Source organism: Spinacia oleracea, chromosome 4, assembly GCF_020520425.1.
Source record: "Spinacia oleracea cultivar Varoflay chromosome 4, BTI_SOV_V1, whole genome shotgun sequence".
In the NCBI taxonomy this organism is placed as follows: Eukaryota; Viridiplantae; Streptophyta; class Magnoliopsida; order Caryophyllales; family Amaranthaceae; genus Spinacia; species Spinacia oleracea.
In genome coordinates, this window is record NC_079490.1 from 93435770 (window position 1) to 93507858 (window position 72089).

At 37.7% G+C, this 72089-nt stretch overlaps 4 protein-coding genes, 1 long non-coding RNA gene and 1 pseudogene across 8 annotated transcripts in view; 4 read left to right on the forward strand and 2 right to left on the reverse strand.

Annotated features, from left to right (window-relative positions):
- The first annotated feature begins 297 nt into the window (after window positions 1-297).
- LOC130460338 (uncharacterized) lies at window positions 298-398 on the forward strand (annotated as a pseudogene).
- A 30536-nt stretch (window positions 399-30934) lies between these two features.
- On the reverse strand, window positions 30935-50057 carry LOC130459327 (uncharacterized). Of its 4 annotated transcripts, none has more exons than XM_056826640.1 (12): window positions 49429-50057; window positions 49086-49155; window positions 45891-46061; window positions 40434-40491; window positions 38049-39058; window positions 37721-37965; window positions 37190-37402; window positions 37015-37107; window positions 34058-34159; window positions 33502-33930; window positions 33333-33407; window positions 30935-30981 (listed from the first exon to the last, which is right to left on the reverse strand). In XM_056826640.1, the coding sequence occupies exons 5-11, from the start codon at window positions 39046-39048 to the stop codon at window positions 33360-33362; spliced, it is 2130 nt and encodes a 709-aa protein (XP_056682618.1). In that variant the 5' UTR covers window positions 39049-39058; window positions 40434-40491; window positions 45891-46061; window positions 49086-49155; window positions 49429-50057; the 3' UTR covers window positions 30935-30981; window positions 33333-33359. The 4 variants fall into 4 exon arrangements, with proteins under 4 accessions (XP_056682618.1, XP_056682616.1, XP_056682617.1 ...); XM_056826638.1 differs by having other exon boundaries at window positions 49082-49155; XM_056826639.1 differs by having other exon boundaries at window positions 49082-49168.
- Window positions 31231-36074, forward strand: LOC130459328 (uncharacterized). The gene is made up of 2 exons (XR_008918670.1): window positions 31231-34960; window positions 35803-36074. It is a non-coding gene; the product is annotated as an uncharacterized lncRNA (long non-coding RNA).
- Window positions 41501-44164, reverse strand: LOC130471713 (uncharacterized). Its single transcript, XM_056841983.1, has 3 exons — window positions 42273-44164; window positions 42088-42193; window positions 41501-42010 (listed from the first exon to the last, which is right to left on the reverse strand). Exons 1-3 carry the CDS (start codon window positions 44162-44164, stop codon window positions 41501-41503), a joined length of 2508 nt encoding a protein of 835 aa, XP_056697961.1.
- A 576-nt stretch (window positions 50058-50633) lies between the features above and the next one.
- Window positions 50634-54571, forward strand: LOC110806008 (protein DESIGUAL 2). Its single transcript, XM_022011645.2, has 3 exons — window positions 50634-50931; window positions 51066-51268; window positions 54141-54571. The coding sequence occupies exons 1-3, from the start codon at window positions 50833-50835 to the stop codon at window positions 54316-54318; spliced, it is 480 nt and encodes a 159-aa protein (XP_021867337.1). The 5' UTR covers window positions 50634-50832; the 3' UTR covers window positions 54319-54571.
- Window positions 54572-70781: 16210 nt separating this feature from the next.
- Window positions 70782-72089, forward strand: part of LOC130459995 (uncharacterized) — a 3009-nt gene continuing 1701 nt past the window's right edge. The window contains exon 1 of the mRNA XM_056827643.1: window positions 70782-71019. Coding sequence (XP_056683621.1) covers window positions 70977-71019 — 43 coding nt within the window. The 5' untranslated portion in view covers window positions 70782-70976. The remainder of the gene's footprint in view (window positions 71020-72089) is intronic.

The following is a 72089-nucleotide window of genomic DNA, read 5'->3' on the forward strand; positions in this document are numbered from 1 at the left end:
GGTGATGGCGGTTGGCTTGGTGTGTTTTAAAGCTTCTCCAAGCGTGAGGTAAGCTTCTCTATCATCCGTGCTTGCTCTATGGCGTACACCGAACCCTTACCATCTTCACTCCTACCTTTCCCATCATAATTCCTTGTGCCTACATGCCAAGATTGGTAGTTTTGAACTACATCCTCAATGATTTCCTCTATTTGATCCTCAGTTTTATTCATAATGGGGCCTCCCGCGCCCGCATCAAGACTTGTCTTCGAACTTGGACTCAACCCCAAGTAGAATGTTTGAAGCAACCATTTAGGGATCCCATGGTGAGGGAATTCCCTTTGGTACTCCTTGAAACGATCCCAAGCTTCGAAGAGTGACTCATCTCGCTTTTGCTCAAAGGATTGAATCTTGTGGCGACACTCCGCCGTCTTCCCATGCGAATAGAACTTGTTTAAGAATGCACTTGTCACCTCCGTCCAAGTGCGAAGTGAGTTGGGTTTGACCTCCTTGTCAAGCCAATCACTTGCTCTCCCAAGTAGAGAGAACCGAAACAATGTCAACCTCACATAATCCGATGTGACACCATTGTGCTTGATTGTGTCACAATAGTGCTCGAATTGTTTGAGATGCTCGTGAGTTGATTCATTACTCTTCCCACAAAAGGGGTGGCTTTGGACCAAATTGATCAAGGCGACTTGATCTCAAAGTTGTTGGCACCCGTTGTTGGGGCTTGAATACCACATGTAGCTTCGAATGCCCCCGGTATTCCCAAGTTCTTAACCGGGAGCGCCATGTTCTCAAAAACTTGCTCACTCTCTTGTTGTTCCTCACCCACACTCAACGATGCGAATCTGTTATTGCTTGATGAGCTAGACCGTACACGCCTTTGTCTCGTAAGTGTCCTCTCCAATTCAAGGTCAAGAGGATGGAGGGTCCTTTGACGAGCAAGTCCCCTAACAAGCATACAAACTCAAGAAAAACCGTGAGCAATGCCAAGGAAAAAGAAAGCTAAGCGAAATTGCAATGTTTTTGTATTTTCTAATAATGAACTAGTCTCAACTTAAACTCAAAAACCGCAACCGTTCCCCGGCAACGGCACCATTTTGATAGGACGTTTTTCCGTCGTTGAAAGATCAACGCCACAATCAAACAAAATTTATAAACCACTAGACCAACCAACTATATGAATTATAGTGGCAAGTAAAGGGATCGTCCCAAAGAAACTATGGTTCTTGAGTTTAAATGTCAAGCTAATTCGAACAAGAGGTTTGATTTCAATTATCACTAAGATGCTAAACTAGGAATTAAACTAGATTGAATCAAGGAAGCTAAACGTTAGGGAGTTGGGGATAGTCTAGGGAAATCGGGGGAAATGAACTACCATATAGTAATCATGAATGATGCAATGAAATAGCACATAAGGGAATGAAAACTAATGACGTACTCGCCACCTCTCGGATAGAGCACGCGAAGCAACCTAGCCTATGGAAAGCTTTCGCATAGTCCTACGCTAGATTAGCAAGCATATAATAGGTGGTATCATTCACTTGCATGAACTAGGCTCACAATGTCTTGCCAAACCTAAATCATACATTCCAATCTAACTCAATCAACTAGCATTTGCAACTACTACTCAATTGATCATGGAAAATCCTAGCACTAAATCAATTTAATCACATCAATCATTAATAAATTAAATCATCAAATTCCCCTAATTAGGCCCCTAGATTCTCCCCTTTCCCTAACCTAAATCTACTCACTAGCCATTCTAGGAATCAAGAAATCCATTAATTCTACACTAGCAAGCATGAAATTGAAGGATTAAGAAGAGAGAATCAAAGACTAGAACAATCAATTGAACAATCAACAAGAGAATTAAGAATCAAAGTAACTAAGTAAAATCAAGAAGAATTCAAGAATTGAAGGAATTATAGAACAATCAACAATAGAAACAAAAGCAAGAATTAAGAAATTGAATTGAATTGCACAAAATTAGAAGAAGAGTTTAGAGAATTACAAATTGATGCTTCAATGGAGGAGAGTTTCTCTCTCTAGAAATGATGAAAAACTAACTTTGAGAATCTAACATTATCAACTAAAATTCTACTCTTAACAAAATAATCAAAAAATCTATTTATAAGTTTCCCCAAATATAAGCCAAAATTCGAATAAGAGCAGCCCGCGCAACCATTCGGTCGCACAGACCTTTTGTGCGACCGAATGTAAATGAGTCATTCGAGCAAATACTGGGTCTTGTGCGAGCGAAGGCAGCGAAGAACATTTCCTTCGTCATGTGCGACCGAACGAAGAACCCTGTTCGGTTGAATGGGGTTTCTTTGGCTCATTATTCCTCTGCAGCACGATTCGCTCGAACGAAAAGCCTTGTGTGGTCGCACAACTCTTGTGCGGTCGAGTAGAGAGTCTTGTGCGGTCGCATCCCAAATTAGGGACATTCTGATTCCAAAATCAAATTTGTGCGACCAAACAACAGAGCACGTACACCTTTGCTGTCGAATTAGAGGGCTCTGCGATCGCATCCCAAATTAGAGACCTTCTGATTCCAAAAATCAATCCTGTGCGACCGAACAACAGAGCACGTTCGATCGCACAGAACTGGATATTCCTTGTACTCATTTGCACTCCTCTGTTCGGGCGCACAAACCATCACTCGATCGCACAAGCCCTGTTTTGGCTTGATTCTACTTGTTTTCCATCACTTTTCATCATAATCACCTATAAAGCACTAGATGGAACGAAACTTATAAAATTCACACAAAAAGCTATTAAAAACTATAAAAAAGTATAAAAACTAACATAAAATCCTAAGCTAAGAGCAACATAATGAAAGAAATAATGCCCTTGGTCCAAGTATGCATTCTATGTTAAGTCTAATAAATGCGGTTCAGTATTAATCAACAAGTTAATAATTCAGTGAGATCAAGTGAACTGAATGCCTAGCTAGAGGCCGCTTCAGTTCAAGTGGAATTAATGATATTAATCCACAGCTTACTCTTGACTGAACCCGTAGGGTCACACAAATAGTACGTAAACGGATCAAGTATTTAATGGCATTAGATACTCCATCAATGGATATTCGGAATCGACGGATCTTGGTTTCAGTGGGAGCTGAGATCGTCACAGGCAAGAAATGAATACTCCGGAAACGATTATATTGCCGGAAACGGAAATATGGATCGTATCGGAAATATAAATATTATCCAAGTCGTAGATGTTGCCGGAAACGGAAACATGGTACGTATCGGAAAATATTATCGGAAATGGAAATATTACCAGAATCGGAAATATTGCCGGAAACGGAAATATTGTCAGAATCGGAAATATTATCGGAATCGGAAAATAATTCCGGAAACGGAAATATTAAATATTTGTTCGAAACGGAAATTGATTCCGGAATCGGAAATATTAAATATTGTTCGTATCGGAAATGAATTCCGGAACCGGGAATTTAATCGGAAGCGTATCGTACGAATTAGCATCGGACGAGGCCTGCCGGACGAAGGCCCAGCACGAAGCCGGGCCATCGCCCAGCAAGCCAAACGCGCGCCACAAGCCCAGCCAAGGCAGCGCCCAGGCCTACCGCAAGGCAGGCCCAGCGCGCGCCAAGGCCACGGCTGCGTGGGCTGCTGCTCGCACGCACGCGCATGGGCGGCCCTTGTGGCTGCCGTGTGTGTGTGAGTTTGTGTTCATGCATGATTCCTAAAACTATTAGAGTTAGTATATGATTAAATTCCTATTCCTAAAAGGATAAATTAATTAAATAGAGTTCTTGTAGGATTCTAAGTTTAATTAATTCGTGTCCTACTAGGATTACAATTCCCTTTCCATAACTCTATAAATACGTGCCTAGGGTCACATATTTTAAGAGATTAATTCAAGTATTCAAAGTGAGTTTTGAGAGAAAAATTCAGCCACATTCCTTGCTCAATAGTGCCGAAAATTCTAGTACCTTAAGGGCGATTCTAGTTGGTCAATCTTAAGGCGGATCCGGACGTGCTGTGGACTATCTACGGAGGGACGACACTTGGAGTCCTAAAGACTTGTTCTTGTTCGGTTCGGGCGCAGCTAGGGAAGGCACGCAACAAAGAGTATGCATCTAAATTATGTTATATGATTATGTGTAAATAATATGTATTCCTGGGTTAATGGTTGTTTCCGCATGATTTATGTAATATCATATGTATCATAACCTAACAGTGGTATCACGAGCCCCTTATTATTTTCATAATCTAAATTGCATGAACATGGTTAAATATTACAAATTTGCAAGAATTAAAAGGGGTGATTAATTTTCGTAATTTTTAATTAATTGCAAATTGCGTTTATTTAATTATACGTACGCAGTTTTTCGGCAGTTTCTTCGTTACTCATCCAAATCGAGTGATTTTTGTGTCAATTCCGCATGTAAAAGGCATTCTAAAATTTTGACAAAAATATTGTTTTTCTGCCGAACCCAGAATTCTCAAATTCGAAGCCTAACTATGACTTTTCGAAGGTTTTAGTTTTTCGAATGCAAAATTTCGTAAATTTAAGATGTTAAATTAAATATTTGCGATTCTTGTTGATAAATCTTGAATTTTTGATTGACCTACTGTATATGTTTAACAAGTTTGAATGCCTAGCCTTGTTAATTATGCAATCTAATTTGTAATTATGATTAATTTGTTGAAAATTAGAATAATTTAAAATTAATTTGATTTTCATAATTAATTATAATTTAATTAGAAACCTATGATTAAAAACCACCATAAAAATTGTAAATTTATGATAAAATTTTAAATTTTTATGACCTATACTTGAATCCATGACAATCGGAAATCAATTGAATAATAAATTTTCGATATTTCGCCCTAAAATTATGAAATTAATATTATTTATTAATTTGTCATTAATTTTAAATATAAATTTTAAATTTTTATGCGATTCGTTCATATAACTTGCACGCACAAAGCAATGGACGCTTCGTGTTACCCTAAAGGGGTGTTGTATAGTGCGGGCATGCGACGACGAGCAAGGGAGCTCGTCGCCCGTGCGGCACGAATGCAATGAGCAAGGGCGTGGTGCACGAGCACAAGGCAGCAGCCCTGCCTTGTGTCGTGGGCCACGAGCTATGAACAAATGGGCATGGGCGAAAGGCAAGCCAAGGCAGTCGTGTGTGGGCAGCAAGCGAGCTGCGCCACAACGCGCACTGCCTGGCGCAAGAGCGCGCAGCCTCGCGTGCAGCGAACGCAAGCTCGCGTGCCACGAGCGCTGCACCCAGCGAGCGATGTCGCGCGCACAGCGAGCGATGTCGCGCGCACAGCGAGCGATGTCGCGCGCACAGCGAGCGATGTCGCGCGCACAGCGAGCGATGTCGCGCGCACAGCGAGCGATGTCGCGCGCACAGCGAGCGATGGCTCGCGCACACAGCGAGCGATGGCTCGCGCGCACAGCGAGCGATGGCTCGCGCGCACAGCGAGCGATGGAGCGCGCACTGCGAGCGATGGCTCGTGTGCGTCGAGCGCTGGCGCGCGCGCAGCGAGCACCACCGCGTGCGATGGCTTGCGATGGAAGATGCAGCAGCTATACGACGAGCGCATGGGCTGCGCGCACATGGCCAGCGATGGTTGTGTGCGTGCGGCCCATGGGCGTGCAAAGCGTAGGGTGTTTGCGTTGCGATTAGATCGTTTTGAATGTTTAATTTGAAATTTTTCAGTTTACGAAATTTTAATTAATTTTAAAATTAATAATTTAAATTATTTTCTTGGATTTTAATTTTGAATATTGTAATTATAATAAATTTAATTTATTCTAATTATTTTACTAAAATTAAAATCATGAATTAATTTAAATACGACTGAAATTAAATTAAACTTTTTGGATTCAATTATAAATTTATATGAGCTTTAAATTTTAATTAAAATTGTATGTTTCCGGTTAGACTTGAAATACATTTTTATGTTTAAAATTAGTAAAGCATATGAATTTATTGGTTTAAGTGGGAGCCCTTTTAGTCATAAAACTCTTGATTAGGTCTACAAATCCTTAAGGTTAAAACAACTTGATTAGAATTAATAAGGACTGAATAATTGGTAGATTATTAGTGCCCTTGATTAATTGCTGCAAATGTTTACGTGATGCATAATGTGTTTTACTAACCTACTATGTGGGCCATTCATGATAATGAATGGGTGAATGGTATATATTGTATATGTACTGTTTTGCAGGTTATGAAGTGACTAGTATGGCCCAAATAGGATAGAAAATATGGTCTGCGTACCATTAATTTGAATGTAATTGGTCTAAAGTACCAAAGTTATTTTTCAATTCAAATATGGTCTGCGTACCATCAAATAGTTGTAATTAGTTATAGCTTATCCTATTTGAAGAAAATGGTGCCTCCCACGGAGATTTTCAAGACGGACTTTGAAGTTAAAGCTTCAAGATAAAGTCGGGCCATACTAGATCACATTTATCTTATGCATGTTTTAAGTTATTTATTGCTTTTAAATATGTCTTAAAATGCATGAGATCAAAAGCTTGATTATGTTGCATGATTAAGGATTTTAGTTCACTTAAAATCTAACCAACATAGTAAGAGCCTTAAGTTCCAAACTTAAAAATTGAGTTAAAAGGTGTCATGCCAAAATATACACTTGCTTGGATATCCTTTACATCAATCTAGTAATAGTTTTCGCTCAGCGAGGTGTTACTTATTGGTCCTAAAGGGGCAAGGTACACAAATAATTGTGAGTACATGTTAGTTTTGGTGAAACTCAACGATATAAGTAAGGAGTCCTTTTATGTCGTGGCAAAATCGATAGGTTTACCTACTAAGTTCTTAGACGTACCTATCAACCAAGAATAGTTTCTAGACTATTAGCAAAAGGCTTTTGCTTACCTAAGATGTTCTAGGATTAAGTCGACAAACTGTGCTTAGTTCTTCAATGATTTTAGGATCTTGGAATCATTTTATTCACACCTGCCGGAACACATAACTTGAATAAAATACTTAATAAACATTGAATTATGCATGTATGCTAGAATTTAAGTTTATTAAGAGAAACTGTGAATGGTTATTTATTTGTTTATTCTTTTCAATTGTAGTTTTTAATATGGCAAACAACAATCAAAACATCATCATGGGTTCTGAGCTTATGGTCAAGCTGAACCTGGCAAATTTTCTTGAATGGGAAGCTAAGCTAGTTGAAATAGTCAAACTCAATGGACTTGAGTATGTACTGTCACATCCCATGCCAAGCTACTATGCCAGAGACATGACCCCTGAGAGATTTTACGCCTGGGATGCGGATCTCAAAAAGGTTATGAGTCTCATGCTGAACAATATCCCTGATGATTGGGCTAAAAGGTTTGTAGCCTATGAACCTTTTACGCTCATCAAGAATCTGAGGGATATCTGTCGTGGAAGCACGGAGGACAGGGACCTGAACGTCCATGAGTTGATTGAATCAATGTCTGGTCTAAAGGTTAGTTCTCCCAACAGGTGTTATAGGATGGAAGTCCAAGAAACACATGTTCAGCTCCTTCGCACAAAACAGAGGGTAGGCGTCCCACTGAGGTTCCATGTGGATCTTATGCGTTCATACTTTGATCGCCTAAGTCTACTAGGAACACCAATAAGAGAAAGGATGGCAGTCTCTATCTTGCTCAATTCACTACACAGTGGGTTTGGTCGCTTCAAGCAACTATACCTAAGTGAACCAAGAGAAGAAACAGTTGCAGAATTTGTTCACCTTGTCAGAAAGGCTGAAATAATACTGGACTGTGAAGCCAAAGATTTACTCAAGGCTAGAAGGAGACCGTTCAAGAAAGGTGGAAAGTCCAAGGGCAATGCTAAATCAAAGCAGGACAAGTCCACATCAAGCTGTCTTTATTGTGATGGAATAGGCCATTACAAAAGAGAATGTCCAAAGCTACAGGAAGATCAGAAGAACGGAACAGTCGTTCCATCTTCAGGTATTTTCGTTATAGACTGTATACTTGCTAATTCAACTTCTTGGGTATTAGATACAGGTTGTGGCTCACACTTATGTTCCAATCCACAGGGACTAAGAAAAAGTAGAAAGTTAAGCAAGGGTGAAGTCGACCTACGAGTGGGAAATGGAGCACGGATTGCTGCATTAGCTGTAGGAACTTACTATTTGTCGTTGCCCTCCGGGCTAGTTTTGGAACTGGAAGATTGTTTCCATGTTCCAAGTCTTACTAAAAACATCATTTCAGTTTCTTGCTTAGATGCTAAGGGATTTTCCTTTTTAATAAAAGACAATAGTTGTTCGTTTTATTTTAAAGAGATGTTTTATGGATCTGCTAGATTAGTCAATGGACTTTATTTATTAGATCACGACAAACAAGTTTATAACATAAATACCAAAAAGGCCAAAAAGGATGATTCAGATCTCACCTATCTGTGGCATTGTCGATTAGGCCATATAAACTTGAAACGCTTAGAAAGACTTCAAAAGGAAGGTATGTTAGGTTATGATACATATGATATTACATAAATCATGCGGAAAAACCATAAACCCAGGAAAACATATTATTTACACATAATCATTTAGCATAGAATAGATGCATACTCTTTGTTGCGTGCCTTCCCTAGCTGCGCCCGAACCGAACAAGAACAAGTCTTTAGGACTCCAAGTGTCGTCCCTCCGTAGATAGTCCACAGCACGTCCGGATCCGCCTTAAGATTGACCAACTAGAATCGCCCTTAAGGTACTATTATTTTCGGCACTTTATAGGCAAATGTGTGACTGAATTTTTCTCTCAAAAACTCACTTTGAATACTTTGAAACTTGTGTTATAAATTGTGAGCCCTAGCCTCATATTTATAGCGGTATGGAAAGGGAATCGAAATCCTATTCAGATACAAATTAATCAAACCTAGAATCCTACAAGAACTCTAATTTAATTAATTTATCAAATAGAATTAGGAATTTAATCATTAACCGAACTCTGCATGTTTTAGGAAACGTGCACGAACACAAACACTTGCACACACACGCACGACAGCCACGATGGGCCTCATGCGTGCGCGCGAGCAGCAGCCCACTCAGCGCCCGCGCGCGCTGTGCGCGTTGTGCGCTGCGCGTGCTGTGCGCGCTGTGCGCGCTGCGCGCAGCCTGCTGGGCCTGGCCTTGCTGTTTGTGCGGCGCGCTTGGCTTGCTGGGCGATGGCCTGGCTTCGTGCTGGGCCTCGTCCGGCAGGCCTCGTCCGATGCTTATTCGTACGATGCGCTTCCGATTAAATTTTCCGATTCCGGAATTCATTTCCGATACGAACAATATTTAATATTTCCGATTCCGGAATTAATTTCCGTTTCGAACAAATATTTAATATTTCCGTTTCCGGAATTATTTTCCGATTCCGGTAATATTTCCGATTCTGACAATATTTCCGTTTCCGGCAATATTTCCGATTCTGGCAATATTTCCATTTCCGATAATATTTTCCGATACGTACCATGTTTCCGTTTCCGGCAACATCTACGACTTGGATAATATTTATATTTCCGATACGATCCATATTTCCGTTTCCGGCAATATCATCGTTTCCGGAGTATTCATTTCTTGCCTGTGACGATCTTAGCTCCCACTGAAACCAAGATCCGTCGGTTCCGAATATTCATAGATAGAGTATCTAATGCCATTAGATACTTGATCCGTTTACGTACTATTTGTGTGACCCTACGGGTTCAGTCAAGAGTAAGCTGTGGATTAATATCATTAATTCCACTTGAACTGAAGCGGCCTCTAGCTAGGCATTCAGCTCACTTGATCTCACTGAATTATTAACTTGTCAATTAATACTGAACCGCATTTATTAGACTTAACATAGAATGCATACTTGGACCAAGGGCATTATTTCCTTCAGTCTCCCACTTGTCCTTAGGGACAAGTGTGCATTTCCTAATTCCTTTGTCGCTCGATGCTTGCTCTTGAACATAAGGTAAGAGTTGTCATCCTTATTATGTCCAGAGGTGTTCCTCAGTTTCAGAGTTCAACTGATCAAATAAACAGATAATCATAGCCTATGATTCATCCGAGCACGGCCATGCATTTCACAGTTTCTAGCTCTCCGAGTGGCCTTGCACAACTTTTAAGCATCTCATCCCGATTTATGGGAGGACAATCCCAATCTTGCGATCTTGAGATTAGACTTCGTTTGATAGGTGATTACCTGAGCGTTGCCTTTATAGCCTCCTTTTACGGTGCGACGGTTGGTCAACGTCAAAGCAACCAGTTCTCAAACAAGTAATCTCAAATCACTCAGGTATTGAGGATTTAGTGTCTAATAATTTAATGAATTTACTTATGACAGACTTTCATCTCTTACAGTAAAGTTTCATAGGTCTTGTCCGATACTAGTCTTCCCAAAGTAAGTATCTATGCAAATGATTATGACATTGCCATGTCCACATAGTTCAAGAAACAGAACTACTAGTCATCTTGCATTCTAATCGTCTAACGTTTTCTATGCGTCCAATTTTATAGAAAACTCCGATTAGGGACCATTTTCAACCTTTGACATTCAAGTTCACTTAATAGACATTTCTTAGTCACAGGACTGGTCCTGACAGTCTTTCTTGAATATATCGTCAAATTGAAGGGACTCATCATTTAATAAACCACAAATTAAATGGAAAAATGAATTCCTTTCATTTATTGTGAATGATTAACCAATAATGTTTTACAAAGATTTAAACTCTAAAACTTTAAAACATTAAACAGAGACATCAAAGCCATTCTCCAATATGCTTGATTCCCATAGCTGCAGTGTGCGAGTTGTGCTTCGCTTGCGGCAGAGGTTTAGTTAATGGATCTGATATGTTGTCATCAGTTCCAATTTTGCTTATCTCGACTTCTTTTCTTTCAACGAACTCTCGTAGAAGGTGAAATCTACGAAGTACATGCTTGACTCTCTGGTGGTGTCTAGGCTCTTTTGCCTGTGCAATAGCTCCGTTATTATCACAATACAGGGCTATTGGTCCTTTAATGGAGGGGACTACACCAAGTTCTCCTATGAACTTCCTTAGCCATATAGCTTCCTTTGCTGCTTCATGTGCAGCAATGTACTCCGCTTCAGTTGTAGAATCCGCAATGGTGCTTTGCTTAGCACTTTTCCAGCTTACTGCTCCTCCCTTGAGGCAGAAGACAAACCCAGACTGTGATCTGAAATCATCTTTGTCGGTTTGGAAACTTGCGTCCGTATAGCCTTTAACAATTAATTCATCATCTCCACCATAGACCAGGAAGTCATCTTTGTGCCTTTTCAGGTACTTCAGAATATTCTTGGCAGCAGTCCAATGCGCCTCTCCTGGGTCTGACTGGTATCTGCTCGTAGCACTGAGTGCGTACGCAACATCCGGGCGTGTACATATCATAGCATACATTATTGAACCAATCAATGATGCATATGGAATCCCATTCAGACGTCTACACTCATCAAGTGTTTTTGGGCACTGAGTCTTGCTTAGAGTCATTCCATGAGACATGGGTAGGTAGCCTCGCTTGGAGTCCGCCATCTTGAACCTATCAAGCACCTTATTGATATAAGTGCTTTGACTAAGTCCAATCATCTTTTTAGATCTATCTCTGTAAATCTTGATGCCCAATATGTACTGTGCTTCTCCTAGATCCTTCATCGAAAAACATTTCCCAAGCCAAATCTTGACAGAGTTCAACATAGGAATGTCATTTCCGATAAGCAATATGTCGTCGACATATAATACTAGGAAAGCAATTTTGCTCCCACTGACCTTCTTGTATACACAAGATTCGTCCGCGTTCTTGATGAAACCAAAGTCACTGACTGCTTCATCAAAACGTATATTCCAGCTCCTGGATGCCTGCTTCAATCCGTAGATTGATTTCTTTAGCTTGCATACCTTTTTAGCATTCTTTGGATCCTCAAAACCTTCAGGCTGTGTCATAAACACAGTTTCTGTTAAAACGCCGTTTAAGAAAGCAGTTTTGACATCCATCTGCCATATTTCGTAATCGTAATATGCAGCGATTGCTAACATTATTCGAATGGACTTTAGCATTGCAACTGGTGAAAAGGTTTCATCGTAATCCACACCGTGGACTTGCCTGTAACCTTTTGCAACCAATCTAGCTTTGAAAACTTCAAGTTTCCCATCCTTGTCCTTTTTCAGTTTGAAAACCCATTTGCTTCCAATGGCTTGGTAGCCATCTGGCAAATCGACCAAATCCCATACTTGGTTTTCAGACATGGAGTCTAATTCAGATTGCATGGCTTCTTGCCATTGCTTGGAGCTAGGGCTCGTCATAGCTTGCTTGTAAGTCGCAGGTTCATCACTTTCAAGTAATAGAACGTCATAGCTCTCGTTCGTCAAAATACCCAAGTACCTTTCCGGTTGAGATCTATATCTTTGCGATCTACGCGGGGTAACATTTCTAGATTGACCATGATTCTCACCAGATTCTTCTAAAGATCTCTGAGTTTCATCTTGAATGTCATCTTGAGCATTCTCTAGAGTTTGTTGTTCGACTCGAATTTCTTCGAGGTCTACTTTTCTCCCACTTGTCATTTTGGAAATGTGATCCTTCTCCAAAAAGACACCATCTCGAGCAACAAACACTTTGTTCTCAGATGTATTGTAGAAGTAATACCCCTTTGTTTCCTTTGGATAGCCCACAAGGATACATTTGTCAGATTTTGGATGAAGTTTGTCTGAAATTAATCGTTTGACGTATACTTCACATCCCCAAATCTTAAGAAAAGACACATTTGGAGGCTTTCCAAACCATAATTCGTATGGAGTCTTTTCGACAGCTTTAGACGGAGCTCTATTTATAGTGAGTGCAGCTGTATTTAGTGCATGTCCCCAAAATTCTAATGGAAGTTCGGCCTGACCCATCATTGACCTGACCATGTCTAGCAAGGTTCTGTTCCTCCGTTCTGACACACCGTTCCATTGTGGTGTTCCAGGAGGAGTCAATTCTGATAGAATTCCACATTCTTTCAGATGGTCATCAAATTCATAGCTCAGATATTCACCGCCTCTATCAGACCGCAGTGCCTTGATCTTCTTGCCTAATTGATTCTCTACTTCACTCTGAAATTCCTTGAATTTGTCAAAGGATTCAGACTTATGCTTCATTAGGTAGACATAACCATACCTACTGAAGTCATCAGTGAAAGTGATAAAGTAGCTGAAACCACCTCTAGCATTTGTACTCATTGGTCCACATACATCTGTATGGATTAAACCCAATAGTTCATTTGCTCTTTCTCCAACTTTAGAGAAAGGTTGCTTTGTCATTTTGCCAAGTAAACATGATTCGCATTTACCATAATCCTCTGAGTCAAATGGTTCTAGAATTCCTTCCTTTTGAAGTCTTTCTAAGCGTTTCAAGTTTATATGGCCTAATCGACAATGCCACAGATAGGTGAGATCTGAATCATCCTTTTTGGCCTTTTTGGTATTTATGTTATATACTTGTTTGTCGTGATCTAATAAATAAAGTCCATTGACTAATCTAGCAGATCCATAAAACATCTCTTTAAAATAAAACGAACAACTATTGTCTTTTATTAAAAAGGAAAATCCCTTAGCATCTAAGCAAGAAACTGAAATGATGTTTTTAGTAAGACTTGGAACATGGAAACAATCTTCCAGTTCCAAAACTAGCCCGGAGGGCAACGACAAATAGTAAGTTCCTACAGCTAATGCAGCAATCCGTGCTCCATTTCCCACTCGTAGGTCGACTTCACCCTTGCTTAACTTTCTACTTCTTCTTAGTCCCTGTGGATTGGAACATAAGTGTGAGCCACAACCTGTATCTAATACCCAAGAAGTTGAATTAGCAAGTATACAGTCTATAACGAAAATACCTGAAGATGGAACGACTGTTCCGTTCTTCTGATCTTCCTTTAGCTTTGGACATTCTCTTTTGTAATGGCCTATTCCATCACAATAAAGACAGCTTGATGTGGACTTGTCCTGCTTTGATTTAGCATTGCCCTTGGACTTTCCACCTTTCTTGAATGGTCTCTTTCTAGCCTTGAGTAAATCTTTGGCTTCACAGTCCAGTACTATTTCAGCCTTTCTGACAAGGTGAATAAATTCTGCAACTGTTTCTTCTCTTGGTTCACTTAGGTATAGTTGCTTGAAGCGACCAAACCCACTGTGTAGTGAATTGAGCAAGACAGAGACTGCCATCCTTTCGCTTATTGGTGTTCCTAGTAGACTTAGGCGATCAAAATATGAACACATAAGATCCACATGGAACCTCAGTGGGACGCCTACCCTTTGTTTAGTGCGAAGGAGCTGAACATGTGTTTCTTGGACCTCCATCCTATAACACCTGTTGGGAGAACTAACCTTTAGACCAGACATTGATTCAATCAACTCATGGACGTTCAGGTCCCTGTCCTCCGTACTTCCACGACAGATATCCCTCAGATTCTTGATGAGCGTAAAAGGTTCATAGGCTACAAACCTTCTAGCCCAATCATCAGGGATATTGTTCAGCATGAGACTCATAACCTTTTTGAGATCCGCATCCCAGGCGTAAAACCTCTCAGGGGTCATGTCTCTGGCATAGTAGCTTGGCATGGGATGTGACAGTACATACTCAAGTCCATTGAGTTTGACTATTTCAACTAGCTTAGCTTCCCATTCAAGAAAATTTGTCAGGTTCAGCTTGACCATAAGCTCAGAACCCATGATGATGTTTTGATTGTTGTTTGCCATATTAAAAAACTACAATTGAAAAGAATAAACAAATAAATAACCATTCACAGTTTCTCTTAATAAACTTAAATTCTAGCATACATGCATAATTCAATGTTTATTAAGCATTTTATTCAAGTTATGTGTTCCGGCAGGTGTGAATAAAATGATTCCAAGATCCTAAAATCATTGAAGAACTAAGCACAGTTTGTCGACTTAATCCTAGAACATCTTAGGTAAGCAAAAGCCTTTTGCTAATAGTCTAGAAACTATTCTTGGTTGATAGGTACGTCTAAGAACTTATTAGGTAAACCTATCGAATTTGCCACGACATAAAAGGACTCCTTACTTATATCGTTGAGTTTCACCAAAACTAACATGTACTCACAATTATTTGTGTACCTTGCCCCTTTAGGACCAATAAGTAACACCTCGCTGAGCGAAAACTATTACTAGATTGATGTAAAGGATATCCAAGCAAGTGTATATTTTGGCATGGCACCTTTTAACTCAATTTTTAAGTTTGGAACTTAAGGCTCTTACTATGTTGGTTAGATTTTAAGTGAACTAAAATCCTTAATCATGCAACATAATCAAGCTTTTGATCTCATGCATTTTAAGACATATTTAAAACAATAAATAACTTAAAACATGCATAAGATATTTGTGATCTAGTATGGCCCGACTTCATCTTGAAGCTTTGACTTCAAAGTCCGTCTTGAAAATCTCCGTGGGAGGCACCATTTTCTTCAAATAGGATAAGCTATAACTAATTACAACTATTTGATGGTTCGCAGACCATATTTGAATTGAAAAATAACTTTGGTACTTTAGACCAATTACATTCAAATTAATGGTACGCAGACCATATTTTCTATCCTATTTGGGCCATACTAGTCACTTCATAACCTGCAAAACAGTACATATACAATATATACCATTCACCCATTCATTATCATGAATGGCCCACATAGCTGGTTAGTAAAACACATTATGCATCACGTAAACATTTGCAGCAATTAATCAAGGGCACCAATAATCTACCAATTATTCAGTCCTTATTAATTCTAATCAAGTTGTTTTAACCTTAAGGATTTGTAGACCTAATCAAGAGTTTATGACTAAAAAGCGCTCCCACTTAAACCAATAAATTCATATGCTTTACCAATTTTAAACATAAAAATGTATTTCTAGTCCAACCGGAAACATACAAATTTAATTAAAATTTAAAGCTCATATCAATTTATAATTGAATCCAAAAATTTAATTTAATTTCAGTCGTATTTAAATTAATTCATGATTTTAATTTTAGTAAAATAATTAGAATAAATAACATTTATTATAATTATAATATTCAAAATTAAAATCCAAGAAAATAATTCAAATTATTAATTTTAAATTAATTAAAATTACGTGAACTGAAATTTTCAAATTAAACATTCAAAACGATCTAATCGTAACGCAAACACCCTACGCGTTGCACGCCCATGGGCCGTACGCACACAGCCATTGCTGGCCATGTGCGCGCAGCCCATGCGCTCGTCGCATAGCTGCTGCTTCCCTATCGCAAGCCTCCGCACGCATTGGTGCTCGCTGCGCGCGCCAGCGCTCATCGCACGCGAGCTATCGCTCGCAGTGCGCGCGCGCGACATCGCTCGCTGTGCGCGCGAGCCATCGCTCGCTGGGCGCGCGACATCGCTCGCTGGGCGCGCGACATCGCTCGCTGTGCGCGCGAGCCATCGCTCGCTGGGGCGCGACATCGCTCGCTGGGCGGCCGACATCGCTCGCTTTGCGCGCGAGTAATGCTGGGCGCAGCGCTCGTGGCACGCGAGCTTGCGCTCGCTGCGCGCGAGGCTGCGCGCTCTTGTGCGAGGCAGCGCGCGTTGTGGCGCAGCTCGCTTGCTGCCCACACGCGACTGCCTTGGCTCGCTCTTCGCCCATGCCCATTCGTTCATTGCTCGTGGCACACGACACAAGGCAGGGCTGCTGCCTTGTGCTCGTGCACTACGCCCTTGCTCATTGCATTCGTGCCGCACGGGCGACGAGCTCCCTTGCTCGTCGTCGCATGCCCGCATTATACAACACCCCTTAAGGGTAACACGAAGCGTCCATTGCTTCGTGCGTGCAAGTTTTATGAACGAATCGCATAAAATTTAAAATTTATATTTAAAATTAATGACAAATTAATAAATAATATTAATTTCATAATTTTAGGGCGAAATATCGAAAATTTATTATCCAATTGATTTCCGATTGATATGGATTCAAGTCTAGGTCATAAAAATTTAAAATTTATCGTAAATTTACAATTTTTATGGTGGTTTTTAATCATAGGTTTCTAATTAAATTACAATTAATTATGAAAATCAAATTAATTCTAAATTATTCTAATTTTCAACAAATTAATCATAATTAATAATTAGATTGCATAATTAACAAGACTAGGCATTCAAACTTGTTAAACATATGCAGTAGGTCAATCAAAAATTCATGATTTATCAACAAGAATCGCAAATATTTAATTTAACATCTTAAATTTACGAAATTTTGCATTCGAAAAACTAAAACCTTCGAAAAGTCATAGTTAGGCTTCGAATTTGAGAATTCTGGGTTCGGCAGAAAAATATTATTTTTGTCAAAATTTTTAGAATGCCTTTTACATGCGGAATTGACACAAAAATCACTCAATTCGGATGAGTAACGAAGAAACTGCCGAAAAACTGCGTACGTATAATTAAATAAACGCAATTTGCAATTAATTAACAATTACGAAAATTAATCACCCCTTTTAATTCTTGCAAATTTGTAATATTTAACCATGTTCATGCAATTTAGATTATGAAAATAATAAGGGGCTCTGATACCACTGTTAGGTTATGATACATATGATATTACATAAATCATGCGGAAAAACCATAAACCCAGGAAAACATATTATTTACACATAATCATTTAGCATAGAATAGATGCATACTCTTTGTTGCGTGCCTTCCCTAGCTGCGCCCGAACCGAACAAGAACAAGTCTTTAGGACTCCAAGTGTCGTCCCTCCGTAGATAGTCCACAGCACGTCCGGATCCGCCTTAAGATTGACCAACTAGAATCGCCCTTAAGGTACTATTATTTTCGGCACTTTATAGGCAAATGTGTGACTGAATTTTTCTCTCAAAAACTCACTTTGAATACTTTGAAACTTGTGTTATAAATTGTGAGCCCTAGCCTCATATTTATAGCGGTATGGAAAGGGAATCGAAATCCTATTCAGATACAAATTAATCAAACCTAGAATCCTACAAGAACTCTAATTTAATTAATTTATCAAATAGAATTAGGAATTTAATCATTAACCGAACTCTGCATGTTTTAGGAAACGTGCACGAACACAAACACTTGCACACACACGCACGACAGCCACGATGGGCCTCATGCGTGCGCGCGAGCAGCAGCCCACTCAGCGCCCGCGCGCGCTGCGCGCGCTGTGCGCGCTGTGCGCGCTGTGCGCTGCGCGTGCTGTGCGCGCTGTGCGCGCTGCGCGCTGCGCGCAGCCTGCTGGGCCTGGCCTTGCTGTTTGTGCGGCGCGCTTGGCTTGCTGGGCGATGGCCTGGCTTCGTGCTGGGCCTCGTCCGGCAGGCCTCGTCCGATGCTTATTCGTACGATGCGCTTCCGATTAAATTTTCCGATTCCGGAATTCATTTCCGATACGAACAATATTTAATATTTCCGATTCCGGAATTAATTTCCGTTTCGAACAAATATTTAATATTTCCGTTTCCGGAATTATTTTCCGATTCCGGTAATATTTCCGATTCTGACAATATTTCCGTTTCCGGCAATATTTCCGATTCTGGCAATATTTCCATTTCCGATAATATTTTCCGATACGTACCATGTTTCCGTTTCCGGCAACATCTACGACTTGGATAATATTTATATTTCCGATACGATCCATATTTCCGTTTCCGGCAATATCATCGTTTCCGGAGTATTCATTTCTTGCCTGTGACGATCTTAGCTCCCACTGAAACCAAGATCCGTCGGTTCCGAATATTCATAGATAGAGTATCTAATGCCATAAGATACTTGATCCGTTTACGTACTATTTGTGTGACCCTACGGGTTCAGTCAAGAGTAAGCTGTGGATTAATATCATTAATTCCACTTGAACTGAAGCGGCCTCTAGCTAGGCATTCAGCTCACTTGATCTCACTGAATTATTAACTTGTCAATTAATACTGAACCGCATTTATTAGACTTAACATAGAATGCATACTTGGACCAAGGGCATTATTTCCTTCAAGGTATTCTAGAACCATTTGACTTAGAGGATTATGGTAAATGCGAATCATGTTTACTTGGCAAAATGACAAAGCAACCTTTCTCTAAAGTTGGAGAAAGAGCAAATGAACTATTGGGTTTAATCCATACAGATGTATGTGGACCAATGAGTACAAATGCTAGAGGTGGTTTCAGCTACTTTATCACTTTCACTGATGACTTCAGTAGGTATGGTTATGTCTACCTAATGAAGCATAAGTCTGAATCCTTTGACAAATTCAAGGAATTTCAGAGTGAAGTAGAGAATCAATTAGGCAAGAAGATTAAGGCACTGGGGTCTGATAGAGGCGGTGAATATCTGAGCTATGAATTTGATGACCATCTGAAAGAATGTGGAATTCTATCAGAATTGACTCCTCCTGGAACACCACAATGGAACAGTGTGTCGGAACGGAGGAACAGAACCTTGCTAGACATGGTCAGGTCAATGATGGGTCAGGCCGAAATTCCATTAGAATTTTGGGGACATGCACTAAATACAGCTGCACTCACTATAAATAGAGCTCCGTCTAAAGCTGTCGAAAAGACTCCATACGAATTATGGTTTGGAAAGCCTCCAAATGTGTCTTTTCTTAAGATTTGGGGATGTGAAGTATACGTCAAACGATTAATTTCAGACAAACTTCATCCAAAATCTGACAAATGTATCCTTGTGGGCTATCCAAAGGAAACAAAGGGGTATTACTTCTACAATACATCTGAGAACAAAGTGTTTGTTGCTCGAGATGGTGTCTTTTTGGAGAAAGATCACATTTCCAAAATGACAAGTGGGAGAAAAGTAGACCTCGAAGAAATTCGAGTCGAACAACAAACTCTAGAGAATGCTCAAGATGACATTCAGGATGAAACTCAGAGATCTTTAGAAGAATCTGGTGAGAATCATGGTCAATCTAGAAATGTTACCCCGCGTAGATCGCAAAGATATAGATCTCAACCGGAAAGGTACTTAGGTATTTTGACGAACGAGAGCTATGACGTTCTATTACTTGAAAGTGATGAACCTGCGACTTACAAACAAGCTATGACGAGCCCTAGCTCCAAGCAATGGCAAGAAGCCATGCAATCTGAATTAGACTCCATGTCTGAAAACCAAGTATGGGATTTAGTCGATTTGCCAGATGGCTACCAAGCCATTGGAAGCAAATGGGTTTTCAAACTGAAAAAGGACAAGGATGGGAAACTTGAAGTTTTCAAAGCTAGATTGGTTGCAAAAGGTTACAGGCAAGTCCACGGTGTGGATTACGATGAAACCTTTTCACCAGTTGCAATGCTAAAGTCTATTCGGATAATGTTAGCAATCGCTGCATATTACGATTACGAAATATGGCAGATGGATGTCAAAACTGCTTTCTTAAACGGCGTTTTAACAGAAACTGTGTTTATGACACAGCCTGAAGGTTTTGAGGATCCAAAGAATGCTAAAAAGGTATGCAAGCTAAAGAAATCAATCTACGGATTGAAGCAGGCATCCAGGAGCTGGAATATACGTTTTGATGAAGCAGTCAGTGACTTTGGTTTCATCAAGAACGCGGACGAATCTTGTGTATACAAGAAGGTCAGTGGGAGAAAAATTGCTTTCCTAGTATTATATGTCGACGACATATTACTTATCGGAAATGACATTCCTATGTTGAATTCTGTCAAGATTTGGCTTGGGAAATATTTTTCGATGAAGGATCTAGGAGAAGCACAGTACATATTGGGCATCAAGATTTACAGAGATAGATCTAAAAAGATGATTGGACTTAGTCAAAGCACTTATATCAATAAGGTGCTTGATAGGTTCAAGATGGCGGACTCCAAGCGAGGCTACCTACCCATGTCTCATGGAATGACTCTAAGCAAGACTCAGTGCCCAAAAACACTTGATGAGCGTAGACGAATGAATGGGATTCCATATGCATCATTGATTGGTTCAATAATGTATGCTATGATATGTACACGCCCGGATGTTGCGTACGCACTCAGTGCTACGAGCAGATACCAGTCAGACCCAGGAGAGGCGCATTGAACATTCTGAAGTACCTGAAAAGGCACAAAGATGACTTCCTGGTCTATGGTGGAGATGATGAATTAATTGTTAAAGGCTATACGGACGCAAGTTTCCAAACCGACAAAGATGATTTCAGATCACAGTCTGGGTTTGTCTTCTGCCTCAACGAAGGAGCAGTAAGCTGGAAAAGTGCTAAGCAAAGCACCATTGCGGATTCTACAACTGAAGCGGAGTACATTGCTGCACATGAAGCAGCAAATGAAGCTATATGGCTAAGGAAGTTCATAGGAGAACTTGGTGTAGTCCCCTCCATTAAAGGACCAATAGCCCTGTATTGTGACAATAACGGAGCTATTGCACAGGCAAAAGAGCCTAGACACCACCAGAGAGTCAAGCATGTACTTCGTAGATTTCACCTTCTACGAGAGTTCGTTGAAAGAAAAGAAGTCGAGATAAGCAAAATTGGAACTGATGACAACATATCAGATCCATTAACTAAACCTCTGCCGCAGGCGAAGCACAACTCGCACACTGCAGCTATGGGAATCAAGCATATTGGAGAATGGCTTTGATGTCTCTATTTAATGTTTTAAAGTTTTAGAGTTTAAATCTTTGTAAAACATTATTGGTTAATCATTCACAATAAATGAAAAGAATTCATTTTTCCATTTAATTTGTGGTTTATTAAATGATGAGTCCCTTCAAATTGACGATATATTCAAGATAGACTGTCAGGACCAGTCCTGTGACTAAGAAATGTCTATCAAGTGAACTTGAATGTCAAAGGTTGAAAATGGTCCCTAGTCGGAGTTTTCTATAAAATTGGACGCATAGAAAACGTTAGACGATTAGAATGCAAGATGACTAGTAGTTCTGTTTCTTGAACTATGTGGACATGGCAATGTCATAATCATTTGCATAGATACTTACTTTGGGAAGACTAGTATCGGACAAGACCTATGAAACTTTACTGTAAGAGATGAAAATCTGTCATAAGTAAATTTCATTAAATTATTAGACACTAAATCCTCATTACCTGAGTGATTTGAGATTACTTGTTTGAGAACTGGTTACTTTGACGTTGACCAACCGTCGCACCGTAAAAGGAGGCTATAAAGGCAACGCTCAGGTAATCACCTATCAAACGAAGTCTAATCTCAAGATCGCAAGATTGGGATTGTCCTCCCATAAATCGGGATGAGATGCTTAAAAGTTGTACAAGGCCACTCGGAGAGCTAGAAACTGTGAAATGCATGGCCGTGCTCGGATGAATCATAGGCTATGATTATCTGTTTATTTGATCAGTTGAACTCAGAAACCGAGGAACACCTCTGGACATAATAAGGATGACAACTCTTACCTTATGTTCAAGAGCAAGCATCGAGCGACAAAGGAATTAGGAAATGCACACTTGTCCCTAAGGACAAGTGGGAGACTGAAGGAAATAATGCCCTTGGTCCAAGTATGCATTCTATGTTAAGTCTAATAAATGCGGTTCAGTATTAATCAACAAGTTAATAATTCAGTGAGATCAAGTGAACTGAATGCCTAGCTAGAGGCCGCTTCAGTTCAAGTGGAATTAATGATATTAATCCACAGCTTACTCTTGACTGAACCCGTAGGGTCACACAAATAGTACGTAAACGGATCAAGTATTTAATGGTATTAGATACTCCATCTATGGATATTCGGAATCGACGGATCTTGGTTTCAGTGGGAGCTGAGATCGTCACAGGCAAGAAATGAATACTCTGGAAACGATGATATTGCCGGAAACGGAAATATGGATCGTATCGGAAATATAAATATTATCCAAGTCGTAGATGTTGCCGGAAACGGAAACATGGTACGTATCGGAAAATATTATCGGAAATGGAAATATTACCAGAATCGGAAATATTGCCGGAAACGGAAATATTGTCAGAATCGGAAATATTATCGGAATCGGAAAATAATTCCGGAAACGGAAATATTAAATATTTGTTCGAAACGGAAATTGATTCCGGAATCGGAAATATTAAATATTGTTCGTATCGGAAATGAATTCCGGAACCGGGAATTTAATCGGAAGCGTATCGTACGAATTAGCATCGGACGAGGCCTGCCGGACGAAGGCCCAGCACGAAGCCGGGCCATCGCCCAGCAAGCCAAACGCGCGCCACAAGCCCAGCCAAGGCAGCGCCCAGGCCTACCGCAAGGCAGGCCCAGCGCGCGCCAAGGCCACGGCTGCGTGGGCCTCGCTGCGTGGGCTGCTGCTCGCACGCACGCGCATGGGCGGCCCTTGTGGCTGCCGTGTGTGTGTGAGTTTGTGTTCATGCATGATTCCTAAAACTATTAGAGTTAGTATATGATTAAATTCCTATTCCTAAAAGGATAAATTAATTAAATAGAGTTCTTGTAGGATTCTAAGTTTAATTAATTCGTGTCCTACTAGGATTACAATTCCCTTTCCATAACTCTATAAATACGTGCCTAGGGTCACATATTTTAAGAGATTAATTCAAGTATTCAAAGTGAGTTTTGAGAGAAAAATTCAGCCACATTCTTTGCTCAATAGTGCCGAAAATTCTAGTACCTTAAGGGCGATTCTAGTTGGTCAATCTTAAGGCGGATCCGGACGTGCTGTGGACTATCTACGGAGGGACGACACTTGGAGTCCTAAAGACTTGTTCTTGTTCGGTTCGGGCGCAGCTAGGGAAGGCACGCAACAAAGAGTATGCATCTAAATTATGCTATATGATTATGTGTAAATAATATGTATTCCTGGGTTAATGGTTGTTTCCGCATGATTTATGTAATATCATATGTATCATAACCTAACACATAAATGTCGCTCATCAACGTGGCGATTAAAACAACAATATCCTTTACAATTTTAATTGTTGTCATTATTAGTAAAAACTAAAATCAACTACATATCCAGAGAAATTAACCACTAAGTAGTATATTGATTTAAGTTTCACTATTAGATTCATAGATGAACCCGCCGATCCCTTATTAATGTTAAACCAAATGTAAATACCCCTATGTTTCTAAGAGTTATTAGTTAGAGTTAAAGCAACATCATAACTTACTACGTACACCTTACTCACTAGTAGCATTCTTTACGGACCCAATAAGTACAACACACATATTCATTGCAATGGAAATGGAAATGGATCTTAAAAATGTTTACCCATGAGAAAGCCCTCACCCTAAACAATACCCATTATTTTGGTGGGGAAAATACATATGGAGATCTATTTTATAGATTAAAATCCTTTAACTAAATCTCATACTACCAAAAAATTTACCTTTCCACTTTGAGACTTATTACGTGGGTCACTACCGGGGGATATCTTGGTCCTTACTTGCAGATAATAACTTAAATTTAGAATCATGTTTTTCCGACGGAAACTACTAACCCATTACTCGGTAATGACCAACAGAAAATATTTTAACTAAATCACATATCCAACTACCACAAAATTTACCTTTCCACTTTTAGACTTATTTTGGGGGATGCTACCTAAAGATAATAACTTAACTATAGAACCCTGTTTTATGAAATGTAACTACCGAGACATAAGTTGGCAATTACCAAGTCGTATACAAATATGGTGTTATCCATCAATGTGAATAGTTGGTAATTACCCACACATGTTCACCAATTAATAATACTAATACAGAAAACTTATACATTATTCATTTTTCTACCACCACCCCGCATGTAGTACAATTTTATCTAAATTTATCAATATATTTTTATATTCACATATCTAATGACACTCTAGTTCTCGTTTTTCTTAATATTTGTTCAAATAACACCTGTCAAGATCATTTTTAAACTGAGGTAATAATGTAATATGCATCAGATGTTTATTTTTTTAATTACATTTTAATTTTATTTTGCTAGTGATTTTTAAATATAATTCCAACGTTTCAGACTTACGTTTCGATTGTTCTGGGTAGTATCTGTATTTCGCATAGGCCATTACTACACTCCAGATACAACCAAGGATAAACATTTAGTCATTGATACTCTATGCCATTGTTCCAGCAGTGGTGGTCTTGATAAATACATGTAACCAATGCCAACTGAACTAGTTAATGGAACTATTTTTATTTGGTTACTGTTATTTTGAATAGTTACATTAGTGAACACTGTGACTTTAAAACAAATACCACTCAGATTCCTAACTGAAAATGTCATGCTTTAAAACTTTTCAGTGCTTCTGACTTAGTTATGGGGAAACGAAACAATGCAAGTCTACAAGACCTAAGTGCCTACCATGCATTTAATCAATGGCATATGATTCAGGTACCTACCAAGCATGGAAACAGTGGGATATGACCATTCAATTCAATAAATGTCCTCGTTGAATACTTTAACTACATTTTCAGTGCTATTTTTTAAAAGAAGTCAAGAATTGTTGGAAGACTAAGGTATGAAAATACATTGGTGATTACCATGCATTTATTCAAACCGTGGTAAATTACCCAGATAACTACCATGAAAGCAGAATCCAATGCATGATAAGTTGATAACACCTTTATAAATAGAGGTCTGTTTTTTTATTTCCAATATCCGTCACTTCCCTTTCTTTCTCATTTCAACCAACCATCCATATTTTCTTTATTTTTCCCCTCTTATTCTCGACGAAAATGGCTTCCAATGGTCCGTACGTTCATCCTTACACAATTGTCATGAAAAACTTGTCGATAGAGTTCATCGAAGGGAAGCCAACAAGCAGAAGTCTTTCTTGGCTGAAACATGAACTCATCGGCCTTGGGTTTAGGGTAAAAAAGGTGAGGGGACAATGGGATGGGTATGGTTTCTTAGGATATGCCTTCATTGATTTTGGGGGGCGCCAAGAACATTTTGAGTCTGCTGCACGGTTGGCTAGACAGTATGAGTTGGCAGGGCATGGTAGAACACACTACCTGTCTAATATGGGAACCCTATCTGGGATTTATGCATGGCTGGCTACGAGGACAGATGCTCGTCTGTTTAGAGGTGTTCATCTGTGCTATCAGACTGCTGATATAGCAACAATAGCTGGAATCAACGCGGAAACGACAATGGATGAGAGCATTAGGACATATGAAGCAGTTTCAGCCAGTTTTAACAAGATGTACAATCTTGTTTGAATGTCTCGTCCATGCAGTGATGGTGGTGAAGCTGGTGAAGCTGGTGGTGCTTCCATGGATGATGATGCGTCTCTGTTTCATGTACTAGTTTTATTTCCTGTTTTCTGTACCCCCCGTTTTAATTATCGAGAGGCAGCCAAGTTGAGCTATATATGCCTATATATTTTGTGTTTTTTGTTGTTTTTTACGTTACCCTAATAATTGACAATTTTGTTTGTGTTTTATCTCTTAGTTCGTAATCTGTTGAATCTATATGATTTACTTGTTTGTTCTCTTACATGTTTGATAAGTGTCCTAACTTCTACACCTATTTGGCAATTTCACTCAGCTGCTAGACTATTATAGTTCATCTTATATGGTCGGTAATGTCCATATATATACTTGGTAATGTCCTTATATATACTTGGTAATGTCCTATTGTGCGTGGTTTTTTAATCGTCATTGTGCATTGGTAGTGGCCACAAATATTCATAGACAGTACTATAATCAGGGTTTGTCACTCAAGTTTTGTAATTGTCACGTCCGGACTTAATTCTAAATTTAACTACTGTTCATCGTCTTCTTCCTTCAAACCCGAAACGCAATTTTCAGAATCTTTTTCCTCAGGCCCCCAATAGCTTACATGCACCCTAAGTGTCAATGCGTAACTTTGAATTCAATCAAACAACATTAAAAAGTACACTGTCAACAAAATTTCTAGATCTAAAACATAAATTTGCAACACTGATCTGAAAAATTGAGAATCCATTTTTTTAACAATTCTTAACCAAGCTTTGACAACCATTTCTCCATATCATCAAATTAATCTGCGTTCGTAAACGTTGTATCTCTCGTTGACAACCATCGACATTCAATTTATTTATTTTTTCTTTTTTTTTCCTGGAGTATGAGCAGAGGTTGAAAATGATGAAAATAATCTTATGGTGTACTGAGAGAGTTGAGAAGGAGGAGTGGATGTCGGGGCCAGGAGATGGTGACAGCGCGCCTCGATTTGATTTCGCCGGTGCCGGTGCCGGCAGAGGAGAGGGAGAGGAGAGAGAATTGAACTTAACCCATAAATTAACAAACTCAAAAGTTAATTATTTTCCTAATTATTTTTGGAAATTATTTATTGATTTTCACAAAATTAAATATATTGATTTTTCATATTTCTCAAAAATCAATTAAATGAGTTTTGGATAAAAATAAATAAAGATAAAATAAGATAAAATAAAATAAAATAAAATAAAGATAAAATAAAATAAAGATAAAGATAAAAGAAAACCAATTTGTGTGATCTATATTAATTCCCTACCATAGTCATTTTTATGATGACTATCTTAGAATTTTTAAAGTTTACCTACATTCGGATATATGTAGAGGTCGGTACACAAATTTGAACAAACATTTCCTCTACTGTGATTCATGAATTGATTTATGGATGCTGGGGGTACATGTTTGAATAAAGTCAAAAAGAACCAAATGTAAAGGACCCATTAATTTGGTTTATGGGCCATGGAATCTAAAAAGGATAGGTTCAACCACGTATTAGATTTGAGTTGTTTTACACCTTGCTTTTGTGTTTGTATTAATCCCTCAGTTCTCTACAAAATTGTCCTATAAAAAACTTTTACTTAATTACTGCCTCTGTTTTAAAAAATCTTTACACTTAATATTTGTATGGATTACGGTATAATTTTTTACTGTTAATATATCCAATTTTGTATGGCAAAAAATTATAAAATTTTCATATTTATAAAATACATTTTGAGATGAATCTAACAAAATATCTCATAATAATTTTTGATAGGATATAATAGCGAGAATTTATGGTCAAAGTTTTTATTTTTGGACACATTTTTCAAAGAATGAAGATCTTTTTGAAACGGATGTAGTAATATTTTGGTTTAAAATGTGAATATGGACCGATAAAATGGACTCTTGAAGAGGAAAATAGAGAGAGTCAATGAAAAAAAATCTAAATAAGAAATGGGGCAAACAAATAAGGACCTTCAATACATAATAATCTTTTAGGGATGAATGGAGTATTATTTTTTGCGAAATACACAAACAATAAAATGATGTTGCAAGAATACGTAATTTTGAATAGACTTATCTCGATGTTGTGATGAACGAATTGAGTGATTCAGAACAATTGTTGCGCTATGGCCGAACCACTGCTCTAAAAGACAATTTCGAGCTACCCCAGTGCAGTAGAACGCTCACGGTTGCCCTCCAGGGTTAACACGACATCAAGACTTGTGTGCACTCACAAGACTCGTTTGGAGTCAGAATATATGCCCAAAAACCGAAAGAGTATTTTTGTGAGAGATGATCAATGTGTATGGACACTTTTGTGTATACGGAAATTATAACATTTTATATTATCAAGAATGAGTGAAGAGTCAAAACGGCTAGTAAATAATGGCCATCAATGGGAATCGTTACACATTGAAGGCTAAAATATAATGACAATTATGCTCATTAAGGTTAATTAATTCGCAACAGAATAATGTTGTAACAACCATAATATTCCCGTAACAATGATCAACCCGAAAATGGAAGGGTTCCACAAAAGAAGGTAGGCCCACAGCCCACCCGCACATCGTAAGGCCCAAGCTCAACCCGACCAGCCTACACGCGCGTGTGAGTGTGTCCACCAAGGTTCCTTACTGCTTTATTAAACAAGAAGCTAGCATACCCATACCCCAATATATAAATTAAGGAATTAGTTGATAGTCTACCAATGTGAGACATTTATCACTTTACACTTTTCACTCTTTTCTTTTGATTTCTCAACAAGAATTTCCAACATTATTTACACTACACTACACTACACTATAACCAGGCCCGACCCTAAGGGTTGATTTGAGGGGCAACTGCCCTGGGCACCCGCAAGGGAAGGGCCCCGAATCCTCAACACAAGACTGCAAATTGGTTTAGATACTAAAATCTGCACATAAAGTACAAAATATGTTGTTGCTCAGTTGGTATAAGTGGGATTATAAAACACGTATAGTGTGCTCGTCTTCGATTCTCGGCCCCTATAATATCTTATTTTTTTATTTATTATTTTACTGACTTGTTTTGAAGTATTCGTTTATCTTTTGTTTCTTTTTATTTTATTTTGCTGACTTGTTCTTCGTTGTTGTTTTGAAGTATTCATTTATCCTTTTTTTTTTATGGTGAAAATATTTTGTTAATTATTTTAATTTGTCTTCTTAACCGTTCATTAGTAGTATGATGTATTGTTCTTGATTGAATTATCCCACTTTTTTTTATAAGCATAATGGTTTTTTCTTCTAATCAGGTGATTTTTGTTGTCTCTTTAAATTGCTAACATAATTGATTCTTGATATTGAATGTATTTATGCTATTGGAAAACAATTTTGGATAATTTTATTTATATTCTTATAAATATTTTGGCTTTACACTCTATTTAAACTGTAATGTATTTGAGTTGTAAAATGAAGGAAATGTAATATCTATGATGGGCCATTTTCTTATGTTTCACCTTGGGCCCATAAAATGTCAGGACCGGACATGACATGGGTGAGGCTAAATGTGGGCCTAGGTAGGCCATGGCCCCCCTAAGATTATAGAATTTTTCCTCTGTTCTTTTTTAAATGACACAATTATTTAGGCACGTTTGCCAATACACAATTTCAAACGTTAATATCTTCCATTATGGATAAGAAAAATTATAAAAAGTAGATATTTATAAAATATTTATTGAGACGAATCTAATAAGACTCCACACGACTATGTTTTTTTATTATGTATAACTCACAAAAGGAACTCAAGTGAACTTGTGTGAATAGTGTCAAAAACCCTATTATGTCATGTAAATGAGAATGGAGGAAGTATCACTACAAAAAAACGCGGCACATTGTGACGCTTTTTGGGACAAATTGTGACGCTCTACAGTGTCGCTATTTCACATAGCGACGCTTTGGGAGAGGGTCGCTATTTTCATTGCCGCTATTTACCGACGCTTTAGAGCGTCACAATTTGCAAAATATCGACATATTTCTCCGTCGCTATTTGGGATATAGTGACTCTTTAGAGAGTCGCAATATTTAGACTGTATAAAGCGTCACTATTTGCACGTGTATAGACACATTTTTCCGCCACTATAAACCACATAGAGACGCTTTAGACACCCGAAATATATAGACTCTTATTAGAGTCACTATATGTTCACTTTCGTGCGAGGTCCCCCCATTCCCTCCAAAATAATTTAGACCCTTTGGAGCGTCACAATTTGCATCATATTATTTCTCATATATACATAATAATTTAGACGCTTTGGAGCGTCACAATTTGCATCATATTTTTTTCATATATATATATATATATATATATATATATATATATATATATATATATATATATATATATATATATATATATATATATATATATATATATATATATATAAATCTAAAATCATGAATTATCTATAAAAATATATATCGACCATAGATAATTAATCATAATCAAATACATTAACTTACTACGTACGTACACTATATATCTTAAAGCAACATATTAACTTGCTATGATTCATATATACTTAAGTAGTTAATTTAGGAAAAGTGATAAAAATCATCTATACATTAAATTAATTCGCAGAGTCTAGTCAAACGGAAATAAAAGCGATATTTTAAAACAAATAACTTTCTAACTAGCATTATCATTTTTTCTACAAGATAGTCCAAAACTAAATAAAAACAACTTCCTGACTACGAACAAGTAAACATATCGTTATGCTAGCTTAGCTTCAAGATAACTTGTTCATCTCTTGATTTACATTTACTATTACCACTTGAATCATCAATAATCTGCAAAGAAAATTTAATGTCAAATATAGTATGATGAACATTCCATAAAATCAAGGGAAAATTAACAGTAATCCTAACCAGCTTGATCCTAACTACTAGTCGTCTTCTCAAAATAATATCAACTATTAATCAAGGGAAAAATGCATGACTATTAGAAATATAGACATGAACAATGAATATATATATATATATATATATATATATATATATATATATATATATATATATATATATATATATATATATATTATTGGTAAATTAGTTAACTTAATTACCAAAGGTAGAAACCCAAACAACAACCAACAGAAAACAACAAGGGAAACAAAAGCTAAGGGAGCACAGCCCGCACCCAAGCAAAAACAAAAAACACTAAAACATTCTACAACGACACCAGCCAAACTCGCAAAATTTGAGTTATAAAAGGTCATTTTTTACAAATTTGCAATGCTTGTATAATAACACTTTAAACATTAACATTTGATTTTTGCCTTGTTTTTTCCCTGTATGAATTAAAGGTTAGTTCCTACTTCCTAATCAATGGCGAAGAGACAAAAGTTAAAAGTGCTAAGTGTACTTGACGTAGCAAAGACACAATGGTACCACTTGAAAGTTTTCATGATTCTTGGTATGGGCTTCTTTACTAATGTCTATGAGCTTTTCTCCATATCTGTGGTGACCAAAATCTTAGGCCGTCTCTATTACACTGAGCCAAATCCAACTAGCCCAGGGTTTATACCCATGAATGTGGCCTTGTGTGGTACCTTTGCTGGGCAACTCATCTTTGGGTGGTTAGGTGACAAGTTAGGAAGGAAAAAGGTATATAGTCTTACCTTAGTCATAATGGCTTTCTTATCCTTAGCCTCTGATGTTCATTAACTTGCTGCTTAAACTGTGACTTTCTTTAATTATCACGCTTGCCCATTTGAAAACCAAAAAAAAAAAAAACAAGACACCAGCCCAACAAGCTACACAGCAGAACCAGACTGAACAACACAAGGTTTGCACAAAAGAACTGCACAACAGCAAGCCAGCCTGAGCAGAACAGTATGCCTGACTGACTGCAAACCTGCAAAACTACGCAACACCAAGACTGAGCAGTAGCAGCAGCTACAACAGCAGGACCTCAAGAACTTTCAGTTTTCAGATTCAGTAGCAGTAGCAGGACCTCAACATCAGGACCTCAACAACAGTAGCAGTAGCAGCAGATTCAGTTTTCTCATGTTATCAAAGCTGTAGATTCTTAATCTTTCGAGTTTAGTTCCTCTTGTCAGTTATAGATTTAGATTAAGACCCCAAGAACTTTCTTTTTTCCTTTGATATAATATTCAGGCGTGATGAGAAGCAAAGCAAGTGATGCTTACAAGTACAATAGCTAAAGAATTTGTACTTGGTATTCATTTATTGGTAATTGGTATTCATTTCTTATGATTTTCTTTTTACTGGTGATTTTAGATGGATGAGGAAATGCTAGAGGAGGAAGTTGGGGAAACAGAAGAAGAGACAAGTACCAAGAATATGTGGGAAAGTGTGGAAACTCTCACTAAATATTATAAGGAGGCTGTTTAATTGGGGATTATCAGACCATTACAGAATAGAGATCGCTGTTTACCGACTAGAAACAGAAAAGAACGAGTTGGTTGAGAAATTATCAACTTTGACAGAAGAGATAACTTCTGGAAAGGATAGATTTATCCGCCTGCAAGCTGACTTTGATAACTTTAGAAGGAGATCAGGTAAAGAGAGACTATCAGTTCGAAGCGATGCACAGGGAGAAGTAATTGAGAGTCTTCTTCCAATGGTGGACAACTTTGAGAGGGCGAAGCAACAGTTACAACCAGAAACGGATAAGGAAAAACAGATTGATACGATTTTTCTAAGATAGTACTATGAGTGAACAGACCAAAAACGAAACAGACTATAGAAGTCAATCAAACAGAAAACAAGCTTATACTATGAGCAATTTCTATGGCAACTAAAACTTTTTATAGTAGTTGATTTCAGACTTATCTCTCACTCATGGTCAGAGTTTGAATGAGGTTTTATTAGGAGAGTAAGTCGGAGTCGCTGCTGTCTTGGATTGACATTTAACACTGTGTTTTCTTTACGCGTTACAGAAGGAGCATCATAAATTAACTAACAGAAACCATAGTTTGTTAACAACCCAGACCTAACACCAAACTCGTGTTTCAGCTAATATCAACATAATACCTTATTATGATAATACTAAATCTAAACATCTACCTTCTAATCTCACCATCATCCATAAATAATCGACAACTATAAAGCTTGTTTCAGCTATAAGTTTATCTATAAAGCATGAAATGCAGTTAATTAATTCCATATGAAATTACCTTGCATTTGGCAATAGTGTCAAAGTCTCATTTCTCGGCCTGGTTGTCACCATTGCCACCAGAATCATCAGTAATCTACAAAAAGCATTTTAATATGTAAATTAGATATGCCACATTTCAGGTAATGATACATGATGCTCAATCAGAATAATTTCCAGAAATAACTAACCATATTTATTGCTGATTCCGCACCATCTAAAAGGTTCGATGAAACATTCCCTTTGCGTACTTCCTTCAAAACTTGTCCCAAAAAAGAAGCAATCATTTTAAATGATTGTGTTGTTTCTTCAAACTTGGTGTTTAGAACTTGATTTTGTTGCGCAAGGTCCTCATTTTGCTTCTTGACAACTGATATTTCACCTTTCATGTTCTCCACTTCCATAGCATTGTTGTTAACATAGCTTGACCCTTCTTTCCTCAGCAAACCTTCCACTCCAAAGATGTCGCTTTGCTTCACTCCAAATCCATAATTCAGAGGACGTTTAGGTACTTCACCTTTATACATGAGCTCATTAAAGACTGCATTCTCAATTTCAATTACGGGCTTTGAAGAAGAGGAACTCGCAAGATTTTCTTGGACCTTTTTGTTGGCATCCTCCTGTTATATAATATGAAAAGATCACTCAAAATCTATTAACCAAGAATACTATGTACAAGCAAAGAAAAAAATAAATAGACTTCAAGAGACAAGATTGATTTATAGAATTAGCTCAATGCAATGATACCACAAATTGATGAGGAAGTGTGCCCTCTTTAAAGCTTCCATCTTCTTTGGCGTAAACTGATTTGAAAAATGCCAATTCGCTAAACACTCCTTTCTTCTCTTTCTGCAATTTCAGGAAAAAAATAAATTGAAAACTGAAATTTTGAAGTTCTTAAACCGACTATCACTATATTTGTTTAACACTTTGAGTTGTTATCCCCGTAGTAGGGTTGCTGGGTGCATTGCCACTTTGCAAGGGGTGACAGAGTCGGCAACAGAGGCAGTGACATCAGCAAGCTCTCTGCTAATTGTGTCAGGCTAAGGGGAATTCAGGAGTACATTTCCGTGTAGATGCAGGGAAGATAATAAACAGAAGAAATATCAGCCAATAGTTGCTTTATACCTGTATTCAGTTTGTTTTGTTTCTGTAACAAGTGGCAAATATTAGTTCTAGTTATTAAGATATTAGGTAAATAAGTTTTTGCAAACTTGTTTGCAGGTACATTTTCTTTGCATTGTTTTTAGTTTATCTTACATGATCCAATAATTAAAATCAATATGGACATTGATGAATCCCATGATCCCAGCTGGCCTCTATGCTTTTGACAGAGGACTAACAGATAATCTATCGATTCTTATAATCTGATAATGTAAACATTGACAGATAATTTGACTACTAAGTGAGTAAATAAAATGAAAACCCAGACCAATTGGACGACTTCGACGCTGTCCCACGGGCACCATAGGGTTCCGATTTCCCCTCATAAGAAGGAGAAGGAGAAGGAAAAGCCTAACTCTTTGAAGGTTGTGAGGGCAGCGCCGAAGGCAGAGTCGAATACCGATGCTAAGAGTGGAGTTCAGAAGTTTAGGGTCAAGCTGTTGCCTGAAAGTGGTGGCCAAGAGTGTCATGGATGTTCTCTGTATGGTATGTTGTTCTTGCAGCCGTTTACATACGTTTTATTCTGTTATTGTTGTGTTTATTGATTTTGGCTTCTGTATATCCTTTAGCGAGCTTGGATTTCCTGTTGGTTTTCAGTTCTAGAACAATGTATTGTCATCATGAAGGGGATTAGAATTTCCTGGAACATATATGGTTTCCTGAATGAATACTTTATTGGTTTCGAGTCAGATGTTTGGGAAAGAACCGGATTAGTTGGTTGTTAACTTTTTATGTCAGCTAGAATTTAGCTAAATTAGTGAGTTTTAGTGCTGAATGGCTTGATCAATTATCAAAAGTTCTAGAACAATGTATGTCATCATGAAGGGGATTAGAATTTCCTGGAACATATATGGTTTGCTGAATGAATACTTAATTGGTTTCGAGTGAGATGTTTAGGAAAGAACCATATTAGTTAGTTGGTTGTTAACTTTTGATGTCAGCTAGAATTTAGCTAAATTAGTGAGTTTTAGTGCTGAATGGCTTGACCAATTATCAAAAACTCATTTTAAAGGATCAAAGACATTATTTCGGGAATAAATTATATGGTGGACTGGTGGTGGTGAGGTGAAGCTTTGTTATTTTGGTTGAAATGTTAATAGAGAAAGGAATGTTGTTGGTTGTTTGTTGATTGGATAGGTTTGAATTTGTGTAATTGATTTACTCTTGAATTAGTCATGTTTAGGCTGTTGTGCTTGATTAATCTCAAATTAGAAATAATAATGGTGTTGATTTGCAACATTTGCAGCTCACAAGGCCGCACTTCACATCATCTCTAATTTTATTTACATTATGCTATGCTCTTATTAATGCTGGTTTTGATGTCTCAGCCTTACTTCAATAGCTGGGAATATCATCAACTGAAACAAGTGAGAAAGTTGGGACATTTTCACTTGCATATGCAGCTCACAAGGCCCCATCTCCGATAAAGTTTCTGCCTACAGTTGCCCTAACTCCATTGTTGCTTCCTGGATTTCAAGAAAGTAGATAAAGATAACTAATCCCAGAATATATGACTACTCTGTATATGACTTTTCTTCCATTTGTGTAATACCAGAATATGTTATTGGATACGTAGCAGAATCAACTCTTTGTCATTTCATTGTGAATTTGCATTTTAGTGTGTTCAGAGCAAATGCAAGAACCATTAATTGTTGGCCTATCTCAAACATAGATCTCCATAACAATTTATCTGTTAACAGCTACTTACTTGATCTGTTCTCACTAAGACCAACAATGTAATTTACAGGCTACACCTACAGACTAACAGCTAAACATGTTTCGTTCACAATTAATTGATTATCATTGCAGGGTTTTTGTTGTAAAAATGCAGATCGAATAATGATTAGTTATGCTTAATTATGCATAATTTTTATTCTTTGTTATTGACTTTTAGTTAGAACTTTGTGAACAATTTTTTATCGCCTTAAGTTTATGGGGATAATGTAATAGAATGAAATACTGCCTTTGTTGTTTAAATTGAATAGTTTTTGCAGCTTCATGCACTGCAGATGGACTTCATTGCCTCTGCTTTCTGATTTTTTCTACTTTAAACTTGGAGTAGCCACGCACACCCGCTCCCATCCCCAGACCACCCTCCAGAATCATACTTCTTAGTTCCTGTTAAAAAGTTGACTCTATTTGACAGTAATAGTGTCAGGTAACCCCGTTTCCTGATCCTAAAAGCTCTAAGTTCATGAGAATCTAGGACAACTATCTCCAAAACGTTTGAAGAGTCACATAATGTATACTTCTGCAACATGGTTTATAACAGAAACGGAAAGTAGGAAGATTTTCCCAGCTGCTGCTTTCAATTCCATTTGCCCGCATAGCCAACTTTTCTACATTTCTCTACTTTAACATTAGAAAACTAAAGAATGTCCTTATGTGTGAGATTAGATATGCATATACGAGTAAATATTACTCTTATTTGTTTATGAATTTTAGACTTTTATATCACTCTTATTTGTTTATGAATTTTAGACTTAGCACCTATAGCAATTGAAATGCTACAAACCAAATAGCTAGGTTGAAAAGCATACCATATCAACTCTTCGATTAGCAAAGCTTGTAGCACCACTGTTGTGCTTATTGCCTTGTAAAGCTCGAGCATTTTTTCCCATTTCAGATTTTTCCTAGTTTCATGAAACCAATGTTAGCATATATAGGTGAAACAAATAAAACTTACTAAATTTAGGATATTTTGGGGTCACAAACCATGGCCTCTGGTAAAAGCCAATAATCTACCAATTCCGTCCAACTCCTAGTGGACACTCCATCAGGCACGTTGGCATAGTTCTCTTCTCGAGATTTATTCACTGGATCGAAAAAATCCCTCTTCAATTTGTATCGATGATTGTTCCATGGTTTGTCAATACGCATCACTAGTGCCTTGTTAACTAGAGGTCCATCAGGTAACACAAAATGTTTCTTCAAAAAAAAAAGGAAAAATTAAGTTACAATGTTAACAAAATAATTTGCCTAGCTAGTTCTGATCAGATCAGATCAGACTGATCTGTCTGATCTGATCAGCACTGATCTGATCAGAACTAGCTAGGTGAACTTAGTGATTCTGCAGAAACTTAACCCGGGGTCGGAACCCCCATGACCAAATAAAAACCTGAAAAACGGGCAACTGATTGATGAACACAGATGGAAACAGAATAAATTTAAAGCTAATTACACAGTTAACCAAGCTAAAATAAAACTACAATTAACATAAGTGTTAAGAACAATAAATCCACATACCCGAATCATTGTAACAACATTAGTTTTTAACTGATTGTTCACAGCACGCCAACTTGGGACTCCCACTGGACAAAGTGAATCATTTTTTGCAATATCTCCAAGGAAGCTCACAAGGATCTTCCCACCTTTTCGAATAGGTTGGTTGAATTCATTGAGCTTGACAATGTATCTGAACCCCTTTGCATCATGCCAAACGTCTCGAGGCAGAACTGGTCCCTTTACCAGATGTCGTATTCCATCAGCATCTGTCACAGGAGCTAAATCAGACTAAAAAATCACCAAGATCGATAATTTACAGTTTGCATATTTGATGTAGAGACATGTTTACCTATAGCTATAGCCTCCACCTTCTCATCAAACTCCCTCGATTCTGGCCAATTTGGAATAATGATTCGATGTCGAAGTGTTGCTTTCTTCACAGCAGTATCACTTCCTTCTCCTTGATCAAATTCATTTTCACTCTCAGAAGCCGATTCTTCAAATTCGTCCCAGTTGTAGTTTGGCATAACTTCACTCTCAACCTGATTGGATGGAGGAGATCGCAGAGGTTGAAATGCATTCTCACTCACATGCATGTATGTTGGAGGCAACTGACCTTCTTGCTTCCCGGTTCTCTTTTTCATTGCCATGGTGTCTGGTGGTGTAGGAGATTGTGACATCACATGTTTTGTTGCTCCCAAAGGTGCAACAAATGCTCTTTTCTCTAAATGTGGTTTGACACTTGTAAAAGAAGATACCGGCTGTTGTGTAGCTTTTTGAGGCTGTTGTGTAGCTTTGTGAAGCTGATGGGTAGTTTTTTGAGGCTGATTGGTAGCTGTTTGAGGCTGTTGGGAAGCTTTGAAAGGCTGCAAAGAAGGCTGCAAGGTAGCTTTGAAAGGCTGCAACACAGGCTGCATAGTAGGCTGGTGTGGATTCGGTGTTGACGCTTTTTGTGTTGCAATTTCAGTCAGATTGGGAAACGTAGGTCCTTTATACCATCTACTTTGTGTTGTTCCTGTAAGAGTGGGCGGAATTGGTTGTTGTAATGGGTTAGAGGATGGTTTTGTCTGGGTAAAGGATGGTTTTGATAATGCCTTCAGTTGTGGCTTTGAAACCATGGAAGTAGGCCGAGGCAAGGATGATTGTGGTGCAACCATGGTTTTTTTAGCAGCTACTGGTTGCTTAATGGGTTGTGATACCGTCCCAAATGTCTGTGACACTCCAAGTGTTGGAGGACTGAACGGTCCCCAGTTTTGGGTGGATGGATCAGAAGATTTTGGGGACTTGGATGCAGCAATGCTCGACCCTTCGTCAATAGCTACCAATGTTCTTTTAGTCCTGTAACTCATATTTTAGTTCCTGTTCAGAAAGTAAGAAACACAATCAGCCATGCCTAAAAAGGTCATTAAACCAACTCAATTGCTACAAGAATGAATCACTAAATAGGATAATAGGTATTCACTCAAAGTGACAATCATACACGTTAAATCAGTTTAACATTTTCACATAAACAAGAATTACAATGAGCAGAAAACTCCGTAAATATAGAAGCAAAGTGCAAATCTGATTGAGAAAAAGAAATTCATCCTGGCTCTAATTGGTCGTTAGCTCACTAAGTGATCTAGAGTCTAGAATATACAAGTCATAGACTCAAAAGTCTGAAACCTTCAAGGAACTTGAAAACTTTATATTGGAAGGCCTTTTGCTCCGTTCATCCCTTTATTAAGTTTCATTATAACCTGTCACATTACAAGCATAAGCACGAAACAAGATAGAGAAGGCAAACCAGAAAGGAAACAACTAACGGAAATGCACTGAAGATATTATCAGAAAGTGAAGATATTAGCACTATGGAAACAACCAACCTCCAGGTGGCTACCAAATCTCCCTGGAGGTCGAATTAGCACTATGGCCCCTACGAATGTGGATGCGAATGAGTGTGTAGCAGCTTGGTGGAATGAGGAGGGTGATGGATGGCATTTGGAGGGATTGATCTCACATCTTTGGGTGCACGAACAGGAAGCTATCAAGATAATGAGGGTAGCAAGAATTTTGTTTATCTCCCTTGAACTCAAATTATCCCTTTATTGGTTTTAACATGTATTTTGTTTCTGCAGAGATACTTGAAATTTGAAGAATCTGCAGGTGACCCTGCGCGTGTTCAGATTCTATATGAACGTGCTATCACTGAGTTTCCTATATCTAGTGATTTGTGGACTGACTATGCACGCTATATAGAAAAGAAGCTCAAGGTACTTTCTCAATTTCTGATTTTAACTGTTTTGGTTGAGAAATCTGCTAGCTAGCTTATTGTCAGTTGCCAAAAAACAATTTTTTCAGTTCTGATGGATCAAAGAGATGATCTCATAGCTGGCACACTTCCTTTTTTTTTGGTGTAGTTTAGACTGAAGTTATAAGCAATATTTTAGTTGGCCTACACTCATTTACTACACTTTTGCTCTACAGTTATGAGGGAAAGGGCAAGATGAACCTGCTACACCCTCCTTTTCTGAGATTCAGACTACAGTGAAAACTCTCAATTTTTATATTATCATGGCACCAGGAAAAAGCTAAAGAACAATCTAAAACAAGTCATCAAACAAATCAGGAAGCTGTGAACCAGCAAAACAACATCAAGCAACAGTTGCATGTCTGACATGTATTAACAAAATGATTTGGCTACCTTATTAGTTATTCCCCATTCTGTTTTGAAAAGAAAGGAGGGGAACCATACCTAGAATAAAGATCTTTGCTGCTTGATTCAGAGAGCCTAAATCAGTAATATCCTGAGCCTGTAGTTTTAAGAAAATGATTATCAAGAGAGTTATACATTCCATAGGAGAGAAAACAGGCGATAAAAGGATCAATATTACAATACAAATGAGCTTAGAGAAGCTTGAAAAAAGCTAGCTATAATTATATAAAGTCGGTGGTCACATATGATTCTCAAAGTCAAAAGACATAGAAAGAGGATCCAATGGGTGATCCAGCAGCTTAGTATAGTAGTAAATGGCAGCTTTGAAGAGGTGGATGCACATTGTTAATTGTTAACATGAATGCAGAACACAAACATCTAAGGGAGAATCAAGCCTAAATTGCAGAACTCGAAACAGACAGAAACATAAATGAAGAAGTAAAGAGGTAACGTGTTGATACTTGTGTAATATTGGAAACTACTGGAGTGATGTTTACTGTTATAAACAATGAAATCTAGTGAATTGTTTTTAGCAATATTTTACATTGGAGTCATTTCATGATTAACTCACAGCATTTCACTAATCTTACAGATTCAAAACCGGTTTGTCTGTGTGGTTCTCCTTAGATAGCCAGGCATAATATTTTGGCAACTCTGACAGATACGCTTTGTCAAAGGGGGGTAAAACTTTCAGAACCAAGACAGATGCATACAAACAAGAATCAATCTTTTCCCAATAAACCTTATTGTTTAGTTATAATGGACCAACCCACCCCTGACACACATTTTCTTGTGTACCACAGGCGCAACAAAAAAGGGAAGAAAAGCAACAACAACACTGCAACAACAATGAACCAAATCAAATACAAAAGGGGGAAATCACAAAAAATAAAGATAAATTGCCCCCTTTTCACGGAATAACGGTATAAAAATATCTGTATCACCATCAAAGAAACTAGTAGTAGGGTACTTGGACATTAGTAGACAATAAAATAAGTGAGTATAGATTAAGTATATAACTCATTATTCAACCAGATTAAACAATATGACTCACAATGTCATGAACAAATACAAATCCAAAGCAAAACAATAAAAAATAAGCATGATCAATTGGTCCCACCCTCTTCCTCTACTGGTAAAGAATCCCCTAAATCAAACACATTTCTAGGCTTGTTCTTAACAACATGCAACCATCCCTTTTGTATCTCATCTTCTATGTAAAAAACTTGTTTTGCTTGAGATGAGAATACAAATGGATCATCTTGCAACAATCGTCCAGAATGCATCAATTTAGAGAAATTGACACATACTCCGCCATTTGGATATGCTTTTACACCCCTATGAATGTCTACCCAATCACAACGAAACAATACAACTTTGTAATCTCCGTAATAATCTAATTCATAGATATGTTTCACTTTTCCATAGTAGGCATCTCCATCCGCTTCGACCATAATTCCAGAATTTTGTGTCAAAAGACGAGAATCGCGATCCGTGGAAAGGAATTTGTATCCATTGATTATGTATCCTTTTAATTTTCTACCATAAGAATGCAAACCACCCGCCAAAGCTTTTCTTAGTTTCCCATCTTCGGTGGTTGCATCTATGTAATGTACCTACGATGATACATCATTAAATCAAATACATTTTTTTTAAAAGAAGTATGTATTCACATTAAAAGAACTTAAGTAACCTTATTTTGCAGCCACCCTCCAAACTCATTGATGATCCAGTTACTTTCATCACTCTCCGTGACAGGATTTTGTAAGTTCATTTGACGTTTCTCGGTTAAAAATTCACTTCATGGAAGAAGAACAAAATTAAAAATCATCTATTATAACAATTGATAATTCAAAAGAAAACCAACATAATACTTACTCCAGATCCCCTTTTATCTCATCAGAGTGAAGCAAAATGTAGCGATGAGCTTGTTTTAAGCTTTTGTCATCAAGGCGAATGCTGACCTCCTTCCCAATAACTCGACCACCAGAATTAAACAAGTAATCATTGGGATTTGGAATGTCATCATCCATCCTTTTAGGTATGTTGAAAATGGTCTTAACACCTTGAAGATATCTCGAACAAAACCTAATTGTCTCCTCTAAAAGGAAGCCTTCTGCAATAGATCCTTCAGGTTGGGCTTTATTGGTTACATGTGATTTCAAATGGGACAAGTACCTTTCAAATAAAACATTTGTACTTAATATATGATAAATGTGAAATATTAAATAAAAAGAATATAATTTAGACGTGTAAGATATTAACCTTTCAATGGGATACATCCATCTGTATTGCACTGGTCCACCAAGTTTAACCTCCTCCACTAAGTGAATCAACAAATGGACCATGATTGTGAAAAATGAAGGCAGAAACTCCTTTTCCAACTCACAAAGAGTTAAAATAATTTCATTTTGAAGACCATCTAAATCATCTGGATCAATAGTTGTAGAGCACAACTTCTTGAAAAAGGAAGACAATCTAGCCAACAAGTCAATTACTTTTGTAGCTTTAGAGGCCCTTAAGGCAACGGGAAGGATATCCTGCATTAGAACATGGTTGTCATGACTTTTGAGGTTAATCAACTTCCTTTGCTTCATATTCACACAACTAGAAAGGTTGGATCCATATCCATCAGGAACTTTAATTTTCTGCAAAACATTTAGGAACCTCTCCTTCTCCTCCGTAGACATAGAATAGGAAGCCGGAGGCATGCATTCACCTCCGTTAGGATTAGTACTCAGCCAAAGGTGAGACTTTATTCTCCATGCTTCAAGGGATTCTCGATCATTCCTACTATCTCTACTCTTATCCATGCTAAGAAGAGTTCCCAAAATATTCTCAGACACGTTTTTCTCAATGTGCATCACATCTAAATTATGCCTTAGAAGATTATGCTCCCAATACACCAAATCAAAGAATATGCTTCTCTTGGTACCAAAGTCACTTTCATCTTGGACATCATCGTCATCATCGTGTCCTCTTTGCCTCTTTTTCGGTGGTGCCTTCGACTTTCCGTAAACATGCTTCACCTTTTCTTGCTGCCTCAATATATCAGTGCCGCTAGGACGAGATGGGGCTTTACCCCACTCATTAGTTCCAAACTTCTCACAAAACTTGTCACCTTGACATCGATATGGGTGATCTGCAGGTAACCATTTTCTATAGCTACAATAGCAAATCTTGCTCCCAAATCTATCAGAAGGCGTGGAATCTAAGCATATAGGACATGCATTGTAACCTTTTGTGCTCAAACCAGAGAGCATTGCATAGCCGGGAAAGTCATTAATAGTCCAAAGCAAAGCCGCACGCAAATTAAATTTCTCTCCGGCAAAAGCATCAAAAGCTTCAACCCCTGTCCACAGCAATTTCAATTCATGCACTAATGGCTGCAGATACACGTCAATATCATTTCCGGGACCTGATTTTCCAGGAATAAGCGTGGACAGAATGAAAGAAGACGGTTTCATACATAACCATGGTGGAAGATTATAAGGAATCAACATCACTGGCCACGTACTATAAGTGGTGTTCATTAAACGGTAAGGATTAAAACCATCACTCGCAAGACCTAATCGAACACTACGAGGGTCTAATGCAAAATCACTGTGACGCTCATCAAATTCCTTCCATGCTAAGCCATCTGAAGGATGCCTTAAAATCTTCTTATCATCTTCACCCAATCGCTCTGTATCATGCCATCTCATATCTTCTGCTGTTGATGATGACATGTAGATTCTTTTTAGTCTCGGTATAAGAGGGAAATATCGCATTACCTAAGCTGGCACACCTTTCTTACAAGTATCCGTACCTTGATCACTTACAACGTTGCCCCTATCCTTAGTTTTCTTCCACCTCGATGTACCACAAACATGACACTTGTCTTTCTTTAAAAATTCACCCCAATACAACATGCAATTATTCGGACAAGCATCAATCTTTTCATACCCAAGGCCCAAGTCTTTTATCATTTTCTTACTGTAATAATAAGATGAGGGAAAATCAAGTATTTGAGGAAATGCATCTAGAATTAGCTTCAACAACATATTGAAAGATTCTATGGACCAGTGATTCATACACTTCAAGTGAAACAAGTGTAACAGAAAAGATAACTTTGAAAAATTGATACACCCCTCGTACAATTTCTCCTCAGAAGCTTCAAGCAACTTCTTATATGTCACATCTTCTTCTATTGTAGAATAATCATATTCTACATCTGTGTCATAGGCCAAGGGCTCCTCAATCCATTCATCATCCTCTCGTGCTTCTAAATTTGGGCAATTGGGAGGCATATTAACACTAAATGCTGATCTTAATAGCCCTCCCATATTATCTCGACCTACAAACCCACTTTGGTTATCAAGGGATCCTTCACTAGTAATCCCTCCATCACTCTCAAACATACGCTGAAACGTATCCCCTTTACCATGAAAAATCCAATCCTTATATGGCTTATAAAATCCCTTAAACAAAATATGCCTCTCCACTTCATTTACGGAGAACCATTTCTCTACCTTACAGTTCTTACATGGACATCTAATTTTTCCTTCGACTAGATCTTGCTTGGCAAACTCAATAAATTCCATACAACCGTCGATATATTCATGATGACCAGTGGGTAGATCGATCCAACTTTTATCCATATCTATACGAAATTAGTTGAGTAATTAGTAATATACGTCGGTCGCAGAATAGGAAATTTTTATATGTACTTATTAAAATATTATAATCATTCTTAGAACCTTGATATATCACACGAGATTAATTTAAGTCACATAACACCTCCGTACACAACTCTTCTTAATTCATACCATAACTTATGGTTTTTTGTTTAATCATTCTTCCTTAGTGACTAATATTTGTGATCTATCTTCATCTTCTAAAAGTTATTACCCTATATCACTTCCATATTATATTTTCTTTTTGCGTACAAGATCATACTTTCAACTTCACATGAATTTGCAAGGAAAATAAAGCATGTGATTTTAGCGCACAAGGTGATATTTTCAACTTCACACGAAGACAACAATATAAATCCATTTTTTAAAAAGAGTAAGAGTACCTTAAGTAACGTGGCATCACATAATCAGAATTTATGGTAAAATTTCTTGGATTAAATGTAATTAAGCTAAGCAAAATTATGTAGTGGGGATAATGTAATTAGACAAACAATACCAACACAAAATGCCAAAGCTAACAAAAATACGTACTTACAAATTTGAAGCTATTATATCAAAACATTTGAAATTAAATCAACAGGAATACAATAGAAAGATCCAACTTTTGCATGATTGACGTAAGTTATGATAGCACAATAAACGTCGGTATATGCTCATTGTATATATATTGGACATCGAGGAAATGTAAAGCCACGGAAATTATATTCTAACACTTAACAAACCTAACTTGCAGAGTTGTAGCCCACCCTTGTCCATACAAAATTAGGGAAATAACAATTGTCCAATAAAAAACCTAAAAGGGACTTTATAGTATACATACCTCTAGTATCAAAGAGCATATGCAACGTACGAACCGATGCAGAACCTACGAACAACGCTAAAGACTTGCAGGAAACCTTGAACCGGTGTAGCAACGCACGAACTGATGCACGAACCTACGAACAACGCTAAAGAATCACAGGAAACCTTGAACCGGTGTGGTCGGCGAAACCTGATAATGTTGATAAATTATGGTCAAAATATAAGGACAACAACATTATCAGGAATTTAAAATCTAAAAAATATAGTAGATGAAGTTATCAACTTAAACAGAAAACACTACAAACATATCAATTCATGACCATGAATGCTCCATGAAAATGAACAAATGTAGGGAAGCAATGTGCTAAGCGCAGGTCAAAGAAGGGTGTTTTTTCTACATGGAAAGTAAAAGCAAATATTATCTGCAATCTACTCCGCGATAAGGGGATCAAGCAATTGAGTTTACGAAAGTCGTTATTGTGGGGCGACAAAAATACCAGAGGAGAGAGAAAGGAGATAGTGGTGAACGTAGAGGGACAGGAGAAGAAGTGAACTGATCAGAAGTGAACTGATCAGAAGTGAACTGATCAGAAGTGAACTGATCAGAAGTGAACTGATCAGAAGTGAACTGATCAGAAATGAACTGATCAGAAGTGAACTGATCAGAAGTGAACTGATCAGAAGTGAACTGATCAGGACTGATCAGGATTGATCAGTAAGGACTGTTCAGAACTGATCTGATCAGGACTGATCTGGACTGATCTGATCAGGACTGATCTGATCAGGACTGATCTATTTTCTATGTCGTCTGAGAGTGCAAGTGTCACCGTCCATAGAAAGCTAGCTATTCCATTTATTACTCAAAAGTGATCACCATACTCCGTATTAAGCAGCCATATTATCTCATATTCAAGGAAGTTGACAGAACACAACACATAATTAAAAAGACTCCCAAAAGTTTTATAATAATATTAATCCTACCTTGTTATGTCTAATCTAAATATTAGTCATTATAGATTACTCTTCTATTATGACTCATCAATTCCACGATCAATTATTTATAACTTGTACACCGTAGCAATCAGTATGTATTACTCCACTTCTTAAGCTCTTAGCTAGTGTTTGTTTGAATAATGAAATAAGAATAGTAATCACAATTTTGGATTAGATTCTATTAATTTGTTAAGAATAGAGTTATTCAAATAGAACGATAATCTCATGATTGAGCTTGAACTGATTTAGTGAAACACTCCTATCCGGTGCAATTGCATAGCCTCTAAAATGTTTTCTGTTAATGTTTCCCATTTTTTCCCGGTTATGCGCAACACATGATGTATATAGTTAAGGTTCGATAGTTATATTAGCAAACCAACATAAATTGGGATGTTTTCCAATTCCAATTACATTATTTATGTGTGGGATAAAGTAATTAAACCTAAACAACACCAACACAAATCAGGAGAAGAAGTGAACTGATCAGAAGTGAACTTATCAGAACTGATCAGGATGGATCAGTAAGGATTGATCAGGACTGATTTGATCAGGAATGATCCGATCAGGACTGATCTGATCAGGATTGATCAGAGCAGGACTGATCTATTTTCTATGTCGTAAATAGCCTAGGACTGATCTATTGTCATGTAATGCATGATCTATTGTCATGTAATGCATGATCTATTTTCTAAAATCAATAGAGATAAAAAGTTCAGGTATGTAATAAAAAATACTCTAAACAACTCTATAGAGAAGCACTAAAAAAAGCTAGGTAACGACTCTTTACTATAATTCCATAAACCCTTACTCGCAAGTTCAAAATAATTCAACAGAAGAATACAATGTCGTTCTTTCTAACAATAGAACCTAAAGTGTAGCCAAACCATCCATCTCAAAAATTTGCTACTGTTACTTTTAACTCGATACATGTTGAAACTAACTGATATGTTATTATCAAAGCTCGTAGTCATAAAAACCATTTATGCATGCTGTAGTTTATCGGGGCAAAGATGGGGGCCTCAGGACTACAAATACAAACAGAAAGTGGCCTAATTAGCATCCCTAGTAATATCTGATGTGTTGTTGTGAAATATCTTCCTAGAGGTGCCCTAAAGAAATACCTCATTGATAATCGAAGGAAGAAGCTAGCTTTTAAGGTTGTCCACCAGTTGGCGCTTGATCTTTCTAGAGTGACAAATAATTTTGCAAACTCAGATAAATAATACCGGATGATAAGCTATAGTTCAAAGCTACTCTCAACTTGGCATGATAAACCCAGATAAACAATAAGCTAGTGCTGATAAGATAATATTTGGTTAGCTATGATAGTTCAAAACCGGATGATAGAAACTCAGAAATGGTTATCTGAGTTTATCATCCCAGCTATGACAGTTCAAAAATCAAAACCGGATGTTCTATCCCTTAACTCAGTTAAGCTATAGTTCAAAGCTACTCTCACTTCTCTGTGTTTTGAACTGCATATATTCAGATTAGGGTGCTTACTGCATAGGTTTATTCCTTACTCCATACAACTGGTAGTCAAACCTATATTTGGTGCCAACTAAAGCAGGGAAAGGCAAAGAAATTTATAATAAAGACAAGCAAAGTGCTGATAAGATAAGATATTTAACACTGCGATACACTGCCACTACCTAATACTACAGTTATGACATATAGAAAGCATGCAGTAGCTTAACATAACGATGACAGACAGACAATGAGCTTATCAGTCGCCTAATACTAAGTTCTGCTTTGTAAAGCTCAGTTCTGTTTTGTGCAAAGTTTGTTCAGTTCTTTTCTACTTACAGTCAGTCCATCGGTCACACATTTCACATAATCAGTCACAGAAAACAGTGTAGCCTCAAAAGAAGTTATAGATAACAGTAGAAAATGCTAAGTGAAAGGGTTCAAATAATTAGTATAAGTTCTATAGCGACAAATAATTTTGCAAACTCATCCAACATGCTCATTTGATGCACCAAGTTTCTCACTAAAGACAACCTAAACTAACCAAGTACAGCTAGGTGTCTTAAAGATTGACAACAGATTTTTCATACTAAGTACCAGATATCTTGGTCAGAGATTATCACCTAAATCTCACTAAATGTCTGTGTGTCTTTATACAAAGCATTGCCATGTATCCAAATTTCAAAGATTCTAGGCCAACTAAAAGTTGCAAATTTAAAACTATGAAAATTAGAAATAGATAGACAATACCTACAGTAGTAACAACACGGAAGAAGAAGTCAGACGTTCACCACTTTCCAACTATCGTCCAAATTACCAACTATCTGCAATTGAAAACTAAAATAAATGAAATAGCAAACACTCTGTAAGCGGTATATAGAAAATCACAGAAACTAAGAAGACCCATTCTAGTTTTTTTCTTGAATTAAGGATGCAATATAACATGGAAAACTTAAAGGCATATGATTGACATTAGAAATTGACATGAAAAAACGTGAATTAACAATATATGACGGAAATTAAAATAGTGAATCAAACCTAAACATTGTTATATGATAAAAATCAAATAGTGAAGGCGTGAAGCAGACCAAAAATACCTGGCGAATATATCCGGCAACACCGAGGATGAAGCAGCAATTAAGAAACCAGAGTATGCTTGAATTTCTCCAATTAAAAACCAGAGAGAGCAACGAATTTATCTTGAATTTGTTGAGCGAATTGTGAATTCAATAATTGGGCTTTTTCATGAATTTATAGGATGAGGAGTGAGATAGCTTATACTGGGAGATTTGACTTTGCTAACGTAAAGGTTGAAGACGGAATTCATGGAATTCGTTAATGGCCGGTGCTGAAGGTGAGGAGGAGAGATACGAATTCATCGGAAATCTGACGAGGGTGGTTAGTTTCAGCAAGGTATGTCGGTGGGAGGAGGTTGAGAGAAACGTGGGAGGTGGGTTGAGAGTTAGGCGGGATTCTGCGAAAAAAACAGAGAGTTAGGCGGGATTTTTTGCCCAAAAATTCAGTTGCATTGCTGCCTCACAAACACGTGCAACACACGTGTCTTTTTTTTTGTAAATAGCGACGCTTTAGAACGTCGAAATATTTTGCGGCTCTCTAAAGCGTCGCAATTTACAAATTAATATTCGCGCCCCAATTTCCTTGCGACTCTTTGTTAGACCGTCACAATAATTCCGTCTCAATATGTACCTCTTTTTTGTAGTGTATATAACAAAAGTTGCACTTATTAATTAAGTCTTCTCCCTTGGCTGAGTTGTTATTAAATGTTCCTTGCCAAAATGTTAGTTGCATTTCGAATCTATTCAATAGCATTTTTTGTTTATATTTTATATTTTTTTTATTTGTAATATTAGATAAATCTATCATTTCTGTTTACGAAACCTATTATAAATGTAATTTCGTTTCTCAAACTTCTTTTATTGTTTTCATTACATTTTATTGTTTAAGTGTTTTAGATTTTTCACGAATTATTATTCAATGGAAATAGAGAATAAGTTATGTTGTCCAACAAAAAATATATATATACACATTATTTAATACTTAATGTTACTTAATTGTTGTTACCTGGCTACTTTAAACTTAACGGTACTTAGCAGGTGTTACTTAAAAGTTCTTTGTTTATGGTGTCCAAATATTTTAGTGTACTAAGAATTTTCGATCAATTTTATATTTTACAGTAATAAACAACAACAAAATAGGTGAATTGATGTATCGAAATTCTAGTATTTTATTTTATGGAATTAAACAAGTACTCCTTTACAAAATTTCGGCCCCCTTATACAAAAGATCTGGCTATAAGTAGTTAATGAATAACTCCAAAAGATAAAGTTTAACAGCAGCAAGTGTGAACTGGTGAAGCTTTTTCAAGAAAAGTTATCTCACTCCTTAACATATACAGATTAGTATTTTCAGTCTCCTGCATCACAATTCACAAGATCTACCTTATCGATTACATTGGTTGGTATCGAAACAGAAACAATATAATGGCGAAAATGGCAGGTTTTTTCATATGTCTGTTGGTCATTTCTTTGGATCTTGCAGCCGGACTTTGCGGCCTTGAGGCGGAAATGGCTCAAAATAAGGTACTTAATTATTTGATATTTTTTATTTTATATTTTATAATGAATTTGTATGTAAGTTGATGGTTTATGTAAACGGAATTAGATGTTAAGAAATGAGTAGTCCGTATATATTTGGATTGTGTATTGTGTAACAGGTGAGACACTTGAAGATGTGGATATTTGAGTGTAAGAGCCCCAGTGAAGAAGCCTTCAAATTTGGAATAGCTGCAGCAGGACTACTGATACTAGCACACATTATAACAAATTTGCTTGGTTGTTGCATGGGCCTTTGCTCCCAAGATCACCATAAGTCTTATGCTAATCGTCAAATTACCACTGGACTCCTCCTCTTATCATGGTAATCGATCTATTCTCTTTTCTTTATAATTCCAACTAATTTTGGAAAATGATACCGTTAGCCCCGAAGAGTAAAATGTATTTTACTTATGTGCCAGGGTTACAATAGCGTCATGTTTATTGCAATTTCGGACAACTAAGGCCCTTATTTGATTAAAAGAAAAAGAAAAAAGAAAAAAGAAAAAAGGGAAGAGAATAATTTTGCTTTTCTCATGTGGTCTATAATGCTTTATACTCAACTTTTTACCTCTGGTAATTCGTTATCATTACACGGTAGTATTAAATATCATTAATCAACTTTATACACTTCCCTCAAAAAGAATATCATTAGGTTATGTACTACATCCGTTTCAAAATAATTTTATCAAATTTACTACCTTACCCTTCTTACCCCATTACATTATGAAAATGAGTTAATTACAGAAATTAAACCTTTTTGGTTTACGACGAATTAATGTGATTTTTATATTTTTGTGGTCCAAGTAAATACGGAGTACACTTTAACCATACGTAGTGTCAATCAAATTGTTTCATTTCTATGTGTATTTTCGGTATTTAATAATTTTATTGCTTTTAGTAATTATAGAGTAAATTAGTACTCTATCTCTTCTTGTTTATTAGTCCCTTATGAAATATTGAACATTATACTAAAATGATACCTTATAGCACTACAAGAAATTGTACTATTAACGACGGGAAATCCCGTCGCGAAAGGCCAATAATCGTTGATTAACGACGGGATTTCCTGTCGCGAACCCGTCATAAAAGGGGGCCGTCGTTAATATAAATCCCGTCGTAAACCCGTCGTAAAAGACATTTGCGACGGTTATTCCCGTCATTGTTTGGTTGTTAGCCCCATCACAAAAGGCTTTTATGACGGGATTTTTGACCCGTCGTAATTAGGTTGTCATTAAAGATACAAATTCTTGTAGTGTAGGTGAATGTCTAAAGAATCTCACTCATGTGACTATGTGAGTAGGAGAGAGAAAAAATTTAAAAAATATGGGTAGGTGGTATGTTTAGTGTTATTAAATTAGAAAATAAAGGGATCACTTCATATTTATTTGGGACGAAAAAAGAATTACAATTGTAATAAAAGGATAAAGGGATAATAATTGTGAAACAAATAAGAAGAGATTTTAAAAAGCTCTAATAAATAAAAACATCCCAATGCGAAAAAATGACTTAAACAACAATGGTGGAAATATTGTATTTATTTATTCCTAAACAGAAGAAGTATTTAACTCAAAATATCTTAAAATTTGCACAACACCTCTCATGAGGCGAAGAACTTTAGGAACACGAGGCCATGAACTTTGGGAATTTTAAGAACACAAGACCGGAGGATTGGGAATTCTTGTCACACGTGAAACCTGAAAATGAAAAAGTGTTTTTTATGCCGGTAATATATATCTATTTTATTAACTAAAATTAATTCATTAATAAAAAGTCATACAATATGTCGACATATACAAAAGATATCTGAATCTATCAAATACATAACAAATCGAATCAAATAAAACTCGTTTTCTGCAAAACTACGATCATCTCGCGTCGAACATCTTGTATACCCTCTAACACATCGTTGTTTGATACAACCTTCAACAACGGGGTCTTTTGATCCGTTGTAGTTTTGATGTTGAATTAAATCAGATTCAATTGATTGTAGACGTAGAACTGACATATGCTGTGACACCGCACAATCTTCATCGTTGAGTCAATTTCTCTAGCGAAATTAAATAATATTATTCCCTCTTACACCAGAAATATAGGATCCTCTAATACTAAGAAAAATTCTCCCTAAAAGGAGAAGAAAAACCATGTCTTTTGAGGGAGAACAATTCCTCGTTCAAGGAGGAAGTATTATTAAAACCCTACAAAACAAACAAAATTAACGAAGAACAACAAAATAAAAAGATTGGGACTTTCCTCGATAAAAATCGATGGAAGCCCCTTCAAAATTCACTAATGGAGGCTAGGGTTTGAAAGGGGGAGGAGGGAGAGAACGGCTTATGACGGTAATACCTAATGTAGTTTATTACTCCATCTGTACTTGCTGCTCCTTATGTATTCAGTTTTTGGTTTTCTATTTTAATATTTACGTTTGGAATATTTTCTTTTATATTATTATGTAAATGTGTCAAAATTTGCATCAAGTGATTATTCTAAGTAATTATTTCTCAGTTTCTTTTTATTCTTTACGTTATTTTTTGTGTGTTTCAAAATATTTTTTACATATCCTTTTAAATTATCATATAAATGCTTTAATATTCTATCAAAATTTATGTTGAATGATTATTTTAACCAATTAAATTTATTGGGCCATTTAATCTTTTCACACTTTTCCATTAATTTTTCTCATTTTCCCAATATCATAATTTTGATCAACTAACGGGTTATTAACGATTCGGGTTCTTAACGATTCGAATTAACCTAGCCGGTTCAACGGTTCGGGTTGAGATTTGACATCCCTAACTAAAAACTTAAAAAGTTGATAACCGGTCCTGTAATGATCCCAACTTGTTTTGGGCCCATACTATGCCTTTTAAATACCGTTAAAGAGTCAAAAGACTAGCCCCAAGCCCACAAATGAAAAAGCGCTCTTAAAAAATTGCAAAAAAAAAAAAAAAAAAAGGTAAGACCCACAAACTCAACTCACACCCGCACATCACTGTCCCAAGGCCTAAGCCCAACACGACCCAACGGGCATGTGAGTCCATCAAGACCTTATCTGCACTTTGGAAATATGGTTTTCTACAATGTGAGAAAAAATCCACTATATATTACTTTTTGGGTTTTTTGTTGGCTTTCCTCAACTAGAATTTCCAACAGTAGTTTGAAGTATTACTAATAATTGTTGTTAAAAAAAACAGGGTTATACTTGTGATTGGAGTGTCGCTGCTGGCGATAGGAACATTAGCAAATCGCAAAGACAGAGCTTCATGCGGCATGAATCATCGTCATATGCTATCACTTGGTGGCATACTATGTTTCGTTCATGGCTTATTTTCTATTGCTTATTACGTTTTTGCTACTTCAGGTACCCATTGATCATCTCCAAACGAATCACTTCCATTAGACACCCTTTTCACTCTCCTGTGTCACAACATCCATCTTATCATCACATTGCTTCATTTAGGTGTTTTTCATTTGTCTTTTGTTTATTTCTTTTCTTTTCTTTCGATCTTACTACTATTACAATGAATGATGATAAAGGTTCATCCGTTATTGTATTAGTTGAAGTGTACATCTCAACTTATTTGAGTAATATTCCTCGTGGATTACTGTCTTAGATTTTGTCTTAGATTTTATTCCGTTGGATACACGAATTTTATTAAATTCTTAAGTTAAAATAAAATTCCTATATACATACCAACTGTTATATTTTATATATTAGAATAGATTAGTTTTTATTTTAGATTAAATATAATTTTAGATTTATTTTATAATTATTAGAGTATTTGATTTTTTTTAAGTTGTATATGCGTAATATTAGTCATTAAATAATAAAAATATTGGCACTCAACTTTTCAATTCAAAAATAATTTTGAAATCTTATTTTTCATTGGTTAAAATTATTTGGTTTTCTACGTGGCGTTATAATATTGGATTAGTGTTTGATTTTGGATTGAATTGAATTTTATTTTAGATATTAGTGTTTGATTTTGGATGAATTTTATTTTAGATTTATTTTTTAATTATCAAAGTGTTTGATTTTGTATGGAATTGTATATATTAGTAATTAATTAAATTAACCATGTGACACCTGATTAATTATCTACGTGGCACTCGATTTTTTTAATTCAAAAATAAATTAGAAATCTCATTTTTCATTGGTCGAAACCATTCACGTGGCGTTATAATTATTCAGCCAATATACCTCCTTTATATATATATATATATATATATATAGGTTTAGGCTCATGTGAGAAGTACAAGTTATTGGAGAAGCATGAGAAGTGTTTCAAACCATTGGATGAACTCAATCTAACGGACGTCAGTCCACCCGCGTCATTAATGGCAATGCTATACTCCAAATAAAACTAATTCCCAAGCCAAACCTAGCTTCCCACGTGCCCACATGATTCAACAAAGAGAACATCAACTTTCTCTCTCTGCTCTCTTTCTCCTTCCTCTCTCTTTACTATGAATTTCTTCTGCAACAATAATGGCGTCGGGGGGAAACGTAACAAGCCAACAATCCACTCCATCAATTTTCTCTCTCAATTTTGATTCTTTGTGGTAATTCTTTTTCTATGGGTAAAATCAAATAAAAAAAACAATGATTATTACTCCAAATTACTTTATCTACATTTTAAGGTGAAAAAGTGAGTTAAAGAAACTAGAATTAAGCTCATATCACTTTGAAAATTTACAGCCCCAACTTTATTAGTACGATGTATCCATAAGTACGATGTATCCATAAGGAAGTTATGATGTATCTTCGACTGCCCTTTGATGTATCTCCAATTGTATGTATCTCCAATTAGTTTTTGATGTATCTGCAATTGATCTTTAATGTATCTCCAGTGTATTTGTGATGTACCTGTTTTGTACTTTCAATGTATCTGCATTTTTCATACTATAAATAAGGAGGATGAACATGAATCAAAGAGAAATAGGGGGCTTGGCAGGTGGGAGAAGAGAGATACGGAGTTGATGAGTATGTGTCATTTTGGTCTGACACAATTGTGGCGATAAAGAAAAAATGAAAGAAATCACTACACTAGTGGAAAAAGGCTTATTTGCATCCCCGCATTTGCCACGCCATTCTGAACATGTGACGCAAATGACAAATTTTAGCATAAAATTTAGTCATTTGCGTCGCAGCTTTGTTAAACTGCGACGCAAATGACTCTAGGATGCCCCCCAGAGTCATTTGCGTCGCAGATTAGTAAAACTGCGACGCAATTAACTCAATCAAGTGCGTCGCAGATTTACTAATCTGCGACGCAAATGACTCTGGGGGGCATCCTAGAGTCATTTGCGTCGCAGTTTAGTAATTCTGCGACGCAAATGATGTTTTGAATTTTTTTCTAAAATTTAATTTTGTTGGCGCTAGCTCTCCAATTCGATATTCCACAGCGACCTAAATTGAAACCCAATTGCAAAAGCTTCACCCCTTCACTGCTTCAATTCCTTCCTCCAACTTCCTCGGCCTTCCTCGTCCTCCGCCGTCAACCTCGTCCTCCGCCGTCAACCTCCGTCTTCCTCGACCTGCTGTTCGTCCTCCTGCTGCGTCAACCTCCTCTTCGCACAGCTCATTGTCCTCCAACTTCCTGCTCGTCGCCGCCCCCTGATCGTCGTTCAACCCCCGGCCTCTTCACAGGTCACTGTCGCCGCTTCCTCCTATACTGTCGCCGCTGCTTGCTAACGCCGTCGGCTGCCACGCCGCTGGCCCTCCTCTCTTCAATTGCTCCATCGATTAATTCGGTACATTTAAATTTTATTTTGTGGATATTATTTAATTGAATTTTAATTGTGCATTTTAATTATAATTGTGGATATTATGTTTGAATTTTAATGGTACATTTTAGTTGAATTTTAAGATTGAATTTTAATTGTGGATATTATTTAATTGAATTTTAATTGTGCACATTTAAGATTTAGGTTTTGTTGAATTTTAATTGTAGTTTTTGATGAATTGTAATAGTTGGTTTTGTTGAAATTATTTGTTTATTACAATTAGGTTTTGTTGAATTAAGGTTATGAAATGAATTTTTGGGTTTGTGTAGGTTTATGAGATGGTTTGTGTAGGTTATGAAATGATGTTTTGGGTTTGCTACAAAATTCGGGTTTGTGAATTTGTGATGTGAAATGAATTGTACTATGGGAACTTGTTGTTATGGTAGGTTTTGTTGGAAGCCATGGATTTATAATGATATGAATAGCCTAGTTTATATTCTAACCTTTGACAAAATTTGGTCATATTGTTTTATCTTTAGTGGTTGAAAATGGATCGGAGTTGGATGTATGGTAGTAAACGATTTTCTACAAGGTTCTTACAAGGGATTCAAGAGTTCATTAAGGTTGCCTTGAAACATCAATCAGAACATGAATCAAGTTTAATTCTGTGTCCTTGTTGTGATTGCAATAATTCAAGGGGGTATCGGGATATTGATGATATTGTTGATCACATAGTTCGTCGCGGTTTTAAGGGTAACTACACGACGTGGACATGGCATGGTGAGAGCATAGATCATGGGGCAAGTTCTAGTATGCCGAGCTCGAGTCAGCATAATCATTGTGATAATGGTGATGATAATGAAATTGAGGATGATATTGGTGTTGAAAGTGAGGAAGAAGAGGAGAAAGATAGGATAGATGATATGATGCATGATGTGGAAGACCATCATTTCGTTGAGCGTCCCCATATGTATGATAGTATAATCAAAGCTTCCGCAACACCATTATATCCTGGTTCTACACAAACTGTACTTGGTGCCGTCATCGAATATTTCAACTTAAAGGTGGAAAACGGTTGGACCAACAAGAGTTTTTCACAGTTTTTGGAGGCCACGTCTGGTAATCTTCCTGAAGGAAACAAACTTCCAAGGTCTAACTATGAGGCCCAGAAGCTTATGTGTCCTTTGGGTATGGATTATGAGAAGATACACGCGTGTCCAAATGATTGCGTGTTGTATCGAAAGCAGTATGCAAATCTGCATGAGTGTCCAAGATGCGGATTGTCCCGTTACAAGATCGTGGAGAATGATGCAACATCAACTAAGAAGAAACCTTCTCCGGCTAAGGTGCTTTGGTATCTTCCAATTATACCAAGATTTAAGCGCCTTTTCTCAGAAGAGAAAACTGCAAAACTCTTGAGGTGGCATGCCGAAGGGAGGAAGAAAGATGGGTTAATGAGGCATCCTGCTGATTCTCCACAATGGAGGAACATTGATCGAAAGTACAAGGTCTTTAGGGAAGAAGTTCGGAATCTCAGGCTTGGTCTTTGCACGGATGGAATGAACCCATTTGGGACACTTAGTACCCAATATAGCACTTGGCCGGTTCTTCTCACCATATACAATTTGCCTCCTTGGTTATGCATGAAGCGTAGATACATCATGTTGTCGCTCTTAATCTCTGGGCCTAAACAACCCGGAAATGACATAGATGTGTATCTAGAGCCACTCATTGAAGATTTGAAATTGTTGTGGGATGAAGGGGTGTTGATGTTTGATGCATACACCAAAACCAATTTCACTTTACGTGCCATGATTTTTTGTACGATAAATGATTTCCCGGCTTATGGAAATTTGTCAGGGTATTCTGTAAAGGGAAAGAAGGCATGTCCAATTTGTCATGATGATTTGGTCTCGAGGCGCCTAAAATTTTGTGGGAAAGATGTGTCCATGGATTACCGGATGTATCTTCCTGAAGATCACCCATTTCGAAAAGAGAAGGAAGCTTTTAATGGAGAATTGGAGATGAGAGAAGCTCCTGCCCCCTTATTGTTAGGTTATGATACATATGACAATTCATAAATCATGCGGAAAAACCATAAACCCAGGAAAACATATTATTTACACATAATCATTTAGCATAGATTAGATGCATACTCTTTGTTGCGTGCCTTCCCTAGCTGCGCCCGAACCGAACAAGAACAAGTCTTTAGGACTCCAAGTGTCGTCCCTCCGTAGATAGTCCACAGCACGTCCGGATCCGCCTTAAGATTGACCAACTAGAATCGCCCTTAAGGTACTATTATTTTCGGCACTTTATAGGCAAATGTGTGACTGAATTTTTCTCTCAAAAACTCACTTTGAATACTTTGAAACTTGTGTTATAAATTGTGAGCCCTAGCCTCATATTTATAGCGGTATGGAAAGGGAATCGAAATCCTATTCAGATACAAATTAATTAAACCTAGAATCCTACAAGAACTCTAATTTAATTAATTTATCAAATAGAATTAGGAATTTAATCATTAACCGAACTCTGCATGTTTTAGGAAACGTGCACGAACACAAACACTTGCACACACACGCACGGCAGCCACGATGGGCCCCATGCGTGCGCGCGAGCAGCAGCCCACTCAGCGCCCGCGCGCGCTGCGCGCTGCGCGTGCTGTGCGCGCTGTGCGCTGCGCGTGCTGTGCGCGCTGTGCGCGCTGCGCGCTGCGCGCAGCCTGCTGGGCCTGGCCTTGCGCTGGGCCTGGCGTGGCTGTTTGTGCGGCGCGCTTGGCTTGCTGGGCGATGGCCTGGCTTCGTGCTGGGCCTCGTCCGGCAGGCCTTGTCCGATGCTTATTCGTACGATGCGCTTCCGATTAAATTTTCCGATTCCGGAATTCATTTCCGATACGAACAATATTTAATATTTCCGATTCCGGAATTAATTTCCGTTTCGAACAAATATTTAATATTTCCGTTTCCGGAATTATTTTCCGATTCCGGTAATATTTCCGATTCTGACAATATTTCCGTTTCCGGCAATATTTCCGATTCTGGCAATATTTCCATTTCCGATAATATTTTCCGACACGTACCATGTTTCCGTTTCCGGCAACATCTACGACTTGGATAATATTTATATTTCCGATACGATCCATATTTCCGTTTCCGGCAATATCATCGTTTCCGGAGTATTCATTCCTTGCCTGTGACGATCTTAGCTCCCACTGAAACCAAGATCCGTCGGTTCCGAATATTCATAGATGGAGTATTTAATGCTATTAAATACTTGATCCGTTTACGTACTATTTGTGTGACCCTACGGGTTCAGTCAAGAGTAAGCTGTGGATTAATATCATTAATTCCACTTGAACTGAAGCGGCCTCTAGCTAGGCATTCAGCTCACTTGATCTCACTGAATTATTAACTTGTTAATTAATACTGAACCGCATTTATTAGACTTATCATAGAATGCATACTTGGACCAAGGGCATTATTTCCTTCAGTCTCCCACTTGTCCTTAGGGACAAGTGTGCATTTCCTAATTCCTTTGTCGCTTGATGCTTGCTCTTGAACATAAGGTAAGAGTTGTCATCCTTATTATGTCCAGAGGTGTTCCTCGGTTTCAGAGTTCAACTGATCAAATAAACAGATAATCATAGCCTATGATTCATCCGAGCACGGCCATGCATTTCACAGTTTCTAGCTCTCCGAGTGGCCTTGTACAACTTTTAAGCATCTCATCCCGATTTATGGGAGGACAATCCCAATCTTGCGATCTTGAGATTAGACTTCGTTTTATAGGTGATTACCTGAGCGTTGCCTTTATAGCCTCCTTTTACGGTGCGACGGTTGGTCAACGTCAAAGCAACCAGTTCTCAAACAAGTAATCTTCAAATCACTCAGGTATTGAGGATTTAGTGTCTAATAATTTAATGAAATTTACTTATGACAGACTTTCATCTCTTACAGTAAAGTTTCATAGGTCTCGTCCGATACTAGTCTTCCCAAAGTAAGTATCTATGCAAATGATTATGACATTGCCATGTCCACATAGTTCAAGAAACAGAACTACTAGTCATCTTGCATTCTAATCGTCTAACGTTTTCTATGCGTCCAATTTTATAGAAAACTCCGATTAGGGACCATTTTCAACCTTTGACATTCAAGTTCACTTGATAGACATTTCTTAGTCACAGGACTGGTCCTGACAGTCTATCTTGAATATATCGTCAAATTGAAGGGACTCATCATTTAATAAACCACAAATTAAATGGAAAAATGAATTCTTTTCATTTATTGTGAATGATTAACCGATAATGTTTTACAAAGATTTAAACTCTAAAACTTTAAAACATTAAACAGAGACATCAAAGCCATTCTCCAATATGCTTGATTCCCATAGCTGCAGTGTGCGAGTTGTGCTTCGCCTGCGGCAGAGGTTTAGTTAATGGATCTGATATGTTGTCATCAGTTCCAATTTTGCTTATCTCGACTTCTTTTCTTTCAACGAACTCTCGTAGAAGGTGAAATCTACGAAGTACATGCTTGACTCTCTGGTGGTGTCTAGGCTCTTTTGCCAGTGCAATAGCTCCGTTATTATCACAATACAGGGCTATTGGTCCTTTAATGGAGGGGACTACACCAAGTTCTCCTATGAACTTCCTTAGCCATATAGCTTCCTTTGCTGCTTCATGTGCAGCAATGTACTCCGCTTCAGTTGTAGAATCCGCAATGGTGCTTTGCTTAGCACTTTTCCAGCTTACTGCTCCTCCGTTGAGGCAGAAGACAAACCCAGACTGTGATCTGAAATCATCTTTGTCGGTTTGGAAACTTGCGTCCGTATAGCCTTTAACAATTAATTCATCATCTCCACCATAGACCAGGAAGTCATCTTTGCGCCTTTTCAGGTACTTCAGAATATTCTTGGCAGCAGTCCAATGCGCCTCTCCTGGGTCTGACTGGTATCTGCTCGTAGCACTGAGTGCGTACGCAACATCCGGGCGTGTACATATCATAGCATACATTATTGAACCAATCAATGATGCATATGGAATCCCATTCATTCGTCTACGCTCATCAAGTGTTTTTGGGCACTGAGTCTTGCTTAGAGTCATTCCATGAGACATGGGTAGGTAGCCTCGCTTGGAGTCCGCCATCTTGAACCTATCAAGCACCTTATTGATATAAGTGCTTTGACTAAGTCCAATCATCTTTTTAGATCTATCTCTGTAAATCTTGATGCCCAATATGTACTGTGCTTCTCCTAGATCCTTCATCGAAAAACATTTCCCAAGCCAAATCTTGACAGAGTTCAACATAGGAATGTCATTTCCGATAAGCAATATGTCGTCGACATATAATACTAGGAAAGCAATTTTGCTCCCACTGACCTTCTTGTATACACAAGATTCGTCCGCGTTCTTGATGAAACCAAAGTCACTGACTGCTTCATCAAAACGTATATTCCAGCTCCTGGATGCCTGCTTCAATCCGTAGATTGACTTCTTTAGCTTGCATACCTTTTTAGCATTCTTTGGATCCTCAAAACCTTCAGGCTGTGTCATAAACACAGTTTCTGTTAAAACGCCGTTTAAGAAAGCAGTTTTGACATCCATCTGCCATATTTCGTAATCGTAATATGCAGCGATTGCTAACATTATTCGAATAGACTTTAGCATTGCAACTGGTGAAAAGGTTTCATCGTAATCCACACCGTGGACTTGCCTGTAACCTTTTGCAACCAATCTAGCTTTGAAAACTTCAAGTTTCCCATCCTTGTCCTTTTTCAGTTTGAAAACCCATTTGCTTCCAATGGCTTGGTAGCCATCTGGCAAATCGACCAAATCCCATACTTGGTTTTCAGACATGGAGTCTAATTCAGATTGCATGGCTTCTTGCCATTGCTTGGAGCTAGGGCTCGTCATAGCTTGCTTGTAAGTCGCAGGTTCATCACTTTCAAGTAATAGAACGTCATAGCTCTCGTTCGTCAAAATACCTAAGTACCTTTCCGGTTGAGATCTATATCTTTGCGATCTACGCGGGGTAACATTTCTAGATTGACCATGATTCTCACTAGATTTTTCTAAAGATCTCTGAGTTTCATCCTGAATGTCATCTTGAGCATTCTCTAGAGTTTGTTGTTCGACTCGAATTTCTTCGAGGTCTACTTTTCTCCCACTTGTCATTTTGGAAATGTGATCCTTCTCCAAAAAGACACCATCTCGAGCAACAAACACTTTGTTCTCAGATGTATTGTAGAAGTAATACCCCTTTGTTTCCTTTGGATAGCCCACAAGGATACATTTGTCAGATTTTGGATGAAGTTTGTCTGAAATTAATCGTTTGACGTATACTTCACATCCCCAAATCTTAAGAAAAGACACATTTGGAGGCTTTCCAAACCAAAATTCGTATGGAGTCTTTTCGACAGCTTTAGACGGAGCTCTATTTATAGTGAGTGCAGCTGTATTTAGTGCATGTCCCCAAAATTCTAATGGAAGTTCGGCCTGACCCATCATTGACCTGACCATGTCTAGCAAGGTTCTGTTCCTCCGTTCCGACACACCGTTCCATTGTGGTGTTCCAGGAGGAGTCAATTCTGATAGAATTCCACATTCTTTCAGATGGTCATCAAATTCATAGCTCAGATATTCACCGCCTCTATCAGACCGCAGTGCCTTAATCTTCTTGCCTAATTGATTCTCTACTTCACTCTGAAATTCCTTGAATTTGTCAAAGGATTCAGACTTATGCTTCATTAGGTAGACATAACCATACCTACTGAAGTCATCAGTGAAAGTGATAAAGTAGCTGAAACCACCTCTAGCATTTGTACTCATTGGTCCACATACATCTGTATGGATTAAACCCAATAGTTCATTTGCTCTTTCTCCAACTTTAGAGAAAGGTTGCTTTGTCATTTTGCCAAGTAAACATGATTCGCATTTACCATAATCCTCTAAGTCAAATGGTTCTAGAATTCCTTCTCTTTGAAGTCTTTCTAAGCGTTTCAAGTTTATATGGCCTAATCGACAATGCCACAGATAGGTGAGATCTGAATCATTCTTTTTGGCCTTTTTGGTATTTATGTTATATACTTATTTGTCGTGATCTAATAAACAAAGTCCATTGACTAATCTAGCAGATCCATAAAACATCTCTTTAAAATAAAACGAACAACTATTGTCTTTTATTATAAAGGAAAATCCCTTAGCATCTAAGCAAGAAACTGAAATGATGTTTTTAGTAAGACTTGGAACATGGAAACATTCTTCCAGTTCCAAAACTAGCCCGGAGGGCAACGACAAATAGTAAGTTCCTACAGCTAATGCAGCAATCCGTGCTCCATTTCCCACTCGTAGGTCGACTTCACCCTTGCTTAACTTTCTACTTCTTCTTAGTCCCTGTGGATTGGAACATAAGTGTGAGCCACAACCTGTATCTAATACCCAAGAAGTTGAATTAGCAAGTATACAGTCTATAACGAAAATACCTGAAGATGGAACGACTGTTCCGTTCTTCTGATCTTCCTTTAGCTTCAAGCAATCTCTCTTCCAATGCCCCTTCTTCTTGCAGTAGAAGCATTCGGATTCAGAAGTGGGTTGACTGACCTTTCTCTTTGCAGATTTGGCGCCAGTTTGCTTAGTTGGGCTGGCTTTGTTGCCACCTTTCTTAGCATTCCTCTTCTTTCCAGATTTCTTGAACTTGCCCCCACGCACCATAAGCACATCCTGCTTATCACTTTTGAGCGTCTTTTCAGCGGTCTTCAGCATACCGTGAAGCTCAGTGAGCGTTTTGTCCAGACTATTCATACTGTAGTTCAGTTTGAACTGATCATACCCGCTATGAAGAGAATGGAGGATGGTGTCTATAGCCATTTCCTGAGAAAATTGCTGATCCAGCCGACTCATATTCTCAATGAGTCCAATCATTTTGAGAACATGTGGACTTACGGGCTCGCCTTTCTTAAGCTTGGTCTCAAGAATTTGCCTATGAGTCTCGAATCTTTCGACTCGAGCCAGATCTTGGAACATGTTCTTCAACTCACTAATGATTGTGAAAGCATCTGAGTTGATGAACGTTTTCTGCAGATCCGCACTCATGGTGGCGAGCATTAGACATTTCACATCCTTGTTGGCATCAATCCAACGATTGAGGGCTGCCTGAGTGACCCCGTCGCCTGCAGCTTCGGGCATCGCCTCATCTAGGACATACTCCTTTTCTTCCTGCATAAGAACTATTTGCAAGTTCCTTTGCCAGTCAAGGAAGTTTTTCCCGTTCAACTTCTCCTTTTCGAGAATTGATCGAATGTTGAATGAATTGTTGTTTGCCATATTAAAAACTACAATTGAAAAGAATAAACAAATAAATAACCATTCACAGTTTCTCTTAATAAACTTTAAATTCTAGCATACATGCATAATTCAATGTTTATTAAGCATTTTATTCAAATTATGTGTTCCGGCAGGTGTGAATAAAATGATTCCAAGATCCTAAAATCATTGAAGAACTAAGCACAGTTTGTCGACTTAATCCTAGAACATCTTAGGTAAGCAAAAGCCTTTTGCTAATAGTCTAGAAACTATTCTTGGTTGATAGGTACGTCTAAGAACTTATTAGGTAAACCTATCGAATTTGCCACGACATAAAAGGACTCCTTACTTATATCGTTGAGTTTCACCAAAACTAACATGTACTCACAATTATTTGTGTACCTTGCCCCTTTAGGACCAATAAGTAACACCTCGCTGAGCGAAAACTATTACTAGATTGATGTAAAGGATATCCAAGCAAGTGTATATTTTGGCATGGCACCTTTTAACTCAATTTTTAAGTTTGGAACTTAAGGCTCTTACTATGTTGGTTAGATTTTAAGTGAACTAAAATCCTTAATCATGCAACATAATCAAGCTTTTGATCTCATGCATTTTAAGACATATTTAAAACAATAAATAACTTAAAACATGCATAAGATCTTTGTGATCTAGTATGGCCCGACTTCATCTTGAAGCTTTGACTTCAAAGTCCGTCTTGAAAATCTCCGTGGGAGGCACCATTTTCTTCAAATAGGATAAGCTATAACTAATTACAACTATTTGATGGTTCGCAGACCATATTTGAATTGAAAAATAACTTTGGTACTTTAGACCAATTACATTCAAATTAATGGTACGCAGACCATATTTTCTATCCTATTTGGCCATACTAGTCACTTCATAACCTGCAAAACAGTACATATACAATATATACCATTCACCCATTCATTATCATGAATGGCCCACATAGCTGGTTAGTAAAACACATTATGCATCACGTAAACATTTGCAGCAATTAATCAAGGGCACCAATAATCTACCAATTATTCAGTCCTTATTAATTCTAATCAAGTTGTTTTAACCTTAAGGATTTGTAGACCTAATCAAGAGTTTATGACTAAAAAGCGCTCCCACTTAAACCAATAAATTCATATGCTTTACCAATTTTAAACATAAAAATGTATTTCTAGTCTAACCGGAAACATACAAATTTAATTAAAATTTTAAAGCTCATATAAATTTATAATTGAATCCAAAAAGTTTAATTTAATTTCAGTCGCATTTAAATTAATTCATGATTTTAATTTTAGTAAAATAATTAGAATAAATAACATTTATTATAATTATAATATTCAAAATTAAAATCCAAGAAAATAATTTAAATTATTAATTTTAAAATTAATTAAAATTACGTGAACTGAAATTTTCAAATTAAACATTCAAAACGATCTAATCGTAACGCAAACACCCTACGCGTAGCACGCCCATGGGCCGCACGCACACAGCCATCGCTGGCCATGCGCGCGCAGCCCATGCGCTCGTCGCATAGCTGCTGCATCCCTATCGCAAGCCTCCGCACGCATTGGTGCTCGCTGCGCGCGCCAGCGCTCATTGCACGCGGGCTATCGCTCGCAGTGCGCGCGCGACATCGCTCGCTGGGCGCGCGACATCGCTCGCTGGGCGCGCGACATCGCTCGCTGGGCGCGCGAGCCATCGCTCGCTGGGCGCGCGACATCGCTCGCTGGGCGGGCGACATCGCTCGCTGTGCGCGCGAGCAATGCTAGGCGCAGCGCTCGTGGCACGCGAGCTTGCGCTCGCTGCGCGCGAGGCTGCGCGCTCTTGTGCGAGGCAGCGCGCGTTGTGGCGCAGCTCGCTTGCTGCCCACACGCGACTGCCTTGGCTCGCCCTACGCCCATGCCCATTCGTCCATTGGTCGTGGCACACGACACAAGGCAGGGCTGCTGCCTTGTGCTCGTGCACTACGCCCTTGCTCATTGCATTCGTGCCGCACGGGCGACGAGCTCCCTTGCTCGTCGTCGCATGCCCGCATTATACAACACCCCTTAAGGGTAACACGAAGCGTCCATTGCTTCGTGCGTGCAAGTTATATGAACGAATCGCATAAAAATTTAAAATTTATATTTAAAATTAATGACAAATTAATAAATAATATTAATTTCATAATTTTAGGGCGAAAAATCGAAAATTTATTATCCAATTGATTTCCGATTGTTATGGATTCAAGTCTAGGTCATAAAAATTTAAATTTATCGTAAATTTACAATTTTTATGGTGGTTTTTAATCATAGGTTTCTAATTAAATTACAATTAATTATGAAAATTAAATTAATTCTAAATTATTCTAATTTTCAACAAATTAATCATAATTAATAATTAGATTGCATAATTAACAAGACTAGGCATTCAAACTTGTTAAACATATGCAGTAGGTCAATCAAAAATTCAAGATTTATCAACAAGAATCGCAAATATTTAATTTAACATCTTAAATTTACGAAATTTTGCATTCGAAAAACTAAAACCTTCGAAAAGTCAAAGTTAGGCTTCGAATTTGAGAATTCTGGGTTCGGCAGAAAAATATTATTTTTGTCAAAATTTTAGAATGCCTTTTACATGCGGAATTGACACAAAAATCACTCAATTCGGATGAGTAACGAAGAAACTGCCGAAAAACTGCGTACGTATAATTAAATAAACGCAATTTGCAATTAATTAACAATTACGAAAATTAATCACCCCTTTTAATTCTTGCAAATTTGTAATATTTAACCATGTTCATGCAATTTAGATTATGAAAATAATAAGGGGCTCTGATACCACTGTTAGGTTATGATACATATGACAATTCATAAATCATGCGGAAAAACCATAAACCCAGGAAAACATATTATTTACACATAATCATTTAGCATAGATTAGATGCATACTCTTTGTTGCGTGCCTTCCCTAGCTGCGCCCGAACCGAACAAGAACAAGTCTTTAGGACTCCAAGTGTCGTCCCTCCGTAGATAGTCCACAGCACGTCCGGATCCGCCTTAAGATTGACCAACTAGAATCGCCCTTAAGGTACTATTATTTTCGGCACTTTATAGGCAAATGTGTGACTGAATTTTTCTCTCAAAAACTCACTTTGAATACTTTGAAACTTGTGTTATAAATTGTGAGCCCTAGCCTCATATTTATAGCGGTATGGAAAGGGAATCGAAATCCTATTCAGATACAAATTAATTAAACCTAGAATCCTACAAGAACTCTAATTTAATTAATTTATCAAATAGAATTAGGAATTTAATCATTAACCGAACTCTGCATGTTTTAGGAAACGTGCACGAACACAAACACTTGCACACACACGCACGGCAGCCACGATGGGCCCCATGCGTGCGCGCGAGCAGCAGCCCACTCAGCGCCCGCGAGCGCTGCGCGCTGCGCGTGCTGTGCGCGCTGTGCGCGCTGCGCGCTGCGCGCAGCCTGCTGGGCCTGGCCTTGCGCTGGGCCTGGCGTGGCTGTTTGTGCGGCGCGCTTGGCTTGCTGGGCGATGGCCTGGCTTCGTGCTGGGCCTCGTCCGGCAGGCCTCGTCCGATGCTTATTCGCACGATGCGCTTCCGATTAAATTTTCCGATTCCGGAATTCATTTCCGATACGAACAATATTTAATATTTCCGATTCCGGAATTAATTTCCGTTTCGAACAAATATTTAATATTTCCGTTTCCGGAATTATTTTCCGATTCCGGTAATATTTCCGATTCTGACAATATTTCCGTTTCCGGCAATATTTCCGATTCTGGCAATATTTCCATTTCCGATAATATTTTCCGACACGTACCATGTTTCCGTTTCCGGCAACATCTACGACTTGGATAATATTTATATTTCCGATACGATCCATATTTCCGTTTCCGGCAATATCATCGTTTCCGGAGTATTCATTCCTTGCCTGTGACGATCTTAGCTCCCACTGAAACCAAGATCCGTCGGTTCCGAATATTCATAGATGGAGTATTTAATGCTATTAAATACTTGATCCGTTTACGTACTATTTGTGTGACCCTACGGGTTCAGTCAAGAGTAAGCTGTGGATTAATATCATTAATTCCACTTGAACTGAAGCGGCCTCTAGCTAGGCATTCAGCTCACTTGATCTCACTGAATTATTAACTTGTTAATTAATACTGAACCGCATTTATTAGACTTATCATAGAATGCATACTTGGACCAAGGGCATTATTTCCTTCACTTATGTGCGTGTGAGGTTTATGAACGGGTTAAAGACATTGAGACAGAGTTTGGTAAGCCTTATAAAGGTCAGCCAAGTGGTGGTTACAAGAAGAGGTCTATCTTTTGGGATCTCCCATATTGGAGATATTTGGAAGTTAGGCATTGTTTGGATGTAATGCATATTGAGAAAAATGTTTGTGATGCCATTGTTGGGACATTGTTGAATATGCAAGGGAAAACGAAGGATGGGCCTAAAGTTAGACAAGATATGGCTGCTATGGGTCGCTCCGAGTTGGCACCTCAAGAAAGGGGAAAACGCTGGTACCTTCCCCCAGCTTGTTTCACCTTGTCTAAAAAGGAGAAAGTTAGCTTTTGTGAGTCTTTGCATGGCTTAAAGGTCCCTGCCGGTTACTCTTCAAATTTTCGTAGACTTGTGTCCATGTATGACTTGAAATTAGTTGGAATGAAATCTCATGATTGTCACGTGTTGATGCAACAATTGCTGCCGGTTGCAATTCGAGGGATATTGCCGCCACAAGTGAGGTATACCATTACAAGATTGTGTTTCTTTTTCAACACAATTTGTAGCAAGGTGATCAATCCAACAATACTGGATGATTTGCAGGCTGATGTACTTGAGACCATGTGTCGGTTTGAAAAGTATTTTCCGCCATCATTCTTTGACATGATGCCTCATTTGATTATTCATCTTGTTCGTGAAATTAAGCTTTGTGGGCCAGTTTGTATGAGGTACATGTATCCCTTTGAACGGGAAATGGGTACCTTGAAAGATAGAGTGATGAATCCGGCCAAACCTGAAGCTAGTATTGTCCAACGAACCGTCGCGGAGGAAGTTGCTGCATGGGTTTCTCAATATATGGCACGTTTGAAAGAAGTCGGAGTACCAAAGTCTAGACATGATGGGAGACTTGGGGGTCAAGGTACAATTGGCAAGAAAAGGATATCAATCAGTTCTGAAATGATGTGTAAGGTTGAGCTGTTTGTGGTGCAAAGTCTTAGTGAAGTCCATCCATATGTGGCTGAGCACATGAACTTTCTTAGAGAGCAATATCCTTCAAAAAATGGTCCTCAACTGATAAAAGAGCATAATCGTTCATTCCTCACATGGTTCAAGCGTCGAGTGATGGATCAATTTTCCGACACGCCTAATGAGGTATCTAACATGGTGAGATGGTTGGCATATGGTCCTAAATGTCAAGTCATATCTTATGAGGGGTACGACATCAATGGCTATTCTTTTTACACGAAGCGACAAGATGACAAAACGACGATGCAAAATAGTGGTGTTACGGCAATATGTTTGTCTTCAGAGTATGCTAGTGTAAAAGATAGAACACTTGTAGATAAGACGAACTCTTACTATGGAGTCATTGAAGAAATATTAGAGTTGGAATATAAGTATTTTAAGATTCCTCTATTCCGGTGCAAGTGGGTTGATATTAGTCGCGGTGTCAAAAAGGATGAACATGGGTACCTGACACTTGTAAACTTTAGTCGAGTTGGGCATCTTGCAGATCCTTTCATATTAGCATCACAGGCAAAACAAATCTTTTACATGGTTGACCCTGCCGATCGTAGTTGGTCAGTTGTTCTGGAAGGCAAAAGAAGAATACTTGGCGTTGAGGATGTAGATGATGAAAAAGAGTATGATGAGCAGTTTAATGAGATTCCACCTTCCTCCTGGCATATCCCTCAAATGATTGACGATGTTGACATGAGTTATACACGCCGAGATCATGATGAAGGATTTTATGTTGAAAAAGAGAAATAGTGAGATAGGTACTATTTTGGCAACTATTTTTTCACCAAGTTAATTTGTAGATTAGTTAAAAGTTGGGTTCGAAAACGTCATTTTTGCCTAAATATGTACTATAACGACCCAATTACCGTTAAATGTGGAATAATAGATTAGTACGAGGCTTAGAAAGTTATAACTATGCATATGAGACATGTAATAAGTTTGAAAACATTCCTTAGGTTGTTTGGTTAAAAGTTGGGTTCGAAAACGTCATTTTTGCCTAAATATGTACTATAACGACCCAATTAACCTTAAATGTGGAATAATAGATTAGTACGAGGCTTAGAAAGTTATAACTATGCATATGAGACATGTAATAAGTTTGAAAACATTCCTTAGGTTGTTTGGTTAAAAGTTGGGTTCGAAAACGTCATTTTTGCCTAAATATGTACTATAACGACCCAATTAACCTTAAATGTGGAATAATAGATTAGTACGAGGCTTAGAAAGTTATAACTATGCATATGAGACATGCAATAAGTTTGAAAACATTCCTTAGGTTGTTTGGTTAAAAGTTGGGTTCGAAAACGTCATTTTTGCCTAAATATGTACTATAACGACCCAATTAACCTTAAATGTGGAATAATAGATTAGTACGAGGCTTAGAAAGTTATAACTATGCATATGAGACATGTAATAAGTTTGAAAACATTCCTTAGGTTGTTTGGTTAAAAGTTGGGTTCGAAAATGTCATTTTTGCCTAAATATGTACTATAACGACCCAATTACCCTTAAATGTGGAATAATAGATTAGTACGAGGCTTAGAAAGTTATAAATATGCATATGAGACATGTAATAAGTTTGAAAACATTCCTTAGGTTGTTTGGTTAAAAGTTGGGTTCGAAAACGTCATTTTTGCCTAAATATGTACTATAACGACCCAATTAACCTTAAATGTGGAATAATAGATTAGTACGAGGCTTAGAAAGTTATAACTATGCATATGAGACATGTAATAAGTTTGAAAACATTCCTTAGGTTGTTTGGTTAAAAGTTGGGTTCGAAAATGTCATTTTTGCCTAAATATGTACTATAACGACCCAATTACCC

Excerpts from the sequence above, each read along its gene's own strand:
- LOC130459327 (XM_056826640.1), bottom strand. The coding sequence starts at position 39,048 with ATGAGTTACAGGACTAAAAGAACATTGGTAGCTATTGACGAAGGGTCG. Across the intron at positions 37,966-38,048 it reads GGTGGAGGCTATAGCTATAG|ATGCTGATGGAATACGACAT; the intron begins GTAAACATGTCT and ends CTCCTGTGACAG. Across the intron at positions 34,160-37,014 it reads CTAATCGAAGAGTTGATATG|AAAGAGAAGAAAGGAGTGTT; the intron begins GTATGCTTTTCA and ends CTGAAATTGCAG.
- LOC130471713 (XM_056841983.1), bottom strand. The coding sequence starts at position 44,164 with ATGCGATATTTCCCTCTTATACCGAGACTAAAAAGAATCTACATGTCA. Across the intron at positions 42,194-42,272 it reads GAGATAAAAGGGGATCTGGA|TGAATTTTTAACCGAGAAAC; the intron begins GTAAGTATTATG and ends TCTTCCATGAAG. Across the intron at positions 42,011-42,087 it reads GAGGGTGGCTGCAAAATAAG|GTACATTACATAGATGCAAC; the intron begins GTTACTTAAGTT and ends GTATCATCGTAG.
- LOC110806008 (XM_022011645.2), top strand. The coding sequence starts at position 50,833 with ATGGCGAAAATGGCAGGTTTTTTCATATGTCTGTTGGTCATTTCTTTG. Across the intron at positions 50,932-51,065 it reads CGGAAATGGCTCAAAATAAG|GTGAGACACTTGAAGATGTG; the intron begins GTACTTAATTAT and ends ATTGTGTAACAG. Across the intron at positions 51,269-54,140 it reads GGACTCCTCCTCTTATCATG|GGTTATACTTGTGATTGGAG; the intron begins GTAATCGATCTA and ends TAAAAAAAACAG.